Source organism: Coffea arabica, chromosome 5e (assembly GCF_036785885.1).
Source record: "Coffea arabica cultivar ET-39 chromosome 5e, Coffea Arabica ET-39 HiFi, whole genome shotgun sequence".
In the NCBI taxonomy this organism is placed as follows: Eukaryota; Viridiplantae; Streptophyta; class Magnoliopsida; order Gentianales; family Rubiaceae; genus Coffea; species Coffea arabica.
The window spans coordinates 42,239,607-42,305,468 of NC_092318.1; the positions used below are offsets into that span (position 1 = coordinate 42,239,607).

Below are 65,862 nucleotides of genomic sequence, written 5' to 3' on the forward strand. Positions count from 1 at the left end.
AATAAATATATGCGGTTTTGATACTTCTTTTCTCATGAAATTTGGAAATGATTTTTATGTGATTATAATTTTTACATCTATAGGAAAGTATATATAGTAAAGTGGAGAAAATTATGCCTACATTTTGTATATTTGATGAAAATTCTTCTTTTTATCTAATTTTATAAGATAAGAAATTAATATGGTTAATAAGTGTCATACTCTTCTCATGATTACTCTTAGAGGGAATTTTATTATATATTGTTAAAAAAAAAAAAAAAAAAATGGTTATTCTACTCCAATGATTCTCGTACCGAGTAACCGGGGGTTGGCATCTACAAATGTCGACATTCGCGTAAAAAGGTACTTGAATTAAGAGTATGCAAAGCAACTTGAGTATGTGAAATGTTGAGTAACCGGGGATCTGCATCTAAAAATGTTGATCTTCGCGTCAAAAGGCATTTTTCACAACTTAAGTAATATTTAATCCTTAAAATATATATATATATATATATATATAAAAAAAAAAAAAAAGTAAATTAAATCCCTCTTTAAGAAAAATAAGAAGTTGATCATGAGATTAGTTAGCATCTTTATTGACTATAGGAGTTGCTTGCTTGCGAAATTGGATAAAAATAAGAAGTTGAGTTGAATTGGTAAAATTATGGTATACTTGGCTCTTCTTTGCTTGATATTATGAGTACTTGAACTTAATGGAAAGATCACATAAGGGTTATTTACCTTGATTCAAGGAAATGGAGTTGAAATACTACATATGTTTATTTTAAATTTTTGGATCATTGATGGTTGGAATTTTATATTGCTTGAGGACAAGCAATGATTCAAGTGTGGGGGTATTTGATAAGAGTTTATTTTACGTATTTTTAAGTGCATTTTATTAGTTAATTTTGAGTTGATTATTTAGTTTTATAATTAAAATAAAGAGGTTTTTGGTAAAATTATATATTTTTGGTAAAAGTGGATAATATTGCATTTCTATTGATTTTAATAGTAAAAACTTCATTTTTATGCAGGAATAATGAATCAATCACCAAAGGAGGTCAATTGAGGTGAAAAATAGAGATTTGGTGATGAATTTAAGTGGCAACAAGAAGAATGAAGTGAAAAACGTTCAAGTGAGGAAATGCAATACAAGTCAGTTTTGACACTTTTCAGTATTTTGACCATATCTGGAGCTACACTTATCGGATTGAGGTGATTTTTTATACCATTTTAAAGCTAAGAAAGAGACCTACAATTCGTATGAAGACATCGAAATCCATTTCTGCCATCTTCATGGGCAAAACGTTGGAATACAGAAGCTGCACCCTGTGGTCGGAAGTTAAAACAGAGGTTTGAACAGGTGACAGTATTTCGATCATATCTCAGGTTACAAAGCTCCGATTTGGATGATTCTTGAAGCATTGGAAAGCTAACTCAAAGGGCTACAACTTTTGTGTTTTGCACAAAAGCTAGTTCGGCCTTTATGATAGAGAAAATCGCAGATGAAGTAAGGCCAAAGTGAATACGCGAGTACACAAAACGTGACTTGTAACCGCGTTTTGTGTAGGCGCGTTTTATAGCCGAAATTCTGCAATTTGACTCAGCCAATTCTCTTGTGTTCATACCACTTTCCAGCTATAAGATGCAAGGGAATTCGGTGCACATGCTTCAGAAGACAAAAGGGCAAGAAAAGTGGCTTATTTTCAAGTCAAAAATATTGGTTTTTGACTATGCTAACAAAGTGGAGATTTGGGAATCAAAGGATAGAATTTGACTTGGAAAAATGGAGCATTTGAGTGTATTTTTATGCAGAGATATGGGGAGAGATCTGTGAACCATTCGTAGCTTAGCTTCTTACAGAAAAACATAGTCTCTCTAGCTAGGTACTTGCAAGGGACAATTGGGATTTCATCTTGTAAACATCTAAATTCAAGACAAAGGAGATTTTTGGAAGGCTTCACCATATCTTGGCTAAGACTTTCTTTACTCTGTTTGTATTTGTAATTCATGATGATTTACATTAATGAAGTTATGAGTGTTTCATCATTCATGAGTAGTTAATTTCCTTTACCTAGGGAGTAGATGAAGCTTATGGCCAAATGATATGAAGTGATTGTGATTTATGCTTGTTATGTCTTGTATTAACTTATCTACTTGTGTATGTTGGATTACTTGTTGTTGCTTGATCACCAATAGCAGGTTTATAGTTGTTTTTACTCATTGAGAAATGGTAAAAATAATGGAATGACATAAGTAGAGCTTGAGTAGTATATTCATGAGAATAGAAATACATTCAAGTGGATGAAATCTGCATTTCATGTGTGAATAAGAACAGATTTAGTATTTACCAAGAGATTAGGAAAAACTAATCTGTTTTAACCCATTATCATCATGAGAATGTGATTTTGGTATTTCTGGAAATGAATTCTTGGTTAAACAAGAGCAGTAACAAGTGTTGAATTAATTCATTTTAGATCTTTTGAATCATAAGTGGAATCTACATCCCTAGATCTTAATATTTAGTGAATTCTATTCCTTTTGTGAAATTGCATTTATCTAGTTAAGAATTTTTGTAGTTGAATTACATTCTGAAATTTCTGCTCAAATTAATTGTGAGTCTAAATAATAGAGTAAATTAGTATCTAATAATTGTTTTAAATTGCTCCTCGTGGGATCGACCCGATACACATCTCGTACTACAATTGCGACCTGTATACTTGCAGTCCAACGGGTGTAAATTCGGAATTAAACTTGCATTGATATAAAAAAAATCCCGTCACACACGTTCCTTCTTACCTTGGCGAATGTCCTTGTTCGAGAGGCCCTTGAAGTTGACTAAGAGACATGTGCACCGAATTATTTTAATCATAACATATGCAAGTGTTATTCAATCTAAGAGGGCCAATATGTGGAGATTTGAGGTGTCATACTGGCAACTCTTGTTAGTCTCATTCATTCCCATCCAGATTTGAGGACAAATCCTTCTCAAGAGGAGGGGACCGATGTGTGTACGGGTCAAAACCCACGCAATGACTTACATGTTTCGAGTCCCAATGGGCCCAGTCACACATGCATGGGCCAAGCTATTCAAAGAATCATTTCAAGTTCTGGTTAGAGTTGTCCAAGACCAACATGGAGTTCACAAAGATATTGAGGGCTTGGAGAGAGACAATCGAGCCATTTACACCATGATCCAAGCCCACGAAGAGTCAAGCGGGCCACCAAGAGAATAAGGCCTTAGGCCCATCAATTAGTTAGCAATTAGTTAATGATTAAGTAAGAGCATGGGCCAGCCCATCTTGTTCCAAGAGCATGGGCCGACTTTTTCCTTTTCCTAGCCTCTTTAGGGTTTTAGTCACTTTAGCCTATAAATAGGCTTGCTTTGTACGGTTTAAGGGTGAGAACTTTTATCAATAAAATTGTCTTATTTTCGTTTCTTCTTCTAAGAAGAGTGTTCGAGCCTTTTACTTGCTTTGGTAAGGGTTTTGAGCAATCTTGAGTCTCGTCCTAGATTGTTCTACCGACCTATCCCGTGGAGTAGTCACCTTCATTGGAGTCGTCATACTATCGTCTTGAATCCAATCGTGTCGTTCGTTTGGTTCTAGATCCCGCAATTCCAAGCGTTGAACATCCTCGCTAGATCCTTGGGCAAACGTGCTACGTGTCTCGAAACAAGTTGATCGAGGAACGTATCAATAGTATTTTAAAATATATAAGTACAAAAAATTTTAAATTATACCTATAATCATGTATTATACGAGTATATTATGAGTACTTACTAACTAAGGTACTAAGCTTTAATCATTGATAAAACATCTTATCGTTATTTCAAATAAACTTCCTAATACTAGTTTGAGATAAGTTTTAAAGTAAAATAGTACATGCGTCCCATAAATCAATAAATCTTGATTATTAATCAAATTTGCCATGTTATCAGTAATAATTACTATTTATGTATAAAAACTTACTATTACTTGAATTAAACTTACTAAGGTATATTATGAGTGCTTACTAACTAAGGTACTAAGTTTGAATCATTAATAAAAACATCTTATCATTATTTCAAATAAACTTCCTAATACTACTTTGAGATAAGGTTTTAATGTAAAAATTGTACATGCATTCCAAAAAATGGTAAATTTTGATCCTTAATCATTTTGATTGCCATGTTATTAGTAAGAATTACTATTTATGTATAAAAACTTACTGTTATTTGAACTAAACTTACTCTTTTAAAAGTAAGTTTGGGATATCAAGTAGTAATCTATTTATTTAAAAATTAAGTTTAATATTTATTCCAATTTACCTTTTGAGGTATAAAAGTTACTAATCTATTACACTTAACTTACTATTTTAGATAGGAAACTTACTTCCATAATTTTAGGTGTTATTTTATTTAGGTGAATAGGTCCAACAATAAATCAAATGATCGCTAAAAGTGCAACAACATGTTATATCAGGTAAAAACTATTTCGCTATCATAACTATCGTTTAGTATCTATATCTATATGTATTGTTGAGGGGGTTTTGGATAAGGAGCTTCCAAAATTATCAAAAGTCTGAATGCTATTTTAATAGAATTTTACATTTTTATAATTAAAAAATATTTATCTCTTAACTAATCATGTAACTGGCCCTACAAATCCTATAATCATGCTTATATTTTTTCCACATTTTCCTCATGTTTTTTCCACTACCCCATAAAATTCAAACTCCTAAACTTTAATTAACGGATAATAACCACCCCTGTAAAATGATATCTGCAAATTCCAATTCACATCTCACATCTCACATTTATTACTGACACTTATCATATCACTTAGAGTAATAACTAACCGTTAATTTAAGAAATTCGCAACTACGAAAGTCAAATATCCAAAATTTAGGAGCCTATTTAAATTACAATTTTCACAATTCAACGTATCTTATTGTCATAATATATTTTACTCTCACAATCATTCACAAATTATAAAGGCATTAAAAATAAATAATTTTTTTAATAAAAATTAATTCAAAGGTAGTTAATTCACACACACACACACATATACATATATATATATATATTCTCGTAATGCATATATATATAAGATTATCAAATCGAATGCATAATATTTGTAAGTATTTCATTTTAAAATAAAAAAACATGCAATTACATTTATTTCTATCCATATATCATTCATTTTCTAATGTAAATTATTATTATTATTTTAAGATCCATCTTTTGCAAAAACACAATTCTTGAATGATTTACAGTTTTTTTCATACTTTGAACTATTGTTAGACAAATCTTAAATTTTAATTATGTTGGTATAAATTTTTTAACTTTTTTCAAATTAAAATGGTATAATTTTTTGATTTATTTTAATAATGTAAGCACCGTGTGTAGCACGGATATTCACACTAGCTGTCCTTGTACGACCGAGCCTGAGAGTTTGAGCATGTTTTGGTTGAATGTTATAATTCAAAATTTGGGGTTTGGAAGGAATAGCTTACATCCATTGTAATCAAAACTCAAACAAATGTGGTGATAAACCTGATTCGCACAACAAACTATACAAATGTGGGGATAAATCTTAGTTAGTAAGTACTCATAATATACCTGTATAATAAATGATTATAGGTATAATTTAATATTTTTTGTATTGATATGTTTTAAAATACTATGAAAAGTAACCTTGTAAAATATATAATAAAATTTTGTCTTATCATAAGTTTGTATTCATTTTCAATTTTTGAAAAGTTTGAAAGTTTGGATAACAATAACAACAAATCTTTCTAGTTACACATAGAATATCACTTGTTTCTATATCACAATTTTTATAATTTAACACCTATGAATATAATAAAATAAAATTATTATTTTATAATACGATAAAATTTTATTATTTTCTAAGGTCATGTGAAAGGTCAAAATATTTTTCACAGAATATTTTAAAATATAAGTACAAAAGAATATTAAATTATACATATAATCATGCATTATACAAGTATGTTACGAGTACTTACTAACTAATGTACTAAGTTTTAATCATTTATAAAATATTTTATTGTTATTTCAAATAAGCTTTCTAGTATTAATTTGGTATAAGCCATAAAGGATTGAGTGATTTGAGTCAGTTGCTTCTGTGTTAATTTTGACTGTGGTTAACGAACTCAATGATTTAGTCCGTCTACCTTAGGTTAGTGGGAAAATGGGTCACAGTTGGCTGGAATAAAATTGTAATAAACCCGTTTTCCAATAAAAAATCAACTCTTTATCGCTTTCCTCCATTATAAGAACAAAGTATCCCTTTTCCTAAAAAAAAATTATTTATTGGATAAAATAAAAATAAACCCATTTTTCAATAAAATTCTAACTCTTTATGCCTTTCCTCTATTATAAGAACTGTGCACCCATTTTGCCATAAACAAATGTATTTATCGAATAAAAAAATTTATTTATCGAAAAAATAAAAATAAGCCCGTTTCCCAATAAAACATCAACTCTTTATGGCTTTCTTCCCTTATAAGAAAAGAGTATTCATTTTGCCATAAACAAATTTGTTTATCAAATAAAATAAAAATAAACTATTTTTTCAATAAAAAACTAGTTCTTTATGACTTTCCTCCATTATAAGAATATAGTACCCATTTTTCTAAAAAAATATTATTTATCGAATAAAATAAAAATGAACCCGTTTTTTCAATAAAACACCAACTCTTTATAGTTTTCTACTATTAGAAGAACAAAGTACCCATTTTTTCATAAATAAATTTATTTATTGGATGAAAAAATAAATATATTTTTCAATTAAACACCAATTCTTTATAGTTTTCCTCCGTTCACTACAACAAAAAAGGGTATTAGCGACAACAACTTTAGCAAGAAGTAGAGAGGTTGACGCTATTAAGAGGCTTATAGCAAGGAAAAGGACAATACTTCACCAAAAATTGGAGCCATCATATACTCTGCAAGGGCAAGGACTTTTTTCGGTTAAAATTCTCGCCAAAAGAAGTGCGGGAAAGCTTCCCTCCAAATACTGATTCTAGTGGGCCAAAGTTTCTATATTATTGGTGAGAAATCATAGGTGTTTTTTTGTGAAAATTTCAAAATTTTGCTCATTTCCAATTTTTAGCAGAGCCGCGCATTGAAAATTTTTTAACCATTCCCGGCACAGCACTTGTCAAGCGTAGCACCACATGAATTCCAAGTCTTCCATACTTGCAAGGCTACTTTCCCAAATATTGTTCTCAGATCAAAGCCCTCGAAAGTTCAATCGCAACCTCCCCTACACCTTTCTCCTTTTATCTCTCTTTCCCTCTCTATCAATTTTCAGTTTCCCGTAGACATATGGTTCCTCTCTTCCTCTCTAGCATCCAGATCTGAATTTATACAATCATGGACACACTTTAAAGACCCTTCCGATGCAATGGCAGACTTCAAGGAAAAGCGATGGTGCAGGTTTTTTAAGCAGATATGTTATTTTCATCTCTGTTTTATCAATTGCTTGTTTCTTGCATTTTTGGTCAATTTAACAATCGCAAGATAAACTTTTTACAATTGTAGGCTTCTACCTCAGTGGATTAGAGTGAATGAGCATCTCAGTTGGAGTAGAGAAGGGGGTCTTACTGGAAGGCAAAATGAAAATGGCCCGTCAAAATTTCAGATCTAAGATTTCAGGTAGTCTCCAACATATTTTCATACTAGAATTCTTCCTTCCACGATTTGATTTTTTCCTTGCTTTGTTGTATTGTTCAATCTCCTCTCTTTACCACTCTCGTTTTCATTCCTCCGTACCTCTCGTTGCCCAGCCCTAATTGTCCCATTTTGTTGTCCGAAACCCCCTTTTGCTGTCCCAAACCCCCTAATTCTCTTACGCTGCAATGAAGAATGAATTAAATTCTAGCACCTGGAATTAATTTTTGCTATTTAGCTTTTAAGTTGCTATACTGAGTGATATTGGCTTGTGCTTCAGAGAATGACAAAGGCATTTTTGATGAAATCCTAGCGGGGCGCCTTGATTTCCAAAGCTCTCCTTGGCCTTCAATATCGTCTGGTGCAAAGGATCTTGTTAGGAAAATGTTAACAATGGATCCTCGGAAAAGGATCACCGCTGCCGAAGCCCTTGGTAAATAGTAAAAACTTTTGACCTTCAATATTATTATTTTCTGTCCTTCTCAAGTCATTTGGCTCTGTTTACTTGTTGCTGTAAAGAACCTATTATATATTGTACAGAGAGTAAATAGCGTATGGAGTATAACACTCCATGTAGTGGCAGTAGTTAACACTGTCTGTATTGCACTTCTTGGAAAGAAAATAGTATATAATGTTTACATCCTCCAAATAATTGCATACCTATAATTCAGATCATCATCTAAATTTGGCTAAACATATATGAACCAGAACATCAATGGCTCAAGGAAGGTGGTGAAGCATCAGATATGCCTATTGACAGTGTTGTGCAAATAAGGATGAAGCAATTTAGAGCAATGAACAAGCTGAAAAAGCTGGCTTTAAAGGTAATGAATCGATATGTAAATTTCTTTGGACAGCACGGTTTCCATAATGAACTAGTGAATACATTTGACAGTCATTCATAAGAGTACTTTCCCTTCTATAGTTGCTTTATGATTCCTCTTTCTAGAGTTATTGATAGTTGAAACATGAAATTACTGGAAGGTTATTGCAGAAAACCTTTCAAAAGAAGAAATCAAGGGGTTGAGACAAATGTTCAACAACATGGACATGGATAGAAGTGGTACCATTACTTATGAAGAGCTCAAAACTGGGTTATCTAGGTTGGGATCCAAGCTTTCAGAAGAAGAAATACAAGAATTGATGGAAGCTGTAAGCAACCCGCGACTATGGAGGAGGTTCCTTGTATTAACTCACACATGGGGAACCAAAGGCTAATTTTCCATTTACTAAAATAATAGATGAATGTTGACTTGAACTCTAAGTGAGTGAATCTTTTAAAGCAATTAAAACATAACGTCTTTGATATATGTAGGCTAATGCAAGTTTAATTTATCTTACTACCAATGTATATTTCTGTTTAATAATTTTTTTTCCATTGGACTCTGTAGGTTGATGGTGGATTGTAGTAAACCTAGCTATGAAGCTCTTACAAGCTACTTCGATTATGGACTTCGCCAATTAATGCAAACATGATACTCATTGTATATCGGCACAGGGTCTATCTTAGCATTTGTTATCCCTGACAATTTTGGTTGTACATATTAAAGCCTAATTAGGATTTGATTTGAGTATCTTTGTGCTTTGTACTGTTGATAGTATTGGTTGTAATATATTGTTGCTCGTTTTTGTATTTGTAATGACAAATTGGTTTGTCATTTCATATAAAATTTTTGCTATATCTCAATATTGACATTAATGATACCTCTTGCTAAAAAAATGGTTGAAAAAAAAAGTAGCAACTACAGTCACAAAGCTGCTTTTGGCAACTTTCTTGCAAAAAAATCATCTAGCTGCATTTGATCGTCTTTGGTAAGGGGTCGATGGTTTCTAATTAAAGAAGTTACTTGTTTATGACAAAATGGGCACTCTTTTCTTATAATGGAGAAAAGTCATAAATAGTTGATGTTTTATTGAAAAATGAGTTTATTTTTATTTTATCCGATAAACAAATTCCTTTTGCCTTCAAAATGGGTACTCTGTTCTTATAATGGAGGAAAGTCATAAAGAGTTGGTGTTTTATTGAAAAAGCGGGTTTATTTTTATTTTATCTGATAAATAAATTTGTTTATGGAAAAATGGGTACTCTGTTCCTAAAATGGAGGAAAGTCATAAAGAGCCGGTCTTTTATTAAAAAACGGGTTTATTTTTATTTTATCCGATAAATAAATTTGTTTATGAAAAAATAGGTACTCTGTTCTTATAATGGAGGAAAGCCATAAAGGGCTGGTCTTTTATTGAAAAATAGATTTATTTTTATTTTATCTGATAAATAAATTTATTTATGAGAAAATTGGTACTCTGTTCTTATAATGGAAGAAAGCTATAAAGAGCTGGACTTTTATTAGAAAATGGATTTATTTTTGTTTTATTCGATAAATAAATTTAGTTATGAAAAAATGGGTACTCTGTTCTTATAATATAGGAAAACCATAAAGAGCTGGTTTTTTATTAGAAAATGGCTTTATTTTTATTTTATTCGATAAATAAATTTAGTTATGAAAAAATGGGTACTCTGTTCTTATAATGGAGGAAAGCCATAAAGAGCTGGTCTTTTTTGGGAAAGTGATACTTTACACAAAGTGACCGCGATTTGGTTTATGAAATAATCCCAAATAAAAATTTAGAATGAATTAATTTGTTTTGAAAGTTGTATAACGGTTGTTAAAATTTCAAAGATTGGCAAAAAAAATTTGGGGTTACAGAAAGGCAGAGCAAAGAAGGAGAAGAATTGAGTTTTTTGTCCGTTGCAATTGTTCCGTTAAAAATGACTCTATTCGGTTTTACCCATTTTTTGTTGGGTAAAATCGTTGGTTCTAACGATTAATTCTTCATTTCCCGTCAATTGTCCTTAATTGGCCAAAATTATGAAACTTTGAGGATGAAATTGGCCAACCACCCAAACTTTGAGGATGAAAAGTGCATTTTTTCGTATAAAATATTTAATCAAACGTTATTTCTTTTCTTAATTTTAGTTATGACTATACTACATATTTATTAAATAGACATACCCTTATAATTAAAGTTAATATTTGATATTTTAGGATGCCATATATTTAAATAGATGAAAATTATTTTGAACATAACATATTAAAATAATTTTATTTATCAATCATTTTGGCCCTCCCTTCAAGGAAAAAATCTTGATTTCGTCACTGCCTAGGAGGAAATTGGGGTCTATTGCTAACAAAAGATTGTGAAAATTTACCTTTATATCCTAATTATTTGAAAAAAAATCTAATTAACAAATTTTGCAAAAGAAACCTTGTTTCTTACCAACAAATTAAGTAACTAATAAAAGCACAGCTCAAGCCCCCTAGAAATTTAGTCAAACACATAACATCAAATTATTTTGGCACATGATAAATCAATAGAAATATAGGAGAAAATTGGGCCTCAAAACAATTAAAATTAACAAATGTTATTTGAACTCTCATTTTTGTTAATCACATTTTCACTATTATTTTTATCATATAGTTTTTATTTATTGTAGGAATACAATTAATAAAATATGGAGTATAAATAAAATTTCCCTCAAAATTTGTTGTGAAGAGAAATTCCATCTATGAAGTTAATACCCCTATTTATTGTGATTTGAATAAAGATTTTTGAATTATTATTATGATAATACCCAAAAAAGAGAGAAAATCAATACACTACAAGTGCATTGCTGTATTAATTAGCAGCATAGTCTTAGTTGTAACTAAATCAAAAGCAGTCATAATGCTTCCAGTATTTTAATAATGAGAAAAAGTTTAGAAAGCCACTAAGACATGTTACAATCTTCAACATCAATATAACTTACTCTAAAGTTTCACATTTTTCTTTATTTATTTATTTAAATCCCGTTTAAAGGTGACAACATTATCTTGCAGCTCCAGAATATAAATAGCAAGGTTAGATAAAAAATATGAATTGCTACATTTCCAGATCTACATATACAAATTAGAATTGAACCATTTTTTTTATTGCAAAAACATCTTCCTAATCAAAATTGAACTTTCTAACAATTTTTAATTGTGACTTCTACCACCAACTACAATTTTTATATGCCAACCCAATTGATACTACAGAACCTGAATAATTAAAAAACAAACAAAAATTAACGTTAGTTTAAATATATACAAAATCTTATAGAACACAGAGGTAGAAGAATGCCTAACTAGATTTATCTTGGTGGAAGCATCACATGATATATTTTTTCTCTTTAAAAAATACACAAAATTGTAGATAATTACAAAATGTAACCAAAAAACAAAGAAAAAGAAAAAAAATGTGAAGTAAGAAATCAAATCGTGGGAGGAGAAAAGAAAAGAAAGAATTATTGTTCTATTCTTCATAGAAAATGATCATTGGTATAAAATGAATTCTAAGATCTTTTTACATATTTTAATATTTCACCTTTTATCCATGAAAAATACCAAATAATAGCATCATCCTATAAATTTAACAAACAAATGCCAGTTGACTATAACGTTATGATCGAAGAATAGAGCAAATATGAGAGATTAGACATGAAGAAAAAAAAGGAAGAAAAGAAAATGTAAAATGGGATAAAAAAATAATAAAAACTTCTCTTTGTTAAGTTGCTAATCATCTCGACAAAAAAAAAGAACATGGCAACAATTTTAGTTAGATTAGTTTTAAAAAATAAAAAATAACAGCACTTGCCGCAAGAAGAAGAAGAAGCGACACAGTTGATTTTCTGAAGGAGAAAAAATATTTTAATTATTTTGGCCCAATTGAATCAAAAAAGGGAAGGAAAAGTTTAGCTAAATTGACCAAGAATCCACTTGTCAAAAATATTTGCAATACATGTGTCAAAAAGATGGGGTGCTATAGCAACTTGGCTCAGAGAAAAAATATTTTAATTATTTTGGCCCAATTGAATCAAAAAAGGGAAGGAAAAGTTTAGCTAAAATGACCAAGAATCCACTTGTCAAAAATATGTGCAATACATGTGTCAAAAAGATGGGGTGCTATAGTAACTTGGCTTTTTTCTTATATATATTACTAGAGGAACCAGGCTGTGCAAGGCACAGCTTTGGCCCTCCTAAAATACTGATCATTGGAAAAGCATATATAACAATTCTAGTTACAAAATAGGTACATAATATCATAATTACCATTCATAGATAACTGTCAACAATTTCAATAGCAGTTACACACCTTCCAGTACAATAAGTCCCAAGTAGAGATACATAATGCATGCTAATAGTTACATAATATCATATATTAGGATTCATTAACTTCTAGTCATAGCAAGAATGTTAATGGATTCTAATATGATGGCAAAAGATAGCATGCTAAAAGTTCAGTAGCATCCATGATGAACAAAAGGATGAACAAAAGAGGATATGAAGCTGTGTGACTGCTTCATTTTGCAGATTCACGTGGCTTCTTGAGAGGGCTCATATGAGCAGATTTTGAAGATGCAGGCTTGTTGTCTTCAGGACCATTTTTTCCAGCAATTAAGAGAACAGCTTCAATGGTTGTCTTCTCAGCAGTAGGTGGAGTTTCAAAAGTTAAGCTTCTTTTTGCAGCAATGTTTGAAGAGGCTGGCTTATCTGCATTATCAGACTTGCGCTCAATTGAATCTAGGATTATTTTCTAAAGAGGCTACCTCAAAAAGATGGTTTGTTTGAGATGTTTTGGCCTGTGATCTCACACTCATTTGTGTAGGATAGTCTGTCAGGTTGGAAGTGTGCCTCCCTGTAAACTGGAATAGTGCAGGCGTACACACTTGTATATTACTCAAATTTACAGGTGGCGAGGGAGATGCAATAGCAGAAGACAAAGTTCCTACACTATGACTTTTTATTGCTCTATCTAACCGTTTCTTTTTCCATCTAAGAACTGCATTTTTTCTACAATCTTTTTTCCTCATCATTTGACCCACATCAAACTGAGAAATCACAGTAGGAACATCATCAAGATTTTCTTTGGCCATAGAGTCCATGACAAAAAAAGAAGACTACTATCCAAGGCTTTCTATATGGAACAGACATTCATTCTCATCATGTGAAGGCTTTTATTCTTCATAACAGAAAGAAAATCATTAACTATATCATGTATCTCACAATCATGTAATAATGAAACAGATAGCAATTAATATGCCTGAAGCTTAAAATTTTTTAACATGAGACATACAACCTGTAATATAATCAACAGCAGATAAATCCAAATCCTTTAGACAAAAAAAAAGCAGCACAAAATTTAGTTTCTTAGACAAACCTGAGAGCTGTATATGCCAACTTGTTGGAGCAAAAGATGCACAGCAAATAGAATAGACAGCTTCAGTTGAAGAAACAGGTCGACATTTTGTAAGCATAGGCAAAAACAAAAAAGGCAAAATCAGTATAAGAAAAGGAAGAATAAAGATTCACAATGAAAAAGAAAATTGAAGAATCACAGTAGCAGCGCTAGACACCATTTTCATAACTCGATAAAACTTATTGTTTAGTTATGATCTAGAAGTATAAAAATATGTTTTCAAGTAAAGTAAGTACATTGTTAGAAGAAAATCAACCAAATTAATAAATAATGGTCTTATAACTCTCATTATTGATCCGTTTACTATTATGTTAAATTTTATTGTTAGTGAAAACATAGTCAAATGATCTGAGCCTAAAACATTGTCTAGATAAACTGTTTACTAATATTGTTATATAATGGTGAAAACCAGAAAAAAAAAAACTTGATCCTATAAGGTTATGAAGACATGTCTATCTGTGGTAGAAGTGATAGTTTGTAGATTTAGAGACTCCGAGGTCAGGGCATTTATGAACCGTTAACATATTCTTAGTGACAATTTTAGTCTTTATTGTTGATAGGAAGTCAACGTGGCCATGGTCTCCTATATCCCTGTATATGGCTGAAGTTGCAGCTGTTTCCTAAGTTGCTATAATACATGGCTTCTACATGGATGTTTAGTTAATTAATAAGCAGACTGATAAATCTGTTTTTTAAGGAGAGGCCAAAGAAAAAGTGCAATGAAAAATAATTAAGTATACAGGTTCTTCATGGATCATAATCTTAAGTGACTGTAGTTTCTGCAGTAGTATTTTTGATTTATAATATATGTAGTTTTTGCACCATAACCTACCAAAATTTGATTTACAAAAAATTTCTTGAAAGAGAACGAAAATTTGTCAACAAATATTGAAAAAGCAACATCCTTTTTTTCAGGAAAAAACAAAAGTATCAATTCCAATGTCTTAAATAAAGTCAAGAGGTTGATATCAATGGCAAGAAGTGAACTTTATCTAAAAGAAACTGATAATCAAGATATCTAAGCTTCTAAATTGGCCGAAAATGAAAACGCAAAAAGCTAATTGAACAGCTAACCCAAACACAACTGCAAAAGGAACAAAAAAGAATGCAAGCAATGCAAATTAAATAGGAAAAAGAAAAGAAGAAAAAACCTGATTAAGTGAAGTATTAGATTGAATTACAGATCGAATTACAGGAGCAAAAAAAACCGTTTGAAGTATTACAAATGAAAAGGACCCTTACCAAAGCTAGAGGCAGAAGAAGCTCCCAAGCGCAAGGTCTTCAGAGAAAGAAATACACCCTTTATATGGGCACTTCCCTTTCTTTTCCTTTTTAAAACCTAAAAACCTAAATTACTACTCACTTAATGTCTGTCACATCAAATCCCTGAAAATATGATTTAGAATTATGGAGTTCATGGGAAAATTGGATGGCTGCAAAACCAATTTCAGTACAAATGAAAGAAATCAAACGGCTGGCCACTTTTGTGGGGAAAAATCCCTGAATTTTGGGGAAAAAGAAGACACCTAATCTCTGAGGGATTTCAGGCCTTCCATGCTTCCAAGTACAATAAGCATGTGAAGGAGCCATCTCTGTTACAGGAAGTGAAGAGTACTTGCTAGTACTCTCACCCGAAGAAGAAGAAAAGAAGAGATGCTGGTTTCTTGTCTGAAGTGTTGGAAATGAAATGGGCCAGTTGTCTGAACACTTGAAATGAAATGGGTCCCATTGGCTCTAATACAATGTAAAGGGTAATGGAATGTCTCGTTGCTGGTTCCGTTGCTTTCTTGTGTGCCTTTGTTCCATTGTTGTTCTCATTTAAAAAAATCTAGCCAAGTGTCAAATAAGTAACAAGCCACTTGTCAAAAAGAGAGCTGCTACAGTGACCACCACTCTCTTTTTATTATACTTGAGGGACTAGAAGGAATCAGGCTGTGCTTGCACAGCCTAGGCCCACCTATAAAACTCTAACTAAAATTCATCACATTATAATTTGTTTTCAAATAAAGAGCAATTATAATTACCAAAAAATGAGTCTAAAAAATAAAGTTTGCTTTTAGTGGAATGTTCCAAAAGTTTGTTTCAACTTGCTTATCGTGATGCAGTAGAGATTTATTTTGTCGTATTGTATAGATAATATCCTGTTGTATTATATAGACAAACAACAACAAAGAATTCAATAATCAAATACATGAGAATTGAGAAATGCAAAACATAAGTGATATATGCTTCATAAGACTCAAATATCAAGCTATTATAATTAGGGCAAATTCCACTTTACCCCATTGTGGTTTATCTTTTTTTACATAACCCCCATATGTTTTCAAAAGTTATATATAACCCTCTCATGGTTTAAATTAAAGTATTAAAGTGACGGGAATGACCATTCGTAACGAGTCACCTAAAATGTCAAAAATACCCTTATGTAAAGTTGAAAATTATTTATTAACTAAGAGGGGTTATGTGTATATTTTGAAAATCATAAGGGGGTTATATAATAAAATATAAAAATCATACGGGATTAGTGTGTCATGTATTTATAAGGGTAATTATGACATTTCTAGAAGTTCCGTTACGCATGACTATTTCCGTCACTTTGACACTTTAATCCAAACCATGAGGGGGTTATGTATAGCTTTTGAAACCATAGAGGAGTTATGTAAAAAAACGCTAAACCACGGGGGGTAAAATATAATTTGCCCTTATAATTACAAATACATAAAATTTCACCACTATTTTGTTCTCAAATAAAACATCATCATGTAAAAACTTTCATCTTACAAATTCACAACAAAACCTGTAAGAAATTTGAACAGAAGGCTTTTCAATGCATAAAAGGGTACAAAAATTTAGTACCAAAGAATTAATAAAAAAAGTGCAAGATTCAATTATACATTGAAAAGGAACTATAACATCACAATTGCAAAATAAAAATTTTGCATTTAGATTTAAAACAAACCTCACAAAAGGAGAATCGACTTGCAGAACTAAAATAATGGAAGGTTGATGAATATCAAGGAGATCAAACTAAAATTTTAAAAAATACACCATGATAACATGATAAAGAGGCAAAAAAAAAGAAAAATGATAAAGGCTAAATAAAATGGAATTAATGAAAAAACTTAAATCCATATTTGGCAGTGTGAAATGGGAAAAAAATAGGGAAAAAATGGAACATACCAAATAGTAGGAGTAGTGGTGGTAAAAGATCTTGCCTATGTTTCTCTTAAAAAAATAGAGATGATTATGAATTATGATTTTTGAACAAAGAAAGAAAAGAAACATCCATTCTCGTACAAGAAAAAAAATACATTCAGTTAATTTTAGAGGAAAAAGGAAAAGAGGCATCGACTGAATGGAAGGAGGAAATGCAGAGAAAAATTAGGATGGAGGGAAAAAAAAGGAAAAACAAAATACTGGATTAAAGAGTCAAAATTGATAGAAGAAAAAGTGACAGTATAAATTAGTTGATTGTTGCGATACCTCTCCGTAGTTAACAATAATCACCTAAAAAATAATAAGAAAATAATCCTAGTATAATTAATTATAAAGAAAAAAATTGAAGGGGAAAAAGGAGAGATGAACAAAAAAGAGAGAGATAAGGGTTGAAGGCAGAGGCGGAAAGAGGAAGAAGAGAAGAATTAGGGGGAGTGATGTATATGATTTTTGACTAACCAAAGAAAATAGAGGACCAAAAATTCAACTAAAAATGAAAACTGCCACTTATTAAAAATATACAGTACATGTGTCAAAAAGATGGGTTGCTACAGTAAAGTGGCTTTTTTCTTATATACAAGGTAGATTTATGGATTCGTCTATTGTAGGCATCCTCTTCCGTGCCTATCCTAGATAAAGGAGCATAGAGAAATCAAAAGGCGACGCATTATGAAAAGTGTTAACGCAACTGGCTTGGTGGTCTGAAGTATACAAAGACAGCTGGCCAAGATTCGCGCTCAGATGACCAGGGTAAAAAATTATAAACAAAGAAATGAGAAAGAGAATAAAAAATACTCATTGGCAGTGGAGGAAGCATCCGAGCATGTAAATGAATGCATAAAATATAAGGTGTGGGTGTGTAATACAAAAGAGTACCCAAGTGCAACTTGTTGGGAATCTCGTTGCAGTTATTGGCATAATTATTAAACCCATCCGATAAAGAATTCGGCAGTGGGATTGGATCAATGGGTCACTGGTTACTAGTTATTGGTTGAATTGGTGAGTATTGATTTAATATTATAAATATAAAATAGTAATTTTAATAAATAAATATATAATAAAGTGCTTTTAGATACTAATTATTGTACTTAGAAAGATATATAATGAATATATATAGATATTAATAGAAGATTTAATTTAATTTTATTGTACTTTTACATAAATAAATAATATAATCAAGTATAAAACAAAATTATATCACTTGTTTTTAAAAATATAGCATTATTTTTCATTTTTTTTTGTTTAAAAACAAATTAATTTTCTAAGTACTCAAATATTGTCAGTTTAAAGTTAAAAGGATTAATTGTATAATGAAAAAGTCAAAAAAGTTTATTAAAAATTTTAGTTATCAAATAAAAATTAAGCAAGCGATAAAGTTTTATGCACATTTAAATGAAGATCCAACGTATGAATTTCATCAAAAGCATATATGTACTTTATTTCGAAAAAAAAGATCTACAATTGTAAAATAAAAAAAGAAAATGTAAATCGGACCAATTGAAAAATTAGACAGAATTCTGATTGAATCTCTAGTTCAAATGAGTTTTAATGAATCAATTCCTTGTCTATTCAAACTAGAGACCCGCCCGAATCATCAGGCTAATCTATTCAATTGCCATGCCGGGCGAGTCAGGTTGAATTTAATAACTACAGTTACAGGAGAGGTTGACGGAGCAATAACCTCGAAGGTGATGAATGCAATATTAACAAATAAAAGAAAAATATAAGCTATTAAATATGCAACCTTCGCGATGGTCATGCATAGTGATATATATATCCAATATTTAATACTCCCTCCGTCCCACTTTGATAGTTCTGATTCTTTTTTCACACAGTTTAAGAAAAAGTAGTTAACTTTGTTGGAACAATCAATTTAGGTAGTTATTTTCCTAAAATACCCTCACATTAATTAGAGTACAACTTTATGGGAACTTGAATTAATGGTAAAAAAAGAATGAACTCTTATTAAATGAGGTAGGTTTATAGTAACAACAACTTACATTGAATAAGGATATTTTAGAAAAATTAAAATATAACTACATTATTCAATTGGAAAGTGGACTATAATTTGGGACAGACAAAAAAGGAAAACAGGATTATCAAAGTGGGACGGAGGGAGTAGTTTTTATTTTCATATTCGTTTGTATTTATTTACATGTTCCCTCCACTATAAGTGAGTATTTTTTGTATTCTTTGTATTCTTTGTTTCATTTCTTTATTTATAATTTTTTATCTAGATCATCCACTAGTTCCCCACAAGCTCGTGGATCTCGGCCATTGTTCTTTGTGTATTTCAGACCCCTAGCCAGTTGCATTAATACTTTTTGTAACGTATCATCCTTCTGGTTTCCTGAAGCTCCCTTATCTACGGTAGTTTCTGAACAGGGTACGCATAATTGACGGATCCCGATAATATAGATCCATCAAGAATTCATTATCTACTGTGGAAGCACACAGAAAATTACGGGAAAGAATCCAAGAATCATGAAGTTGGCCGATTGTATCAATTAAAACTGCTGGAGTCACTAAAGGATCTTGCGTCCGACGAATCAGGCCAGCTAATCGATCGCAAAACTTGTTCAATAAAGAGACAGCCGAGCACCACGTTAATATCTAGAGTAATGATTTTTCCCGCACTTTGCCTAATGTTCTTGAGAACCTCAATGCCAGGGATAATTTCATTTTGCATCCTTTGACTATATTAAAATTTTCACTTTGGTACCTAAATTTTAAAATGAGGCACTCTAATCCTTAGATTATAAAATTTGTCACACTAAAGTAACATTATTAAGGAAGTGACATTTTATGCATAAGTGGATAGACTTTGGGGATTAAATGAAGGCAAATTTCACACTTTAAGGACTAAAATGGACAAGTTTTATATTATAGGGACTAAAATATGATAAATTTTATAATTTAGAGATTAATGTGTCCCATTTTAAAATTTAGGACCAAAAATGGATGTTTGAGTCCAATTAAAGGGTACAAAGTAAAACTAACCCTCAATACCATGGTACACAAGTTGTTGGGAATTCTTGGTCATGGACAAAAAAAATGAGAATTAGCATTGAATAAATATGGAGGCTACCCAACTTTCCTAAATTAAATCTACATCTTTTGGAAGCTCGAAAATAATACAATGGCCATAATTCCCTCTGTATAATTAGACTGTAGACACTAGATGAAAAATCACAGTTAGAAATAAGTGTTCAACAGATTTTTATTTCGTTTGCACAGAAAGTACACCAACTATCAACAGCATTTTATCAAATTTCAGTGTAACTTGTTTTTTTTTAACCCTTTAACATCACTATAGCTTACTCTCGAATGATTGTCTTATTGCACTACATATTTGTGGTTATTTTAGAATAACATTTTGTATCATGCAAAAGACGTTTATGCATCATAACTTCAATGCTATAGGTCCACAGCCACACCATCATAATAACCATAAATACATATAAACTCAAATGTATCATATGCTACTGCTCATTTATTTTATCTAGGAAAATAATAAACCGAACAGGCTACGACTACATTTCTTGGATTTTTGTTAATCAACTAAACTTGGTATGCAAGTGATAAGAAGAACAGTCTGCTTTTTCTGAAATAAGAAATATGCTTCACTAATTGACCTTTTTTTTTTTTTTTGGCTTTTTAACGTGAGAGTGGTGGTAAAAAAAAAAAAAAGATTTTCTTATGGTCATTTTTTAAGGGGTTGATCGGGGTCAATAACTTCATGCGATAGTTGAACGAGAAGGACTGTAAAACTTGACTTGAGAGTTATTTTGGTATGCTTACAGGATTTTCTCAACTTCTATGTAGCGCTTTCAATCGGGGCTTGTAAGCTAACTATCAGCATGCCTAAGTTCGGCTCGCAAAAGAAGTAGAGCTTTCGAACTTTCGAACTATAGATTCGAGTTCATATTAGAAGGCTCATACTCTCACAAAATTTTTTATGTTAACTTGGGAGTTAGGTTTAACTACTTATTTCTAAATTTCTGAAAAAAAAAAATAAACAGGGCATAGTAGCTGGCAATTGCTTAATGATGGGGAAGAAGGGCCAGTACAATTGAGATTTTCGTACAATTGCACGGCTGTAATACATTTCACGTGACTTAGTGTATATTTATATTTTTTTTGTTGTACATATAATTTACGTTCTTGTACACAAATTTAATAATTTAATACAATTACGATTGTAAATGTACGACACCTTTTAAAAAAAAAGTACAATAACTCTATCGATTGTACAGTAGGCTCAATTATACTGCCCCTCTCCAATGATACGCAAGTCTTGGACAATACATGAGAAATTCTAAAACCGACTTCGTTCTTTTTCATTACATCAACACAACTATTAATCATTTGATCGGCTGGCGGTCATGCGTACCCGTTCTAACCACAAAAGGTGCGTATGGAATATGTATGTATCTACGTTTACTTTACTGGTGTCAACAACAATCCAATTATATTTATTCATCTAAATTCGTCTATCAATAATTCATCCAAATCTGTCCATTAATTTTAAATGGACCTAAATGGGTATCCAGCAAAACTTATTTAATTGATAGATAGTGAGTTGACTCGATTTACCAATTTAAAAAAAATTATATATTTAAATTCAACTTTTAGTAAGTGTTAAGAAAATAAATTTGAATTTCTTACCAATCTAATAATAATAAAATATTATTATTTCTTGTCAAACAACATGTGCAAAATAAAAAAATAAGTAGAATTTTGAGCGACTCATAAATGGGTAATTGGATATACCTATACCTATTAATTAAATAGGTATAAATAGGTTGACTTAATTATATCTATTACTCAATTATGACCCTCTTAAACTTGTCCAAATCACCTATTTTGACACCTTTATTTACATCCAACACAGTTAGATTATGTATATTGAGAAGGAAAATAGAAATGTTACAAACAATGAATCTACAGAAACTGTGATTTTGAAAGTTTTAGACCAGCTTTAGCAATTTAAATTCTCAAACTAAATCTATCGTTATTATATCTTGTTATTCTTGTATTTTAAGGTATTTCAACTCTTGAATTCTAGACAAGTGTTTTACATCCCAAGCAATACAAATAATTTTATATATATATATTTTTTTTCATCACAGTGGGTATCTGGGGCCGAGGACTGGTTACTGTACGCCCCAACTAATCCCACTGCGTGACCGCGAGAGGCTGCCCGACATCATCGGTCAATGGTAACGACTGGGATTCGATCCTTGGTTGGTGGCTCTCACCCAACTGGGCTACAACCACCAGACCGAACCCAGACTGGGCAAATAATTTTATATATGCTTGTTACTTTTATCTAAAATACTATTGACAAAGTTGATGTAAGACATACATGGTTACACGGATGAAGGCATGATCATATGAGTTTATTTCTTTCTTCCCTAATGAAAGCGCCCCCTCCCGACTTCAAATAAACTTCTCTCTGTTTGCCCTTCTTGTCGTTGGCATTGGCAGTTTGGCTGGTACTTTTCTTAGAGATTTTAAGGTCAAGAGTCACTGTCCTGAGATTGGATTAGACTATGAAACCTTGAGGGCCCCGACCCCCAATTCCTCTATATTCCATTTGAGATTCTCTTCACATTAATTTATCTCTAAATTATTATAATAATATAAAATCATCCTGTTTGCCCTTCTTGTCGTTGGCATTGGCAGTTTGGCTGGTACTTTTCTTAGAGATTTTAAGGTCAAGAGTCACTGTCCTGAGATTGGATTAGACTATGAAACCTTGAGGGCCCCGACCCCCAATCCCTCTATATTCCATTTGAGATTCTCTTCACATTAATTTATCTCTAAATTATTATAATAATATAAAATCATCCAATTATATCATTATTTTTCTCTTGCTCTAGATACATATACTAAAAAATGTTATTATATTAAAAAAGTATTTTTGATTTAATTTACACTAATTATTTGAACGGTAAAGTATTTTTGATTTAATTTACACTAAATAATTGAACGGTGAAGAATGGGCTAAAATTGTGATAAAACTTATAATGATTATTTAGATGACAAAATTTAATCTATTTCACATTAGATTTTAGGTCTAACTAACATAACCAATGAAATATATTGTTAACAGTATTGATTTCTAAAAATAATTTTTAATTAATTTTATTGAGATGCAATGAAGTGAAATTCTCTAGAGAGTAGACTAGTCCTCTATATTCTACCGGTACAGCCCTATTTTTGGCTTCAGCGACTTCCCCCTTCTGCGTTCTTTCATGTTGGTTGGTCCTTCTCGAAGCAATATATAGACCACAACGAATCTTCTGTGCCATTCTATGTCCCACTTTTTATTATATTGCTATTTCTCCTTTATAAACATCATGTTTTAATTCTTTTTTGTTTCTTTAAGATTTAATAACTATTAATTAAGTAAAAAATAAATACAACAGCTTCAAAAAAGCAATATATAATAGAAAATTAAAAAATACAGTAGAAAATTCATAAAAAATCTCATTTTTTTTATGTATTTTGATATTTTGAGTTTGTTAAATTTTGTGTATTACTCAATTAATAGTTATTGGATCTTAAAAAAACAAAATGGGCCATGGTGCACATTTTTAAGAGGGTCATAATTGGGCAAACAAAATGAGTAATAGATATAAGAGTATTAAAATGGAGGAGGATAACTATTTTGTTTTGTCGCGCCCCACTTTTAGATGTGGTGTGAAAGTAGTGTATGTGATCGTGTGTGAAAATGAAAATAAAAGGCCGTGGGACTTGATAATGCGACGATTTGGCCAATCAAAGTTCAAAAAGGGATTTTAATGGAAAATGGAGTCGCCACTTGGTATAGAGTTAGGGTGTACCAAGTCACCCAAAAAGTGATTTTTGAAAAGCAAAGTAAACAAACCCCTTTTAAGAACTTTTAGGTCTACGTAACCAAAGAAAGGGATCGGGGGTCACATTTGATAAGGGAGAAGGCAAAGGCAAAGCCTAAGGCACTCCCTTACCCTAGCTGATAAGAGTTTATTTTACGTATTTTTAAGTGCATTTTATTAGTTAATTTTGAGTTGATTATTTAGTTTTATAAATAAAATAAAGAGGTTTTTGGTAAAATTATATATTTTTGGTAAAAGTGGATAATATTGCATTTCTATTGATTTTAATGGTAAAAACTTCATTTTTGTGCAGGAATGATGATTCAATCACCAAAGGATGTCAAATGAGGTAAAAAATAGAGATTTGGTGGTGAATTCAAGTGGCAACAAGAAGAATGAAGTGAAAAACGTTCAAGTGAGGAAATGCAATACAAGTCAGTTTTGACACTCTTCAGTATTTTGAACATATCTGGAGCTACACTTATCGGATTGAGGTGATCCTTATACCATTTTAAAGCTAAGAAAGAGACCTACAATTCGTATGAAGACATCAAAATCCAGTTCTGCCATCTTCATGGGCAAAACGTTGGAATACAGAAGCTGCATTCTGTGGTCGGAAGTTAAAACAGAGGTTTGAACAGGTGACAGTATTTTGATCATATCTCAGGCTACAAAGCTCCGATTTGGATGATTCTTGAAGCATTGGAAAGCTAACTCAAAGGGCTACAACTTTTGGGTTTTGCACAAAAGCTAGTTTGTCCTTTATCATGGATAAAATCGCAGTTGAAATAAGGCCAGAGTGAAAATGCGAGTAGACAAAACGCGAGTTTATGCCGCGTTTTGTGTAGGCGCGTTTTATAGCCGAAATTCTGCAATTTGACTCAGTCAATTCTCTTGTGTTCATACCACTTTCCAGCTATAAGATGCAAGGGAATTCGGTGCACATGCTTCTGCAATAAAAGAGAAGACCAAATGAGTGTGGACAAAAAGGAAACATCATATCTTTGACTTCTTTTTACAAAATCTGAGTGGAGGAAATTATGAAGTGAGAGGAATGGAATTTCTACGACCTTTTATGCAGAAACACAGGGGAGAAGCCTGGCATCACCATACGTAGCTAGTTTTCCTTCTTGCAACAAGTTTTCTCTCTAGAGTTCTTAGAGAAGCATTTGGTTTTTCACTTGTAACCATCTTGTACAAGAACATAGCAGGAATTGGAGAGCTTTACCTTCAATTGGCTAAGCTTTCTTTTACCTTTCTTATACTTGTACTTCATGATGTTTTGCATTAATAAACTTGTGAGTTTGATTTTTAAATCATTCATGAGTAGCTAATTTCCTTTATCTAGGGAGTAGATGAAGCTTATGGCCAAATGATATGAAGTGATTGTGATTTATGCTTGTTATGTCTTGTATTAACTTATCTACTTGTGTATGTTGGATTACTTGTTGTTGCTTGATCACCAATAGCAGGTTTATAGTTGTTTTTACTCATTGAGAAATGGTAAAAATAATGGAATGACATAAGTAGAGCTTGAGTAGTATATTCATGAGAATAGAAATACATTCAAGTGGATAAAATCTATATTTCAGGTATGCACAAAACAGATTTAGTATTTTCCAAGAGATTAGGAAAAACTAATCTGTTTTAACCCATTATTATCATGAAAATGTGATTTTGGTATTGCTGGAAATGAATCCTTGGTTAAACAAGAATAGTAACAAGTGTTAAATTCATTCGTTCTAGATCTTTTGTGTTATATGTGGAATCTACATCCCTAGATCTTAATATTTAGTAAATTCTACTCCTATTGTGAAATTGCATGTATCTATTTAAGAATTTTTGTAGTTGAATTAATATCTGAAGTTTCTGCTCAAATTAATTGTAAGTCTAAATAATAGAGTAAATTAGTATCTAATAATTGTTTTAATTGCTCCTCGTGGGATCGACCCGATACACATCTTGTACTACAATTGCGACATGTATACTTGCAGTCCAACGGGTGTAAATTCGGAATTAAACTTGCACTTAAAGTAAAAACCCGTCAAGTTTTTGGCGCCGTTGCCGGGGAGCGGCAATATTAGAGCCTAATCATCTTTATTAATTTAGACAGCTTTATTTTTAGATTATATTTAATCTTATATTGTAATCAATTTTTTTTACCATTGAAGTTGCATAATATCCCTTATTTCTGTTTGTAGTGTATGCACCGGGAGTCTCGAGAAGTCGCACCTTTCGATCCAGAAATTGAGAGGACACTACGTAGACAAAGGAGGCACACACAACAGCAAGAGGAACAAGAGATTTGGCAACCGATAGAGGAAATTTTGATAGAACTACCATTTGAAGAAGAAATGGCTGAAAATGAAGCAAATAGGCGAGTTCTACGAGATTTTGCTCTACCGGGAACACAAGGATCTCAAACGAGCATAGCAAGGCCTACGGTAAATGCTAACAACTTTGAGATTAAACCATCACTTATCCAAATGGTTCAACAATCTCCATTTGGAGGTCATGCTGTTGAAGATCCTAATACACACTTAGCTACATTCTTGGAAATTTGTGATACAATTAAAATGAATGGAGTTAGTGATGATGCTATAAGGTTAAGATTGTTCCCATTTTCATTGAGAGATAAGGCCAAACTTTGGCTACACTCTCATGCTCCTAATACTTTCACCGGATGGGATGATTTATCAAGAGCATTCTTAAATAAGTATTTTCCACCAGGAAAGACTGCTAAGCTTAGAATGGATATCACTAGTTTTAGTCAATTGGAGGGAGAATCATTATATGAGGCATGGGAAAGGTTTAGAGATTTGCTTCGGAAATGTCCACATCATGGACTGCCGGAATGGTTAATCATACAAACCTTTTATAATGGTTTATCTTTCTCCACTAAAACTATTATTGATGCAGCCGCAGGTGGAGCTTTAATGGGTAAATCACCCCAAGAAGCTCAAAATTTGATAGAAGAAATGGCCGCAAATAACTACCAATGGGCCAATGAAAGAGGTAATACGAGACGTCACGCAGGTATGATCGAAATGGACACTCTCAATATGTTGAGTGCCCAAATGAATAACGTGATGAAGTTATTGAGTAGACAAGGTGGAGTTAGCCCAAGTTCATCTAATGCTCACGTAGCTTGTTGCTCTTTCTGTGGAGGTGAACATGATATTAATGAGTGTGTTGATTCTGAGCAGGTACAATTTGTCAATAATTACAACCGAAATGCTCCAAATAATCCCTACTCGAATACTTACAATCCGGGGTGGAGAAATCATCCAAACTTTGGATGGAAAGATCAAGGCAATCAACAAAGGCCAACCAATCCGCCGGGATTTCAACCAAGACAACCACAGGCTGAAACTAAACCAAGTTGGGAGATCGCGGTGGAAAAACTTGCTAAGGTGACTTCGGACAGATTTGAACGAGTAGAAGGGAGACTGGATCAACTCACTACAATGTACAGGAATGTAGAGGTCCAAATTGGTCAAATTGCTAGTTCTTTGAATAATCGAAATCAAGGAGAATTACCTAGCAAAACAGAGGTCAATCCTAAGGAGCAGGTGCAAGCCATTACTCTTCGTAGTGGTAGACAATTAGAAGATCCTCCAGTGGTGGAAGTTGAGAAAGATGAGAACGAAAAACAAGAAGAAAAGCAGAGGAACCAAGAGGCGATTGTGGAGGAAAATAGTCGGGAGAATCCAAGAGAAAAGCAACCATCATCTTCCACTACCATTCCAATACCTCCTGCGGTTCCATTTCCACAAAGATTAAAGCAAAATAAGTTTGATAAAGATTTTGAAAAATTTGTTAAACTTTTCAAACAATTGCACATTAACATTCCTTTTGCCGATGCTATTTTGCAGATTCCGTCTTATGCAAAATTTCTCAAGGAAATCATGACTAGAAAAAGAAAGTTGGAAGACTGCGAAACAATAGCATTAACGGAGGAATGTAGTGCAATTATTCAAAATAAGCTACCACCGAAGTGGAAGGATCCGGGGAGTTTTTCTATACCTTGCACCATAGGTAACGTTGATTTTTCTAAGGCATTGTGTGATCTTGGTGCTAGTGTATCATTAATACCTTTAACGGTGGCTAGACAATTGGGTTTGCATGAGCTTAAACGCACTAATATCACTTTGCAACTAGCGGATCGGTCTATTAGATATCCATTGGGAGTGTTGGAGAATGTATTGATAAAAGTTCAAAAATTTATCATTCCAGTGGATTTTGTGGTATTAGATATGGAAGAAGATATATCTATGCCAATTATTCTAGGTAGACCATTTCTAGCTACTGCAGGTACTATTATTGATGTAAAAAATGGCAAGCTTAAGTTTCAAGTAGGTGAAGAAGAGGTAGAATTTAATTTGAATGAAATGGAAAAATACCCTTCTTTTACCGATCATGCTTATTCTATTGGCACAATTGATAAACTAACCCAAGAGATGAGTCAAGTCAACTTTGACTTAGATCCTCTTGAGTATTGTTTAATGAGTTTAGGTAAGCAAGAAGATGTTTGTGAAGAAATTGAAGAATTGGCCAAGTACTTGGATTTTCAAGCACCTTATAAAAGGGGTAATTTGTATGAAAGTCTTGGCCAAGGAAAAGGGTTTTCACAACCTTCAGAAATTGAACCTCCAAAGTTAGAGCTCAAGCCACTTCCGACTCATCTAAGGTATGAATTTCTTGGAGAAAATAAAACTTTACCTGTAATTGTTAGTGCTGACCTTGATGATGAACAGTGTGCAAAGTTGTTAAGAGTTCTAAGAAGGCGTAAGAAGGCAATTGGATGGACAATTTCAGACATTAAAGGTATAAGTCCTTCTATATGCATGCATCGAATTTTATTGGAGAACGGTTGCAAACCAGTGGTGGAAACACAAAGAAGACTCAATCCAAACATGAAAGAGGTGGTAAGAAATGAAATTCTTAAGTGGCTTGATGCAGGTATAGTCTTTCCTATCTCCGATGGTGTTTGGATTAGCCCAATTCATGTGGTACCAAAGAAAGGTGGAATAACTACAATCATAGGTAAAAATGATGAATTGATTCCATCTAGACTTGTGGTAGGGTGGAGAGTGTGTATCGATTATCGTAAGTTAAATACGGTAACAAGAAAAGATCATTTTCCCCTACCATTTCTTGATCAATTATTGGAGCGAATAGCCGGATATGAATTTTACTGTTTTCTTGATGGTTTTTCAGGATATAATCAAATAGCTATAGCTCCAGAGGATCAAGAGAAGACCACATTTACATGTCCTTATGGCACTTTTGCCTTTAGAAGAATGCCATTTGGGTTATGCAATGCTCCCGCAACTTTTCAACGATGCATGATGGCTATTTTTTCTGATTATATTGAGAAAATTATGGATGATTTTTCTGTGTATGGTTCATCTTTTGATCAGTGTCTTCATAATTTGGAATTGATTTTGCAGAGATGCGAGGAAACAAATCTTGTACTGAATTGGGAGAAATGTCATTTTATGGTAAAAGAAGGAATTATTTTAGGACACAAGATTTCCTCCAAGGGAATTGAGGTGGATCAAGCCAAAATAGAAGTCATCGAAAAATTGCCACCCCCAAGCAATGTCAAGGGGATAAGGAGTTTTTTAGGACATGCTGGCTTTTATAGACGTTTTATTAAAGATTTTTCTAAAATAGTAAAGCCATTATGTGATTTATTATGTAAATATACTCCTTTTCAATTTGATGACAATTGTTTGGTTGCATTTGAAAGGTTGAAGAAGGAATTGATTTCGGCCCCAATTATAACTTCGCCTGATTGGTCACTACCATTTGAATTGATGTGTGATGCAAGTGATTATGCGGTTGGAGCAGTTTTGGGACAAAAGAAAGAAGGACGGTTGCACGTCATTTACTATGCTAGCAAGTTGCTAAATGAGGCACAACTCAATTATGCAACTACAGAAAAAGAGCTATTGGCAGTGATATTTGCTTTGGATAAATTTAGATCTTATCTAGTAGGATCTAAAGTTATTATATATACGGACCATGCGGCTCTTAAATATTTGTTACATAAAAAAGATGCAAAACCAAGACTAATTCGGTGGATTCTTTTATTGCTGGAATTTGATGTGAAGATAAAAGACAAAAAGGGAACAGAGAATCTAGTAGCGGATCATCTATCACGCCTAGAATATATTCCAGTCAAGGATCAAGTTCCTATTCAAGAGAATTTCCCGGATGAGTTTGTCCTACCAATTATCAATTCTCCATGGTATGCTGATATTGCTAATTTTTTGGTAAGTGGAGAGATTCCAAGGGGATTTAATTACCATCAAAAGAAGAAATTCTTACATGATGTCAAAAGTTACTTTTGGGAGGAACCATTGCTGTATAAACATTGTGCCGATGGTATGGTACGTAGATGTATTCCCGAAAATGAGGTACATAATATTTTATATCATTGTCGTAACCTTGAAACAGGTGGACATTTTAGCACCTCAAAAACTGTGGCAAAGGTATGGCAATCAGGGTTTTATTGGCCAACTATGTATCGAGATGTTCGGGAATATGTTAAAAGTTGTGATGCATGCCAAAGAACTGGAAATATATCTCGAAAGAATGAAATGCCCCTAACTACCTTCTTAGAAGTTGAATTATTTGATATATGGGGTATAGACTTTATGGGACCATTTCCAAGCTCTTTTAATAATAAGTACATCTTAGTAGCAGTGGATTATGTTTCTAAATGGGTAGAAGCAATCGCTTCACCTACTAATGACTCTAAGGTTGTACTCCGATTCCTTAAAAAGAATATTTTTTGTAGATTTGGTATACCTAAGGCCATAATAAGTGATGAAGGAAAACATTTTTGTAACAAACAACTGGATTCCTTATTGTTTAAATATGGTTGTAGGCACAAGACATCACTCCCGTACCATCCTCAAGCCAATGGACAAGCGGAGCTAGCTAATCGTGAGATAAAGCTCATTTTGGAGAAAATTGTGAATAAATCACGCAAGGATTGGGCTACAAAGTTAGATGACACACTATGGGCTTACCGAACGGCATTTAAGACTCCCTTAGGGATGTCGCCGTATCGTTTAGTCTATGGAAAAGCTTGTCACTTACCTGTAGAAATTGAACATAAAGCTTATTGGGCTATTAAAGCAATTAATATAGATTTTAATCTTGCAGGTGGAAGGAGATTACTTGAGCTGAGTGAATTGGAGGAACACCGGTTACATGCATATGAAAATGCCAAAATTTACAAAGAAAAGATCAAATATTGGCATGACAAGCACATTATTCCTAAACAATTTCAGGTAGGTCAAAAAGTGCTTTTATTCAATTCACGCCTGAGGTTATTTCCAGGAAAATTGAAGTCAAGGTGGTCTGGACCATTTGAAGTCACTCAAGTATTTCCCTATGGAGCGGTTGAAGTGGCAAATTCAAGAAATGAAAGGTTTAAGGTCAATGGACAACGATTGAAACCCTACTTGGCAGGTGAAATCGTACCCAAAGGACTCATATGTCTTTTGGGCGACTCTTCTTCAATTTAAGAAACTGAATGTGTGAGTCGAGCCAACGACTATAAACAAAAGCGCTAATTGGGAGGCAACCCAATATTTAGGTTATATTTGTTAACTTGGTGTGATTTTGTGGTTTGAATCAATGTTTTAGCTAAATTGTTGTTTTTGTAATGTAGGGTTGGCAATTGAAGGCAAGGATGACCAATTGAGTACAAAAAAGGCGAACTTTGATCAAACAACTCAACCCCTCGATTTGCGTTAAAGGTGTTTTTGATTCATTATAAAGGGGTAAAATGCATGTTTTTAATGTTTTACATTTGTTCCAGTCATTAAAATTGGCAAACAAATGATCTATGATGCATTTTGAGTCATTGGGGTACCTTTTGTAATTTTTCAAAAGTTGAAATTCTGCTAAAAATCGAAGCAGAAAACGCGTTTTCCAAGAAAACGCGACTATAGGTCGCGTTTCTCAGAATCGCGTTTTCAATTCTGAGCCTGCAGAACAGAAAACGCGCCTTTAAAACGCGACTTTAAGTCGCGTTTTGGAGGAAGTCGCGTTTTCTCGCCTGAGCAAAACTGTAAAACGCGACACAGATAAACGCGACTTAAAGTCGCGTTTTCATACGTAACCGCGTTTTCAATTCTGCGAGATTTGTGCAGAAAACGCGGCTTTAAAAACGCGCGTTGAAGGTGCGTTTTTAGTCGCGTTTTCGGTTCACTTTTCTGCTTCAAAAAAAAAAAAAAAACGCGATTTCCAGAACATTTCTTCACTTTTCCATTTTTCCAGCCGCGTTTTTCTTCTTCTCTTCTACCCAACTCACAAATCTTCATTTTTACTCCATAATCGTCTAAGCCGAATTGAAGATCAATTGGGCATTCATCCACCGCCCAATCGTGATGCAGAGGATGACGATGATGCCGAGGGGGATGACTGACTTGGCACACTGCAGAAGCTATCTTTAGTTGATGAACTTGCTTGCCTAATTATCTTAACTTGTGGAACTTAAGATGTTTAACTTCATTTTATTTTTCTGTTTTCTATGTGGTAGGTACTTGTATTTTGACAGTGGTCCGTGATTAGTGGCTGATACGGATCTCAGCCATTGACTTGGGGAGTACTTCTTTCTTTTCTTTTCTTCATTTGTTTCATTTCTTCCCTACACATTGAGGACAATGTGTAATTTAAGTGTGGGGGGGAGAAATATGTATGATACTTGTGGTTTTAGTTGTGTTTGATATAATTCTTGTGCTTAAATGGTGTTTCTTGTGGTTGCTGGCAGGGAGTTTTAGTCCACTTTTAAGGGGAGACTCTGTCAAAATTTTTAAAAACCTTATACATATATATGTTATTAACTATAAAAAATAAATAAAATTTTGTCACTTATCCTTTTGAAATAAATCTATGCGGTTTTGATACTTCTTTTCTCATGAAATTTGGAAATGATTTTTATGTGATTATAATTTTTACATCTATAGGAAAGTATATCTAGTAAAGTGGAGAAAATTATGCCTACATTTTGTATATTTGATGAAAATTCTTCTTTTTATCTAATTTTATAAGATAAGAAATTAATATGGTTAATAAGTGTCATACTCTTCTCATGATTACTCTTAGAGGGAATTTTATTATATATATATATATTAAAAAATAATAATAATAATAATAATAAATAAATAAAAAGTAAATTAAATCCCTCTTTAAGAAAAATAAGAAGTTGATCATGAGATTAGTTAGCATCTTTATTGACTATAGGAGTTGCTTGCTTGCGAAATTGGATAAAAATAAGAAGTTGAGTTGAATTGGAAAAATTATGGTATACTTGGCTCTTCGTTGCTTGATATTATGAGTACTTGAACTTAATAGAAAGATCACATAAGGGTTATTTACCTTGATTCAAGGAAATGGAGTTGAAATACTACATATGTTTATTTTCAATTTTTTTTGGATCATTGATGGTTAGAATTTTATATTGCTTGAGGACAAGCAATGATTCAAGTGTGGGGGTATTTGATAAGAGTTTATTTTACGTATTTTTAAGTGCATTTTATTAGTTAATTTTGAGTTGATTATTTAGTTTTATAAATAAAATAAAGAGGTTTTTGGTAAAATTATATATTTTTGGTAAAAGTGGATAATATTGCATTTCTATTGATTTTAATGGTAAAAACTTCATTTTTGTGCAGGAATGATGATTCAATCACCAAAGGATGTCAAATGAGGTAAAAAATAGAGATTTGGTGGTGAATTCAAGTGGCAACAAGAAGAATGAAGTGAAAAACGTTCAAGTGAGGAAATGCAATACAAGTCAGTTTTGACACTCTTCAGTATTTTGACCATATCTGGAGCTACACTTATCGGATTGAGGTGATCCTTATACCATTTTAAAGCTAAGAAAGAGACCTACAATTCGTATGAAGACATCTAAATCCATTTCTGCCATCTTCATGGGCAAAACGTTGGAATACAGAAGCTGCATTCTGTGGTCGGAAGTTAAAACAGAGGTTTGAACAGGTGACAGTATTTTGATCATATCTCAGGCTACAAAGCTCCGATTTGGATGATTCTTGAAGCATTGGAAAGCTAACGCAAAGGGCTACAACTTTTGGGTTTTACACAAAAGCTAGTTTTGCCTTTATCATGGATAAAATCGCAGTTGAAATAAGGCCAGAGTGAAAACGCGAGTAGACAAAACGCGAGTTTATGCCGCGTTTTGTGTAGGCGCGTTTTATAGCCGAAATTCTGCAATTTGACTCAGTCAATTCTCTTGTGTTCATACCACTTTCCAGCTATAAGATGCAAGGGAATTCGGTGCACATGCTTCTGCAATAAAAGAGAAGACCAAATGAGTGTGGACAAAAAGGAAACATCATATCTTTGACTTCTTTTTACAAAATCTGAGTGGAGGAAATTATGAAGTGAGAGGAATGGAATTTCTACCACCTTTTATGCAGAAACACAGGGGAGAAGCCTGGCATCACCATACGTAGCTAGTTTTCCTTCTTGCAACAAGTTTTCTCTCTAGAGTTCTTAGAGAAGCATTTGGTTTTTCACTTGTAACCATCTTGTACAAGAACATAGCAGGAATTGGAGAGCTTTACCTTCAATTGGCTAAGCTTTCTTTTACCTTTCTTATACTTGTACTTCATGATGTTTTGCATTAATAAACTTGTGAGTTTGATTGTTAAATCATTCATGAGTAGCTAATTTCCTTTATCTAGGGAGTAGATGAAGCTTATGGCCAAATGATATGAAGTGATTGTGATTTATGCTTGTTATGTCTTGTATTAACTTATCCACTTGTGTATGTTGGATTACTTGTTGTTGCTTGATCACCAATAGCAGGTTTATAGTTGTTTTTACTCATTGAGAAATGGTAAAAATAATGGAATGACATAAGTAGAGCTTGAGTAGTATATTCATGAGAATAGAAATACATTCAAGTGGATAAAATCTATATTTCAGGTATGCACAAAATAGATTTAGTATTTTCCAAGAGATTAGGAAAAACTAATCTGTTTTAACCCATTATTATCATGAAAATGTGATTTTGGTATTGCTGGAAATGAATCCTTGGTTAAACAAGAATAGTAACAAGTGTTAAATTCATTCGTTCTAGATCTTTTGTGTTATATGTGGAATCTACATCCCTAGATCTTAATATTTAGTAAATTCTACTCCTATTGTGAAATTGCATGTATCTATTTAAGAATTTTTGTAGTTGAATTAAAATCTGAAGTTTCTGCTCAAATTAATTGTAAGTCTAAATAATAGAGTAAATTAGTATCTAATAATTGTTTTAATTGCTCCTCGTGGGATCGACCCGATACACATCTTGTACTACAATTGCGACCTGTATACTTGCAGTCCAACGGGTGTAAATTCGGAATTAAACTTGCACTTAAAGTAAAAACCCGTCAAGTTTTTGGCGCCGTTGCCGAGGAGCGGCAATATTAGAGCATAATCATCTTTATTAATTTAGACAGCTTTATTTTTTAGATTATATTTAATCTTATATTGTAATCAATTTTTTTTACCATTGAAGTTGCATAATATCCCTTATTTCTGTTTGTAGTGTATGCACCGGGAGTCTCGAGAAGTCGCACCTTTCGATCCAGAAATTGAGAGGACACTACGTAGACAAAGGAGGCACACACAACAGCAAGAGGAACAAGAGATTTGGCAACCGATAGAGGAAATTTTGATAGAACTACCATTTGAAGAAGAAATGGCTGAAAATGAAGCAAATAGGCGAGTTCTACGAGATTTTGCTCTACCGGGAACACAAGGATCTCAAACGAGCATAGCAAGGCCTACGGTAAATGCTAACAACTTTGAGATTAAACCATCACTTATCCAAATGGTTCAACAATCTCCATTTGGAGGTAATGCTGTTGAAGATCCTAATACACACTTAGCTACATTCTTGGAAATTTGTGATACAATTAAAATGAATGGAGTTAGTGATGATGCTATATGGTTAAGATTGTTCCCATTTTCATTGAGAGATAAGGCCAAACTTTGGCTACACTCTCATGCTCCTAATACTTTCACCGGATGGGATGATTTATCAAGAGCATTCTTAAATAAGTATTTTCCACCAGGAAAGACTGCTAAGCTTAGAATGGATATCACTAGTTTTAGTCAATTGGAGGGAGAATCATTATATGAGGCATGGGAAAGGTTTAGAGATTTGCTTCGGAAATGTCCACATCATGGACTGCCGGAATGGTTAATCATACAAACCTTTTATAATGGTTTATCTTTCTCCACTAAAACTATTATTGATGCAGCCGCAGGTGGAGCTTTAATGGGTAAATCACCCCAAGAAGCTCAAAATTTGATAGAAGAAATGGCCGCAAATAACTACCAATGGGCCAATGAAAGAGGTAATACGAGACGTCACGCAGGTATGATCGAAATGGACACTCTCAATATGTTGAGTGCCCAAATGAATAACGTGATGAAGTTATTGAGTAGACAAGGTGGAGTTAGCCCAAGTTCATCTAATGCTCACGTAGCTTGTTGCTCTTTCTGTGGAGGTGAACATGATATTAATGAGTGTGTTGATTCTGAGCAGGTACAATTTGTCAATAATTACAACCGAAATGCTCTAAATAATCCCTACTCGAATACTTACAATCCGGGGTGGAGAAATCATCCAAACTTTGGATGGAAAGATCAAGGCAATCAACAAAGGCCAACCAATCCGCCGGGATTTCAACCAAGGCAACCACAGGCTGAAACTAAACCAAGTTGGGAGATCGCGGTGGAAAAACTTGCTAAGGTGACTTCGGACAGATTTGAACGAGTAGAAGGGAGACTGGATCAACTCACTACAATGTACAGGAATGTAGAGGTCCAAATTGGTCAAATTGCTAGTTCTTTGAATAATCGAAATCAAGGAGAATTACCTAGCAAAACAGAGGTCAATCCTAAGGAGCAGGTGCAAGCCATTACTCTTCGTAGTGGTAGACAATTAGAAGATCCTCCAGTGGTGGAAGTTGAGAAAGATGAGAACGAAAAACAAGAAGAAAAGCAGAGGAACCAAGAGGCGATTGTGGAGGAAAATAGTCGGGAGAATCCAAGAGAAAAGCAACCATCATCTTCCACTACCATTCCAATACCTCCTGCGGTTCCATTTCCACAAAGATTAAAGCAAAATAAGTTTGATAAAGATTTTGAAAAATTTGTTAAACTTTTCAAACAATTGCACATTAACATTCCTTTTGCCGATGCTATTTTGCAGATTCCGTCTTATGCAAAATTTCTCAAGGAAATCATGACTAGAAAAAGAAAGTTGGAAGACTGCGAAACAATAGCATTAACGGAGGAATGTAGTGCAATTATTCAAAATAAGCTACCACCGAAGTGGAAGGATCCGGGGAGTTTTTCTATACCTTACACCATAGGTAACGTTGATTTTTCTAAGGCATTGTGTGATCTTGGTGCTAGTGTATCATTAATACCTTTAACGGTGGCTAGACAATTGGGTTTGCATGAGCTTAAACGCACTAATATCACTTTGCAACTAGCGGATCGGTCTATTAGATATCCATTGGGAGTGTTGGAGAATGTATTGATAAAAGTTCAAAAATTTATCATTCCAGTGGATTTTGTGGTATTAGATATGGAAGAAGATATATCTATGCCAATTATTCTAGGTAGACCATTTCTAGCTACTGCAGGTACTATTATTGATGTAAAAAATGGCAAGCTTAAGTTTCAAGTAGGTGAAGAAGAGGTAGAATTTAATTTGAATGAAATGGAAAAATACCCTTCTTTTACCGATCATGCTTATTCTATTGGCACAATTGATAAACTAACCCAAGAGATGAGTCAAGTCAACTTTGACTTAGATCCTCTTGAGTATTGTTTAATGAGTTTAGGTAAGCAAGAAGATGTTTGTGAAGAAATTGAAGAATTGGCCAAGTACTTGGATTTTCAAGCACCTTATAAAAGGGGTAATTTGTATGAAAGTCTTGGCCAAGGAAAAGGGTTTTCACAACCTTCAGAAATTGAACCTCCAAAGTTAGAGCTCAAGCCACTTCCGACTCATCTAAGGTATGAATTTCTTGGAGAAAATAAAACTTTACCTGTAATTGTTAGTGCTGACCTTGATGATGAACAGTGTGCAAAGTTGTTAAGAGTTCTAAGAAGGCGTAAGAAGGCAATTGGATGGACAATTTCAGACATTAAAGGTATAAGTCCTTCTATATGCATGCATCGAATTTTATTGGAGAACGGTTGCAAACCAGTGGTGGAAACACAAAGAAGACTCAATCCAAACATGAAAGAGGTGGTAAGAAATGAAATTCTTAAGTGGCTTGATGCAGGTATAGTCTTTCCTATCTCCGATGGTGTTTGGATTAGCCCAATTCATGTGGTACCAAAGAAAGGTGGAATAACTACAATCATAGGTAAAAATGATGAATTGATTCCATCTAGACTTGTGGTAGGGTGGAGAGTGTGTATCGATTATCGTAAGTTAAATACGGTAACAAGAAAGGATCATTTTCCCCTACCATTTCTTGATCAATTATTGGAGCGAATAGCCGGATATGAATTTTACTGTTTTCTTGATGGTTTTTCAGGATATAATCAAATAGCTATAGCTCCAGAGGATCAAGAGAAGACCACATTTACATGTCCTTATGGCACTTTTGCCTTTAGAAGAATGCCATTTGGGTTATGCAATGCTCCCGCAACTTTTCAACGATGCATGATGGCTATTTTTTCTGATTATATTGAGAAAATTATGGATGATTTTTCTGTGTATGGTTCATCTTTTGATCAGTGTCTTCATAATTTGGAATTGATTTTGCAGAGATGCGAGGAAACAAATCTTGTACTGAATTGGGAGAAATGTCATTTTATGGTAAAAGAAGGAATTGTTTTAGGACACAAGATTTCCTCCAAGGGAATTGAGGTGGATCAAGCCAAAATAGAAGTCATCGAAAAATTGCCACCCCCAAGCAATGTCAAGGGGATAAGGAGTTTTTTAGGACATGCTGGCTTTTATAGACGTTTTATTAAAGATTTTTCTAAAATAGTAAAGCCATTATGTGATTTATTATGTAAAGATACTTCTTTTCAATTTGATGACAATTGTTTGGTTGCATTTGAAAGGTTGAAGAAGGAATTGATTTCGGCCCCAATTATAACTTCGCCTGATTGGTCACTACCATTTGAATTGATGTGTGATGCAAGTGATTATGCGGTTGGAGCAGTTTTGGGACAAAAGAAAGAAGGACGGTTGCACGTCATTTACTATGCTAGCAAGTTGCTAAATGAGGCACAACTCAATTATGCAACTACAGAAAAAGAGCTATTGGCAGTGATATTTGCTTTGGATAAATTTAGATCTTATCTAGTAGGATCTAAAGTTATTATATATACGGACCATGCGGCTCTTAAATATTTGTTACATAAAAAAGATGCAAAACCAAGACTAATTCGGTGGATTCTTTTATTGCAGGAATTTGATGTGGAGATAAAAGACAAAAAGGGAACAGAGAATCTAGTAGCGGATCATCTATCACGCCTAGAATATATTCCAGTCAAGGATCAAGTTCCTATTCAAGAGAATTTCCCGGATGAGTTTGTCCTACCAATTATCAATTCTCCATGGTATGCTGATATTGCTAATTTTTTGGTAAGTGGAGAGATTCCAAGGGGATTTAATTACCATCAAAAGAAGAAATTCTTACATGATGTCAAAAGTTACTTTTGGGAGGAACCATTGCTGTATAAACATTGTGCCGATGGTATGGTACGTAGATGTATTCCCGAAAACGAGGTACATAATATTTTATATCATTGTCGTAACCTTGAAACAGGTGGACATTTTAGCACCTCAAAAACTGTGGCAAAGGTATGGCAATCAGGGTTTTATTGGCCAACTATGTATCGAGATGTTCGGGAATATGTTAAAAGTTGTGATGCATGCCAAAGAACTGGAAATATATCTCGAAAGAATGAAATGCCCCTAACTACCTTCTTAGAAGTTGAATTATTTGATATATGGGGTATAGACTTTATGGGACCATTTCCAAGCTCTTTTAATAATAAGTACATCTTAGTAGCAGTGGATTATGTTTCTAAATGGGTAGAAGCAATCGCTTCACCTACTAATGACTCTAAGGTTGTACTCCGATTCCTTAAAAAGAATATTTTTTGTAGATTTGGTATACCTAAGGCCATAATAAGTGATGAAGGAAAACATTTTTGTAACAAACAACTGGATTCCTTATTGTTTAAATATGGTTGTAGGCACAAGACATCACTCCCGTACCATCCTCAAGCCAATGGACAAGCGGAGCTAGCTAATCGTGAGATAAAGCTCATTTTGGAGAAAATTGTGAATAAATCACGCAAGGATTGGGCTACAAAGTTAGATGACACACTATGGGCTTACCGAACGGCATTTAAGACTCCCTTAGGGATGTCGCCGTATCGTTTAGTCTATGGAAAAGCTTGTCACTTACCTGTAGAGATTGAACATAAAGCTTATTGGGCTATTAAAGCAATTAATATAGATTTTAATCTTGCAGGTGGAAGGAGATTACTTGAGCTGAGTGAATTGGAGGAACACCGGTTACATGCATATGAAAATGCCAAAATTTACAAAGAAAAGATCAAATATTGGCATGACAAGCACATTATTCCTAAACAATTTCAGGTAGGGCAAAAAGTGCTTTTATTCAATTCACGCCTGAGGTTATTTCCAGGAAAATTGAAGTCAAGGTGGTCTGGACCATTTGAAGTCACTCAAGTATTTCCCTATGGAGCGGTTGAAGTGGCAAATTCAAGAAATGAAAGGTTTAAGGTCAATGGACAACGATTGAAACCCTACTTGGCAGGTGAAATCGTACCCAAAGGACTCATATGTCTTTTGGGCGACTCTTCTTCAATTTAAGAAACTGAATGTGTGAGTCGAGCCAACGACTATAAACAAAAGCGCTAATTGGGAGGCAACCCAATATTTAGGTTATATTTGTTAACTTGGTGTGATTTTGTGGTTTGAATCAATGTTTTAGCTAAATTGTTGTTTTTGTAATGTAGGGTTGGCAATTGAAGGCAAGGATGACCAATTGAGTACAAAAAAGGCGAACTTTGATCAAACAACTCAACCCCTCGATTTGCGTTAAAGGTGTTTTTGATTCATTATAAAGGTGTAAAATGCATGTTTTTAATGTTTTACATTTGTTCCAGTCATTAAAATTGGCAAACAAATGATCTATGATGCATTTTGAGTCATTGGGGTACCTTTTGTAATTTTTCAAAAGTTGAAATTCTGCTAAAAATCGAAGCAGAAAACGCGTTTTCCAAGAAAACGCGACTATAGGTCACGTTTCTCAGAATCGCGTTTTCAATTCTGAGCCTGCAGAACAGAAAACGCGCCTTTAAAACGCGACTTTAAGTCGCGTTTTGGAGGAAGTCGCGTTTTCTCGCCTGAGCAAAACTGTAAAACGCGACACAGATAAACGCGACTTAAAGTCGCGTTTTCATACGTAACCGCGTTTTCAATTCTGCGAGATTTGTGCAGAAAACGCGGCTTTAAAAACGCGCGTTGAAGGCGCGTTTTTAGTCGCGTTTTCGGTTCACTTTTCTGCTTCAAAAAAAAAAAAAAAACGCGATTTCCAGAACATTTCTTCACTTTTCCATTTTTCCAGCCGCGTTTTTCTTCTTCTCTTCTACCCAACTCACAAATCTTCATTTTTACTCCATAATCGTCTAAGCCGAATTGAAGATCAATTGGGCATTCATCCACCGCCCAATCGTGATGCAGAGGATGACGATGATGCCGAGGGGGATGACTGACTTGGCACACTGCAGAAGCTATCTTTAGTTGATGAACTTGCTTGCCTAATTATCTTAACTTGTGGAACTTAAGATGTTTAACTTCATTTTATTTTTCTGTTTTCTATGTGGTAGGTACTTGTATTTTGACAGTGGTCCGTGATTAGTGGCTGATACGGATCTCAGCCATTGACTTGGGGAGTACTTCTTTCTTTTCTTTTCTTCATTTGTTTCATTTCTTCCCTACACATTGAGGACAATGTGTAATTTAAGTGTGGGGGGGAGAAATATGTATGATACTTGTGGTTTTAGTTGTGTTTGATATAATTCTTGTGCTTAAATGGTGTTTCTTGTGGTTGCTGGCAGGGAGTTTTAGTCCACTTTTAAGGGGAGACTCTGTCAAAATTTTTAAAAACCTTATACATATATATGTTATTAACTATAAAAAATAAGTAAAATTTTGTCACTTATCCTTTTGAAATAAATCTATGCGGTTTTGATACTTCTTTTCTCATGAAATTTGGAATTGATTTTTATGTGATTATAATTTTTACATCTATAGGAAAGTATATCTAGTAAAGTGGAGAAAATTATGCCTACATTTTGTATATTTGATGAAAATTCTTCTTTTTATCTAATTTTATAAGATAAGAAATTAATATGGTTAATAAGTGTCATACTCTTCTCATGATTACTCTTAGAGGGAATTTTATTATATATATATATTAAAAAAATAATAATAATAATAAATAAATAAAAAGTAAATTAAATCCCTCTTTAAGAAAAATAAGAAGTTGATCATGAGATTAGTTAGCATCTTTATTGACTATAGGAGTTGCTTGCTTGCGAAATTGGATAAAAATAAGAAGTTGAGTTGAATTGAAAAAATTATGGTATACTTGGCTCTTCGTTGCTTGATATTATGAGTACTTGAACTTAATAGAAAGATCACATAAGGGTTATTTACCTTGATTCAAGGAAATGGAGTTGAAATACTACATATGTTTATTTTCAATTTTTTTTGGATCATTGATGGTTAGAATTTTATATTGCTTGAGGACAAGCAATGATTCAAGTGTGGGGATATTTGATAAGAGTTTATTTTACGTATTTTTAAGTGCATTTTATTAGTTAATTTTGAGTTGATTATTTAGTTTTATAAATAAAATAAAGAGGTTTTTGGTAAAATTATATATTTTTGGTAAAAGTGGATAATATTGCATTTCTATTGATTTTAATGGTAAAAACTTCATTTTTGTGCAGGAATGATGATTCAATCACCAAAGGATGTCAAATGAGGTAAAAAATAGAGATTTGGTGGTGAATTCAAGTGGCAACAAGAAGAATGAAGTGAAAAACGTTCAAGTGAGGAAATGCAATACAAGTCAGTTTTGACACTCTTCAGTATTTTGACCATATCTGGAGCTACACTTATCGGATTGAGGTGATCCTTATACCATTTTAAAGCTAAGAAAGAGACCTACAATTCGTATGAAGACATCGAAATCCATTTCTGCCATCTTCATGGGAAAAACGTTGGAATACAGAAGCTGCATTCTGTGGTCGGAAGTTAAAACAGAGGTTTGAACAGGTGACAGTATTTTGATCATATCTCAGGCTACAAAGCTCCGATTTGGATGATTCTTGAAGCATTGGAAATCTAACTCAAAGGGCTACAACCTTTGGGTTTTGCACAAAAGCTAGTTTGGCCTTTATCATGGATAAAATCGCAGTTGAAATAAGGCCAGAGTGAAAACGCGAGTAGACAAAACGCGAGTTTATGCCGCGTTTTGTGTAGGCGCGTTTTATAGCCGAAATTCTGCAATTTGACTCAGTCAATTCTCTTGTGTTCATACCACTTTCCAGCTATAAGATGCAAGGGTATTCGGTGCACATGCTTCTGCAATAAAAGAGAAGACCAAATGAGTGTGGACAAAAAGGAAACATCATATCTTTGACTTCTTTTTACAAAATCTGAGTGGAGGAAATTATGAAGTGAGAGGAATGGAATTTCTACCACCTTTTATGCAGAAACACAGGGGAGAAGCCTGGCATCACCATACGTAGCTAGTTTTCCTTCTTGCAACAAGTTTTCTCTCTAGAGTTCTTAGAGAAGCATTTGGTTTTTCACTTGTAACCATCTTGTACAAGAACATAGCAGGAATTGGAGAGCTTTACCTTCAATTGGCTAAGCTTTCTTTTACCTTTCTTATACTTGTACTTCATGATGTTTTGCATTAATAAACTTGTGAGTTTGATTGTTAAATCATTCATGAGTAGCTAATTTCCTTTATCTAGGGAGTAGATGAAGCTTATGGCCAAATGATATGAAGTGATTGTGATTTGTGCTTGTTATGTCTTGTATTAACTTATCTACTTGTGTATGTTGGATTACTTGTTGTTGCTTGATCACCAATAGCAGGTTTATAGTTGTTTTTACTCATTGAGAAATGGTAAAAATAATGGAATGACATAAGTAGAGCTTGAGTAGTATATTCATGAGAATAGAAATACATTCAAGTGGATAAAATCTATATTTCAGGTATGCACAAAACAGATTTAGTATTTTCCAAGAGATTAGGAAAAACTAATCTGTTTTAACCCATTATTATCATGAAAATGTGATTTTGGTATTGCTGGAAATGAATCCTTGGTTAAACAAGAATAGTAACAAGTGTTAAATTCATTCGTTCTAGATCTTTTGTGTTATATGTGGAATCTACATCCCTAGATCTTAATATTTAGTAAATTCTACTCCTATTGTGAAATTGCATGTATCTATTTAAGAATTTTTGTAGTTGAATTAAAATCTGAAGTTTCTGCTCAAATTAATTGTAAGTCTAAATAATAGAGTAAATTAGTATCTAATAATTGTTTTAATTGCTCCTCGTGGGATCGACCCGATACACATCTTGTACTACAATTGCGACCTGTATACTTGCAGTCCAACGGGTGTAAATTCGGAATTAAACTTGCACTTAAAGTAAAAACCCGTCACTAGCAAAAGCTAGTTGCGTGACTTAGCCCTTATTTTCCTAATTTCTTCTACCCAAAGTATGTTTCGCATGTTGGATATGACTAATGGATATGAAAAAGAAATGCAATCCTAAATCTAAAATGTCTCTTACGAGGATTTTTGGTCCCAACCACATGAGTTGTGGTGGCCAATAGAAAAAGTCCTCATAGAGGTCGCGAATGATGCAAATGAAGACTCAAATACGAGTGCAAGTGTGAAAATGCATGAAAACGTGCATGTGTGCGAATGTAAGACAAGTGCATGTGTGCAAATTGGGAAAATAAAGGTGTTTGTGTGCAAATGAATGAAAATATGATAGTAGATACATATAAGTGCAATTGGGTGCAATTTGTGAGGTAGAAAATAAATAAGTGATAGGAAAAAGTGTGTGAACATGGCATGTGGAGTGAGAAAAACATAAGTAGTGAAAAATATAGATAAAAATGAAAAAAAGGTGATATGATAAGATGAAGATGCATGAACTTAGAGGAGTGCATCAAGTCGGGTACGGGAATGACTCCTAATTTCACGACTTTAATTTTCCCTTCGATTAGAAGGAAGAACTAGCGTGCTAAGGCTATTTTGTAGCCACACTCGCTCGTTTCCCTTATCAAAAGGGGACCCTCAAGCAAATGTACCCTATAACTAGCATTAAGATGCAAAAGCCTAAAATGAAGGGGAAAGGATTGGAGGAGCATGCCAAATGCTTAGAAAACTAAGAAAAATGCATGAAATGTAGTGAAACATGCAAGTGCGAACTAGCGAGGGAAATCCCTAAGGGTCTAGCGTTGGACTAGCCCATATCTATGAATTCCTACTAGCGTTGGACTAGTGGAAAGCGGGACAATGAGCCACAACTAGCGTTGGACTAGTGTGGTGACGTGCATTCATCCATCATATTCATCTACGACTATAGAAAGCAAGTAGCCATGCAAATCATCTATAAGCACGTAGCACATAACACTTAGCATGCTCGACTAAATGCAAGAGCCTAATAAAGCAAATTAACACGTAGCAACAAAAGCAAGCAATCAGTCTAATGAACCTATTACATTGGCTAACTAAAACAAAAGGGGAAGGGGAAAAATGGACAAAAATGCTCGCCAGGCCCTATCTATTACAAGCCAAGAGGTGTACACATACCCCATAAAAGATTAACTTAATAAAAAGCAAGAGTAAATGAAATAAATGAAAGGAACACTACAAGAATTTTGGTCATCAGTGATAACTACTTTTCGTCACAAATAATCAAAAAGTCGTCACTGATGACCATTATTGACAACATTTCAGTTGTCGCAAGGTCGTCACTGAATCTCCGTCGGTAAAAGTATACAGTAACGACTTTAAAGTCGTCAGTAAATAGAACCTTTTTTATGACAATCTATGTCGTCAGTAAAAGATGAAATTATACAGTGACGACCTTAGAGTCGTCACTGAATGAAACTTTTAATGACAACATATGTCATCAGTAAAAGCTATAAATCTAGTGACAACACCTTCTCTTGTCAGTGATGCAAGTGATGCATGAAGGGACGATAGTGAGGGCATAGGGGAATTAGTGACGACTTTGTTGTCAATAAACCCCTGATCAACTGTGACAACATTCCCTTATCAATAGACAGTTTTGATTGAGTGACAATAACAATTGTTAATAAAGACATCCTGCCTAGAAAAATACTACTCATTTACAACACCTTACACATGACTTTCCTACTACAATAATATCTAAAAAATGAAAATATCAGCAATGTTTAATAAATAACAAATGTAGGCACCGTTACAATAGAATATGCCAAAATAATATATTAAATATTCAAATGTCATAAATAAGTGCAACATCATAGTACAAATAGTTTCATAAGTTTGAGTAGAACAAATACTACTCATATAAGTCAAGGCTGCACTAAAAAACATATTCCAAGTCCCAAAACATTTCCTACGCTTCTGAAACATTTTCTAAACTTAAGACAGCACTATAACCACAGTTTTTGAGCCGACATGTAAGCCGTACTGCTAATCTTCTTCGAAACCTCCAAAATGAGCACTATATCTGCAATAAAGTAGTAAAGTTATTAGTAAAGTTATCAGGTGACAAAAGAAAACAGTCTCTAATTGCTAAATAAACAACAAAAGTAACAAGCATTCACTAATCTGATACCACCGTAATGAATGCAGCAATTGCAGCAGAAATAGAGTGATAAGGGGGAGAGAAACTAGACTCGAGGAAGAAGAAAGAGAGATATTATTCAAAATGATATTTCCATGTTGCCCAATCCAGATTTCTGCATTCTTATACAGCTCAAGAATAACAAAATAACTACTTGATTGTTGACTCAGCACAACAGTCTAACTAACAAGGAAGATTCCCTTTAACTACATGAAGGAAATACATTTCGCCGGTACTAAACTGGTATTCTTCAAGTGAAATACTATACTAGAAATACATTAATTCTTCAAGTTGAAACTGACAATCCACTGCAGAGAGACCAAACAGTACTATACTGGTATTAAAGGCTAGACGGACACAAATTAATGGAAGGGGAGAAGATGGAGAAGGGGAGAGTATGTGTAACAGGTGAGCAAGGAGGACTAGGTAGGTAGGTGGCAGTTCTTCTCATGGCTGGTAAGGCATAACAAAACTGTTTACCCCAATGAAGAAAAAGCAATCTTTAGAACTGAAGTCTGTAGAGCTGAATCGGATTCCACCCTGCATGCCATCCGGAGGATTGTAAATGGATTGATGGTCTGTGGAAAAAAAAAATTAGTGCACAGGAGTGTGTGTAGGAGGAAAGAGTTGGTGGATTGGATTGATGATCCGAATTTGATTGCTGAAGACATCGGTAGGGTAGAAAAATCTTGTTTCTATAAATTTTGCCTGGATGTCAAGAAATGATATGTTTTTGCTGCAATGGATGGAAACAGGGAAAAACTGGGAACTGTGATAATTGCAGGCCTTATCTACTACACAAGATGCCTTGGTTGACTACCAAAGAACGAGGAGTGTTAACGGTTGTAAAGAGGAGGTTTGTCACAAATGAAGACCAATTTTGGCATCAGCAATGTTTCTTTAATCTGTCAAAATACTGTCAAAGATGAATAAATCTTCTGTTTTGTTCGTCCATCACTACTATACTACCACTCTGCTATACAAGAGGAATATTCCTTTTAGAATAGTCACGTAATCAAATCAGTAATCTTACAATACAAGTCAGCGATTGATAAAATGTTCACGTAATCAAATGCAGTATTCTCCCAACCCAACACAACTCGGAGATTGATTAAATTGTTCACTTAACACTTGGGACTGTATATCTTGTTCCGTCAAAAGTTTTTAGCTAACTCATTGGCCATGAAAAGTTTTTAGCTAACTCATTGGCCAAATGACAATAATAATCTTTTCTATTCTTTAGCCCTTCTGTGCTCCTCAAATTAATATCATGAAACAGAAACACTATTGAAGCTTTTTTTTTGTGTAATGTTATTGTTTCATGATAACAAAGCTATGATAAAGCCACAAATGTACTCCCAGGATCAAAACACCATCTGATTAGAACCTTGTGTTGACAGAAGTAATTCTTAAATGTCCCTCCTCAGTCTTGATATTACAAGTTAATATTGTCACCTACCAATAACTAATTTGCAATAACTTATGTTAACTTTAAACCATAGCAGCCATTATATCTATTTAGACAAGTATATATAGTTGAAAAATTGCTTACCAATCAGTTCGTTCAGATGTGCCTTCATCGAAATGGATAGGAACAAAAGGTTCCGAAATGGGACTCAAATCAATATTCAACATTAATTGGTTCACATTTTCCACAAGTCAACATCCCATTTTTTTTAATCTGGATTTTCTTTGAAAGCAAATTGATACACAAATCCAAGATAAAAATAAGAAGAAAACGAGTGAAATATTTCCTCAATAAGGACAGTCTTCATCCAGCATTTGCTGTGATTGAGTTATTATGGGCCATAGTAGCACCATCAAAACTATAAGTTCTTTAGAAAACCATTAAACTTTCCTATTTCATCCTAAAGTTCATGAAAAATCTATCCACAAATCAAATGAAAACATACCAAGGAAAAATAATATGTCAAAAGGATAAAAATGATTAATCTTTTCAATCTTATGGGCCATAGTAGCACTAAACCCAAATTAAGGGGTTAAAGTACAATTTTTTGAACATTCCCATGCAAAATGCTACGACCCAGCTTCTGCAGCAACAAACCAAAAAAAAACAACTTCCAGCATGCTAAAAAGTGAATTCCCTATGATTTCATCCGCAAGCTTCATTCATAAACCTTCAGCAAGCGAAACTTTGAACTAACTTTAATTAAAACAAGACTAAACAACACCTGACAAGGCAATTATGCAAATTAACTGAGAAACAAACCTCTGCAACTACTTTCTATACTTCAGAAATTTTTTTCTTTTCTTCCCCAACCATTCTCATGCAATTTCTTTATTCAACTTAGATGCATTCATGCGAACAAACCAAGAAAAACTTGATTGATTTGTTAACTAAACAGAAAACACCGGAGCTTGGAATCAAAAAGAAAGAAGAAAGGAAAAAAAAGGACTGTCGAACACAGCCTACATCCAAGCAATCACAGCTTTGAATCACAGGCCCTTAAAACAAACTTAAATCATGGACAAGAGCGAAAACCACCCAAAGTTAGCAGCTCACATTACTTCAGTTTCACGGGAGAAACTGATACACCATATACATAAGCTCCCCATCAAAAGATACAAAGCACAGCTTTAAGAAAGAACAAAGGAGCATCCAAAACTTCAGGTTCCTAAAATTTCCTAAAGGTTTCTGGGCTCCGGCAGACCGAAGCTTTCTTTGCTCCCACAAAGCAAGCTCTTTCTGCTGCAACAATTGCAGCTCAAACCCAAACAGATTCAGCAGCCAAACCGACATTAACTTTCGTAAACTCATAATCAAAATGCCATGTTGTACATACAAGAGGATAAGAGCTAACAAAGTGAAAGTTTGCAAATTCTAATTCATTCAAAAGGTCTCCACCAGTTCTGAATTTACCTATGGGAGTTCACTTAACAAGTTAACACTCACACTTGGTCGGCATTATGAAAAGGAAAACAGCAGTGAAAGTCTTGTTTCATGGTAAAGCAAGTCAAAATCTCTCAAACGGGCTCTTAAGCAAAACTCCACAGAAACGTAAGAAAACAGTTACTTAAACAAGTGAACGAACAGGAGCACAACAGAAGGTAGCAGGCTTACTGATTGCTGTTTTAAATCGTAGCATACTCATATATGAGATTATTATCAAACAACAAACCAACCAAAAAGGAAATTCAAACCATTCCAGAAACTTCAACAATTCAAAAGATCAAAATTTTTATTGCTGCAATAGAGAATAGGGCTCTAATCTGTCTACATTGCTGCAGCAGGACAAGGAGCACCGTCCTTGTTGCAGCAACTCTCAGCTACTGGAATTGCTCGCATAACAGCGAGGGAATGGGAAAAGAGGACAGTGTGCCTTTAGTTCAAGGCTAATGACTTTCTAAACACAGCCCTGATAGCTGATATGTTCATAGTATCCCACTCCAGTTGCAAACGAAAACAAGATTATCAAATGAAACCACAACTTTAGCAATCCCAGAAAGAAAAGACTGCTGCAACAAGCCGATAACTTCGAGCTTGTCGCAGCGCATCCTTCGATTGGACTCCAAAGGCCCTAACAGACCCAGGTTATGCAAATAAGGACCAAAGATGTAGTCTTTGGCTTACCAGATTGGAGAAAGTTAAAACCTTTGGATCAAACAACAAACACAGCATCACATCAAACGCTATCTCAGCGACCGAAAGGCCAAAAAAGATTAAAAAAAAAAAGTACCGGAAACAGTTGCAACAAGCAAAAGGTTTCATCTTGTTGCAGGGGTTCTAACAAAACCATTAATCACTACCACAAGTAAAGGAATGGAACGTTGAAACAGGAAATTTATGTGATTTTTCTGATTTTGGCCTGTCAAAACATAAGAGGGCAACCATAAACATCCAACGAAAGACCTCATGGGTTCATCATAGACTGTACCAAGAACCTTAAAATCATAAGTATGGCAAGGCTACCTCGTCATCGTCAAACAGATAGATAAGAAGTAACATACCTGGACAGCAAAAAGGAAGCGGATTGGAAAGATCTTTAGCGGACAGAGTTGCCCTTCAACGATGATGGAAACCGATGATGGAAAGCGATGGTTTTCTCCTTCACTCGCTGCTTTCCCTTTCCTTTTGCTTAGAATTTCTCAGCCTTACTCTCGGCTCTCTCGGTTTCTCTTCTCAGTTTTTCCTTCTTGTTTCAGTCTTTTTCCTCTCAGCTCCAACACCTTGCTCCCCTGTGCTTCCTCGACATAAATAGAGGGGGCAAAAGATTGGAAAAAAAAAGGAGAAAAGCAAATGTAGTAGGGATTTGGAAAAATTGGGGAAAATGTAGTAGAATATTAGGGATTTGGAAAAATTGGGGAAAATGTATAGGAAGCTCTGTTTCAGCTCAGTGCAGAAGCTTGTTTGTGTTTCAGACCAAGTGTTCCGTTGCTTTTGTTTTCAGAATGTGTTCCGCTGCTTTGGTCTTTGCTTTGCTTTGGATATTGTTTTTGTTGCGCGGCACTTTCCTATGATTTGATCAAAATTTTGACTTCACTCATTTTCCCCCCATTTGATACCAAAAATCATGTTTTTTTTCTGGATTTGTAATATGGTTTGAACCATAGATTTTAATGCTATAGTATTATTCTTTATTTTTTAGCAAAAAATAAAAATTTTCATCAACATAGGTGGCAAAATTTGTTAATTTCATATAATTGAAAATGTACTTTTATAATTTGCTAATATTTTATACTAATTTCTTATAATTGCAGCACTAAAGAACATCATGTAATTCAAAATAATTAAACTCAAATTATATCGTTATAACATAGTTTCAATAAAAATAATCATTTTCCCAACATTTGAGACCAATCATCATGCTTTTTTTTTATTTTTAATTTGGTTTGAAGCATAGATTTTATTGCTATAGTATTATTCTTTATTTTTTAGTACAAAAACACAAATTTTCATCAATATAGGTGGCAAAATTTGTTAATTACATATAAGTGAAAATATACTTTTGTTCTTTTTCAAACATTTATTTTAATGTTTAATTTTGTTTAAAACTATTGTACTAGTATAGATTTGCAAGACAAAACTTAAGTTCTCAATAGTTAAAAAATTCATTACAGAGAAAACACAAAGTAGTAGTTGCAAAATGTGTATAAATTACAGATATTTTAATGTGTATAAATTACAGTTTATTTTAATGTTTAATTTTGTTTGAAACTATTTTACTAGTATAGATTTGCAAGACATAGATTTATGGGTAATTTCTTTTTTTTTTTTGCTTTCACATATTTAATTTATGTTAAATACAAAACCTACCAATTTCCCTCTCATAAAAATATTAGTGCAACACTTTTTGAATTTTACTTACAAACATTTATGTATTTAACATAAATTAAATGATTCAGAGTGAAATGCCCATAAAGAGCAGAATATTTGTTCATGTAATGGAGGAAACCCACAAAGAGTTGGTACTTTATGGGCCATTTCTTTTTTTAAAAAAATTTAATTTATATTGAAAAGATAACCTACCAGTTTTCGTTTTGTAAGAAATCAGTGTAACACTTTTTGAATTTTACTTACAAACATTTATAAATTTATCATAAATTATATGTTTGAGAGTAAAATGCCCATAAAAAATTGGTACTTTGAATAGATAATGCTCATTTGCCCATAAACTACACTCCCTGAAGGCTATTTTGTTAATTACTTTGTAGTACTTTGTTATTCCTTTGCTAATACTACTTGGCATGTAGTACAAAGGATAATTTTGGCATAAATTTCTTATTCCATTGATAAAAAGACCTGCCTGATTTATAACTATTGTAATGAAAGATATATCTTTAGAGTTTATAACAAATTATTACTTAAGTTTGAGAAAATTATAAAATATTTATGCATAGTTTATCAAGATACCATTCGCAATTTCCTAATAAAAAAATAGGGGCTAAATTGTAAAAGCTAGGGTGCCATAATAGAAATAATAAAATTGGTGTATTACATATGGGTGTTAAATTGCAAAAGTTAGAGTGCCATAGTAGAATTAATGAAATTAGTGAATTACATATGGGGCTAAATTACAAAAGTTAGGGAGTAATAATAGAATTAAAAAAATCGGTGTACTACATATGGGGCTAAATTGTAAAAGTTAAGGTATCATAATGGAATTTTTTACAACATTTGGGGCTAAATCGTAAAAGTTAGGGTGGCACAGTAGAATTAATGAAAGTGACTTAGAAATAAGTACTTTAAACAGTGACGATTAATTCTTGTCACTAAATCTGAATCGGTAGAGTGACAGTGACGATATTAGAAGTTGTCACTATATAGATCATTTTAGTGACAACTTTTTCAAGGTCATCACTGAAGACTTAGTTGCTTTGAGCAATTATGACAACTTTCCTTGTCGTCACTAAACAACTACTTTTTGTGACGACTTTTGTCGTCACTAAAAATGTTGTCACTAATGAACATATTTCTTGCGGTGTAGTTTGTGACGAAAATAACGGGTCGTCACTAAACATTTAGTTGCTTGATGCAATTGTGACAACTTTAGGTGTCGCGACTAAAGAAGTACCTTTTGTGACGACTTATTGTCATCACTAAAAATTGTTGTCACTAATAATTTTTTTTTATAGTGATCAGTGACGACAACTAAAAGTCGTCTGTAAATAGTCCAAGCAATAGTGATGATGTTCTTAATGTCGTCACTATTGTGTGTTCTAAACACTCCCGCACTCTTGCTAAATCTTGTCGGGAATTTACTAGTGACGACTTTTCTAAGTCGTCACAAATGAATTGGCTCCCATTAGAGGTTTGTGACGAGTTAGAAAGTCGTCAATAAAGGATCCACTTTTGTGACAACTTTTTTTCGTCACAGAGAAAAGTTGTCACTGATGACCAATTTTCTTGTAGTGGAATTAAGGAAAGGCAAGGAAAGCAAAGTAGCCATGCAATTCTCACTTAGCACGTTGGAACACATAGGAGAGACAAAAAGGGATAAAAGAAATTGTACCTCTCCCGTTTGTAATGCTAATAAGGTGAACAAGACTTAACTCGGGCTATAGTCACCAAAGAAAGAGCTAATTTGGGCTAAAACCATCAAAGCGAAAGATTAATGCACCAATTTAATGGTAAAATGTAAATAAGCCATTAATTACATGGAATGAATATAACACGAAATTGAAGCACTTAAAACACCCAAATAGACTAAACAACCTATACTCAAAGGTTTAAAGCGGACGAGGACCCAATTAAAACCATTAACCAATCAATCAAAGCCCATTGAAACGTTTTGGGAATTTCAAAAGCCCATAAGTAATGAAAAGTTCAAATAATCACAAATAATCACATAAATATTAAAGCATTTAAAAAACTTAAACATCCAGTTTCACAAAGCTGGAGCCTAATTGAAAGGAAAAAGGAAGTTTGAGGGGTCGATTTGATGGATTTTTCAATTAATTGGGCCATAGTAAAACAAAGGGAGACTTGGGGGGCCAAAGTGCAATTTTTAGAGAATTATTTCATGCAGCTCATGCAATCCACGAAGGGAAAACAGACTTATGCAACATTTCCCTTAAGCTTTCAGCAGCCAAAATACACATCCGAACGCAAGCTTGCTTTGAAAACCAATTCTTTGGTCGAAATCATGGCGTGAAACTAAGCAACAAGGCCCGTAACTTCAATGATCAAACAAGCAAGAAAACATAACAGGAACTGATGCAACAAAAAACGGACAAAAAAATCTGGACAAGACGTTCATATAAAATGACTTGGCAACCTGAAATTCATTTTCCAGCAAAGTTCAAACATGATTCGAATGTTTAGAGCCAAACATGCAAACTCAATACCAATCAAACACTGCCCCTTTCCACACCAGATTAACCATCAAATTGAGATGGCTAACTTGGTGAAAGACCACGGAGAAAAGAACAACAAAACAGATACAACAGCCTTTTCTCTGCTGCAAATTTCTGCAACTAATTCATGCAAAGCTACGGTGGAAGCTTCTGCAATACAACCTGCTGTCTCCTCCAGTTTACTATCCACCCGAACACACCCCCCATAAACAATCAGCTTTTGAAATAAACGAACATAAACACACCTCCATTCAACAACCAAGCCAAAAGTTACACTTTTTGTTTGCAAGATTAAGTCAGAAAAATCTGGGTTGGTGATTGCTAGCAACACAAAATGCAGCATTGAATTTCCATAATAGCAGAACGAAAATTGCAGCACAAATCTTTAACTCTTGCTTTGAAATGCCAAACCAAATATTCAGGAAACATGCAAACCCACGAATACAAGCCGTCTGCTACAAAAGAGAACATTCGGATGAAGACTTTCTGCAATTCGGCACCTTGCCAAGCCAGCTTTCAAACATAATCAAGTCCAAACACAAGGCTTTAAACTAGGCAGCAAACCATCATCCAAACAAATAGAAAAACTTAGCAAGATCCAATGCAAAGGAAAATGAAATACGTTCAGCAAGTTGAAAAATCTGGAAACATATAAAACTGATTTGGCAAGTTGAAACGCGTTTTCCAGCAAGTGCTTGGGCATGATTCAAATGTTTTTTAAACCCAAAGACACAAACTCAGCACTAAACTTTCCACTCCTTCCCTTCAAAACAAAATTAAGCATGCAACTAAAGTGCAAACTCAGAAAGCAGCCACGGAAAGAAACAGTAAGAAAAAATGCAGCAACTTTTACTTCTTTCACTTCAGCTTAGATATATTTGCATGCAAACACTCAAACAAGCTCCACCAATATGTCATCTAAAGACCAAATGCAAGGAATTCACCCCCCATTATCATCAAATACCACCCAAGCATGAACTGTCTTGAAGATTCGAACAAAGCCAATGGACAAAATGCAGCAAAGAAAAGAGCGAACTTGCGGTAAAAGATTTATACAACTCCTTTGAATCAACCGTGACTCAAAACCTTCTAACAAAAGAGTTAGACACTTCAAACAATCAGAATATCAACAACCCAAGGGAAAAAGACTTTGAGCTTTGAACAAACCAGAGAGACTTCCACACTGCTGCAAAGTGAAGCCTATCTAAACGCTATGCATTAACTTATTTCCATCAGATTCATAGGTTCACACAGATAAAAAAATGCAGCAGAGATGCTAGGGAAGGGACTTGTGATGAACGTTCATGATATACCACACCTGGGTTTCTGTCTCTCAAAACCCAGTCAAAGCTAAAAGATTCTAAGCACCAAAAACAAGCAAAGCTGCAAACTTTCTGCAATTTTTGTTCGGCCAAGACGCAAAACATGCGAGATACCGACCGACTCATTACCCAAACTATAGATTTATCAATACCCAAACAAGAACCTTCAGCTATATTGATGCAAAAACAGAACCAGTAAACAGCAAAGAAATGCAAGCATACGACTAAAGAATCCACGGAAAGAGCGATGATGACGATGCAGGTACCTCCTCTCAAGCTCACGGCTTTCCTGGCTTTTCTTCCTTGCGCGCAGGTTTCTTTTCCTCTTGGTCGACAGCTTCACCCTTTCTACGCTACTCCCTCTTCCCTCAATCTTTCACCAGATTCTTAGCCGTCACTCTCTCTGGTTTCTTACCCCTTTTTCCAGACCCTTGCTGTTTTTCTATCTCCCCCCGATTCCCTCTCTTCTGTTTTAATCTTCCTCAAAGCTGCGTTCTTTTCTAAAACCCAGTCGCTCCCCCCTTGTTCAGAAACCCCCCGCAGCCTCTCTTTTTTTTCAGCCGTCCACTCAAAACCTCTCTATCTCTCCCCCTTTGCGGCTGCTGTTTTCTTCCCTTTTATATGAACTCCCCAATCTCCTAAACCCTCACCCCAATGGTGAGGATGAAAGGCCTGCTCTACCTTAAAATCCAGCCCTCCAATGGGGCATACGTGACTGTCCTTTGCAAGCTGCGAAAATACGCAGCTTGCATGCTGCGGGAAATTTTTTTTTTTTTTAAGTAATTTAACAAAATAGTAATAAAATTAAATGAAAACCAACAATTTAATTAACATCGGATAAAAATGAATAAACTAGAAATAATAAATAGCAAAAATTGCAATTTTTCATTTTTCCTTTTTTCTTTTCATCATTTTTCATTTTTCATCATTTTTCTCTTTTTCCTTCTTTTTTTCAAGAAAACATTGAATTTGAATAAAAACAACTAATTAAAATACAATAAGAGACACGAGTCAGGAATCAACCAAAATAAATCTAAAATTGAACAAATAAATCCAAAATTAAACTAATTTAAAAAAATAAAATTCGAAACCAAAAATTTGGTGTCTACATGTTTGCCAAAAATGGAGGAGGATAGTCCCAAAAATGTCTGAAAAGCCTGTGGCACCATGGCCCATTTTGGGTACTAGATATAATTGGGTAATAATGGGTAATAAATATGGTGGGCAAATAAAATGTAGTTAAGGGATGCTCCTGCTCAACATAAACTTAATTAATTTCTTAACTACATTTTGCTTGCCCACTAATTAACTAATTAATTTTATGGGATCAGAGAGATGCAGAATAGGATCCACCCCACAAAACGACTGGTACTTCTTCTCAGTTAGAAAGGCAAAAGGTACCCCACAGGGACTCGACTAAATTGCGCAATTGCGGCTGGATTTTGGAAGGCAACGGGTCGGGACAAGGTCATTTACAGCAACTCTAAAAGATTAGGAATACGGAAGACTATTGTTTTCTAGTAAGGTCGAGCACCCCATGGGCAGCTATCAGATTCGATCATGCACGAATATCGACTAGATGACAACCCCAACAAAAACAACGTCTCCACCGCCTCCCATGATATTGTTGTTCCTACTCACGTATATGCCATATCCTGCCTTTCCATGTAGTTAGGGTTGTCAACGGGCCGGGTCCGGGCCGGAATTCATTATTCCGGACCCGGACCCGAATTACTATGCTGGATCCGGATCCGACCCGTTTACCCGACGGGTCTTTTATTCTATGTTCCGGATCCGGATCCGGCGGGTCCCGGATCCGGATCCGGGTCTACCCGAACAAATTTACCAAAATTTATAATTTCTAATAAAAATGAGAAAAAAATATATTTGTAAACTAATTTCTAACTAATGCAAAGAAAAAATCAAATAAGAAAAGAAATCAAATTAACTTTATTAAAATACATCACCCTAATCAAATTATATTGATAAATATATATATTTTAAATTATTAATTCATTTATATCCGGATCCGGGTCTAATACGGGTCGGAATACTATATTCCGTATCCGACCCGTTTTTTTGTTTGACAAAACGGATCCGGATCCGGATCCGGGAAACGGAATTAAATTCCTACCCATACCCGCAATAATTTCACGGATCCGGTCCGGATCCGGGTCTAGACCCGACCCGTTGACAGGCCTACATGCAGTCATCTTGTTTTTACTAAAAGGTGTAACGAAAATGCTTGACATGAAAGCTGTCATCATGCTTTTATATTTTCGCTTCCTCAATTGATTTCATGCTGCCAATGATATTTTTACTTAGTTTCATGTTGCATTGACTTCCGGATTTACCACCGATCAGGACAATAGAGTACTTATTTCATCTTCTTTTTGGAAAAAAATAATAAAATACAATATGTAAATGCCTCTAGTTTAGTAGGAGACCCAATAAGTCCAGAAGAAGAGTGGGTCATCTACCGTGTTTACAAGAAGAAGAAGAAAATTTACCACTAGGCTGTGAAAAGTTGCCAACATGCAGTTGCCTCCCGGGATTCTAGAAATCTTGGGTATAGTAGTCCTGCTTCAGATAACAATGAGTTTGTTTGGATAAGAGTTTATTTGGATGATTTATTTGAGATATTTACTGTAGCACTTTTTGTGATGTGATGTATGTGAGATAAAAAGGTGATTGGGAAAATAAAAAGGTGATTGGAATTTGTGAGAATAAATTAAGCAAACCAAATTCTCTCTATCCAAATAATGGCATTCTCAACCGTATCCTTGTATACATGGGTAGAACCTCTAAGCAGGAAAGTGGGGCAATAAGTAGTAATATCTTTGACAGCAATGATGATAGCGATAGCATGCAACTTGTGATTACAAGTAACCCAATGGACACTAGTGCCCTTATCAGCGAGGGGGTTCTTCAAGACAAGTTCATGCATCCTCTGCCGTTGTCGCTAGCAGACTGTTAACAGAAAAAGGATAGCGAATCATGAGAAGAATTGTGTATCTTATATTTTCTGTACAAGGATACAACATCTATTTATACTTGAAAATCTCTTTTTGTGTATCTTATATTTTCTGTACAAGGATACAACATCTATTTATACTTGAAAATCTCTTTAACAAATCTCCCATAATTATGCTAAATAAAATCTCCTATAATTATGCTACAATTATACTAAATAAATCTCCTATAATTATGCCAACACGTCCCCTCAAACTCATGATGGTATAGTAGATGCTAACTTGAGTTTTAGGGGTGGCAATTTTCGACACGACCTGAAAACACAACACGAACCTAACACGAAATTAATGGGTTTGGGTTGAGGTTTCGGGGATTCGGGTCAGAATCGGGTTGGACCCGATGAACCCGAAAAGAAAACAGGTCGATTTCGGGTCAACCCGTGGTGACCTGATATGACCCGATATGACCCGTTTACGAATTAAAAATAATTTAATAAACATAAAAATAATTTTATCTAACTAAACTAAGTTATTCTTTTTTTCAAAGGCATTAATTAGTTAATCCTAAATGAATTTATTTAATTTGTGTGAAGTTGAAATTATTATATTTGGACAAATAATATATTATATTATTTTTTACTTTTATACTGTTTTAATTTATTTTATATTTTGTTTGGGATAAAACACTTTTACGGTGTTTAATTTATTTTAGATTTGGTTTGAAATTATTTATTTAAAATTTTATTACTTGATTATGTAATTAGTTTTGTGAGAAATTGATTTTATTAGAAATTACAGTGATAAATTAATAAATTAAAATTAAATGTCGGGTCATTTCGGGTCGACCCGCCAACCCGCCAACCTGAAATTTTCGGGTTCGGGTCAGCATACCTGACCCGTCACGGGTTGGCGGGTCGGGTTCGGGTCAACAGATTTTCTGACGGGTTGACCCGAACCCGACCCGCCAACCTGATTTGAACCCGAATTGCCACCCCTATTGAGTTTGTTTAAGAGATCTTGAAAGCAAGGCAGAAGATGTGTTTTGGTAAATATATCAGCTATTTAATTAGTAGAGGAAATAATTACCAAACATTCACTGCCATGAGTAACATGATAACATACAAAATGGCAATCAATTTCAATGTGTTTTGTAAGCTCATGAAATACATCATTGTGAGATATTTGTATGGCATTTCTATTATCACAATGAAACATAGTGGCAAAAGAATGCGTGACACCTATATCGGTTAACAACCACCATAATCAAGGTAATTCAGATGCAGCATCATCAAGACCACGACATTCAGATTCTATGCTAGCGGCGAACGGTAGTTTGCTTTTTGCTATGCCAAGATATAAGACATTCACCCAAGAAGAAATAGTAACCAGTTGTACAACAACGATCTGTTCCATCACTGGCCCAATCAGCATCCAAATAGCCAGACAACACTAAAGATGAGTTAGCAGAGAAGTGTAAACCATGAAAGAGTTCCTTTAATATAGCGAAGGATCCGAAGTACTGTAGAGTAGAGGTGGCAATTTGTCCCAAGTCCCAATGGGTTACCCATGCCCATGGGGACTTTGGGCGGGATGGGTATTTGATTTTGATATTGGGTTAAAAATGGGACAAATCCCAATTGTACCCATTAATTGATGGGAATACTTGGGAAATACTTGGGTACCCATTGGGCTCAAATAACAAGGGCTCTGTTTGGTTTAACTATTTTTGGGGGGTATTTTTGAAATATTTTATTATAGCAGTGTATATGAAAAATTTTTACTATAAAATTTTTTTGAAATATTTGATATACTAATATGGATGGGATGTTTTTTGAGTTATTGTATATTACTGTAACATTGTATTTGAAAAACTTATTTTTTGAAAAAATAGCCAATCCAAACGGAGTCTTAGATTCAAAAATTATCTTTAACAATTTTTATAGTCATACTAGAGAATATAATCTAGTAGTTTTCCTAGTCATTATCCACAAGAATTTTCAACATTTCAGTCAATTTAGACCTGTCATCTTTGGACAATGATGAGAATAAATATTCAATACCTTAAGTACCTTGGCCATCTTGATATATGTTGGAATTTGACTGTATATCTATTTTTTCCTTTATTTGTTAATCCAATTTTTGATGGGAATCCTGAGTATAAAGCACTTGCATGTTTATTTAATAAAATTAAAAAAAATTTAATAAATCAAAAATATTAAAATTATATAAAAAATAAAAATGAATTAAAGGAAAAAAATATGTAGAAAATAGATTTGGGTATTGGGCGGGATCAATCTAAACTCATCCCAAAGTGATCCCGCCCAACTTAGTCCCAAAATACATATGGGTAAGATTGGGCCCAAATTCATATGACCCGGTTCCATCACAAACCCAAGCAAATCCCGCCCATCCCGCCCATTTTGCCACCTCTACTGTAGAGAAATGAGATGAGTGAGGAGTAGACATGAACTAACTAACGAGGTGAATAGCATATAGGATATCAAGACGAGTAACAGTGAGACAAACAAGACTCCCAACAAGTTATTGGTATAACGGAAGATCAGCAAGAGGAATGCCATCGAGAGGTGTAAGTTTGCAATTGAGTTCCAAGGGAGTTGATACGGTTTCGTTATCAGTGATGCTAGCTCGAGAAAGTAAGTCAGATGCATACTTGGCTTGAGAGAGATAATAACCTTCAGATTTTTGACAAACTTCAAGACCCAAAAAATAGCTAAGAAAACCAAGATCTTTCATTTCAAAATGATGACTAAGATAATGTTGTACTTCTGAAATACCAGATGCATCATCTCCTGTTATTATCACATCATCAACGTAGAGTAATAGAAGGACAATTCCACCATCAGTTCGTCGAATGAATAATGTAGAATTATATGGACTAGTGATCGACGAATTCCTGCAAGTGCACAGGGCCAATCGCAGTAATAAATTATTTGGAGTATTCCAAGATTGAACCCATAGGACTGAATTAATTTTCTACTTTAATTATTTTAACAAAAGAATAAAATTCAAATTCAAGAGTTATATTTTCTAACTAAGCAATAAAATAATCAATGCAAATAAAGTAGTGGCGAGAAAAAAATAGACGCCAGTCTAGGGTTTCATATGTTAATCTAGAATTTGAATCAATTATCTAGTTATTTCTTAATAAACTATGAACGCATCACACGACTATATTTTAGACCACCTCTCGATGCATCTAAAGTGTGTTTAATTAAATCCTATACCTCTCTCAATGGTCATAAGAGTTCAGTTAAACTCATTAAGATTCTCAGTAATATAGGTGCGTCACGCACATTCTAACCTACTCTTGTGATTAATTTATATATGTTTATCTACCTAGTGCACGGTTGTATCTTCTTTCTCAATTTGATACGAACCCAACTTCATGTTCATGGTGATCAGGCATAATTACGCATTAAGAATAAGATAAATAAATCATAGTAAAAGGCAAGGAATTAAACTAAAAGAATGAATCAAATTCTTTTATAAAAACCCTAATCCTAGAAACAATTTAGTTCAATATGATTTGAAAATTATAACCACTAATTCAAAGAGTTGCTACAAAGATAAGACAAAGAATAAGAAAACTTCTCAATTGCTCGCTTCAATCTTCTCTCCTTGCACGCTCCATGTTTCGTCTCTGTTTGATCTTAATCTCTCAAGAAGAAACTAGGAAAAGATGTTAAAACTTGCCTAGACTAATGTTTTCCACCCTAAAAATGACCTTAAAAACCCCTATTTATAGTTTCTTGAAGATATATCCTAACTAGGGTAGGAATAGGCTTTATTAGACTAAAAAAATCACATTTCTGCACTTTTTCTCAATGATGGTTGGCCCAATGACCAGCCCAATGTCTGGCGTCGGTCTTCGGGCCAAGCAAGAAGCATAAAAGAATCTAGCAATGTTCAGCGTGAGGTCCGGTGCCAAGTCTGATGCTGGATTTTGAGCCTCAGAAACTCTATTTTTTTTTTTTTTTTTTTTGTCGAAACGATAAGTGATTTTATATCATGAAATAAACTATACAATTCAAGCAAAGGCTTGATAACTAAATACAACTAGTGCACAATGGCACTAAGGAATCACAAATTCCTCATCTTGAATGATATTCAACGCATAAGCGCTAATCCTGTTAGTTAAATGATTATTATCTCCATCAACTAGACAAAAAGAGCACATTCGAAACAAGGCCTTCAAAGTGAGAATATCCTCTAGCAGTGTTGTGACGCGCATGTCCAGCGTTTTGGCACTCTGAATTAGATGAAAGAGTCGCTTGTTGTCCAACTGCACCTGAATATTCTCGAACTGGTATACAGCAGCTTTACTAAGCAGTAATTTGACAGCTTGTAATTGATCAATGAGATGATTCCCGGAACTTCTCTCATGTAGCGCCCACCCTTGAGCCTGGTGTTGAAAATTCCCAGTGCATATGATCCCAATTCCGAGTTGAGAAGTGACCTTTCGCTCCTGTATTGCTAATCTCAGTGTCACTGAATTATGGCCTTGCTCTTGTAGCTGCACTTGTGACTGCTGAGTTCTTGTTTCTTCTGTACTCCGTGTTGATGGTATTTCATTAGCTTCCTTAAATTCAAACCACTCTTCCTGAGCTTTCTGAACCGTTTTCCATGGCTGCCTTTGCTTACCATCGAACTCTCTTGCATTTCTGCTTTTCCATATGTGCCAGAGGATGTTGGCTGTTAAAGAGAGGTGATCATTTCCTTCTGTTCTAGCTTTGGCTTCTGTCACAGTGGTCCACCACTTCTTGAAGCAACTTTGATGGTCCAGAGTTACATCCCATTGGATGGGAGCTAACTTCCAGACCTGTGTGGCATAGCTGCAATGGAATAAAACATGTTCAACTGTTTCACTATCTTCACCGCACCCTCTGCAGATTGGATCCCCCTGCTTTGTCCTGCTCGCTATTAATTGTCTCACTGGCAGGGCTTGGCTAAGGCATTTCCATAGGAAGATCTTGACTTTATGTTTAACTTTGAGCTTCCACAGATACTTCCAGATTCCTTGGCTCTGGTTGCTCCAGCTTGTACTAGCTTCCTCCCTTCCCCCTTGGTTATTGTGGTGCATTTTTTCCTGAGTTAGCTTCCTATATGCAGACCCCACAGTATAGATGCCATTAGTTCCGTGGATCCAGAAGTGACAATCCTCTCTGTCCCCTAAACTGATGGGGATATTCAAAATGTTTTCTGCATCCTGCTTGCTGAAAGTCGCAAATATTAGGGGCCGGATCCATTTTCGCTGATGTATCAAGTCTTGAACCTTGTGAAGCACGGTTTCCTCTGGTTTAGGTGAAGACACCTTGCCCAAATGCACATCTGGAATCCAGGAATCATCCCATATATTAGTACTTTTCCCATTCCCAATCCTCCTCCGAATTCCTCCCTCCATAAACTTCCTTGCCCCCATCAATCCTTTCCAGATCCACGAAGCATTTGCAGGAACCTTGCAGTTGAAAATGGACTCCTTAGGAAAATATCGAGCCTTAAGAACTTTACTAACAAGCAAGTTTGGTTGAGTGAGTAATCTCCACACTTGCTTCCCTAGTAAAGCTATGTTAAAGGCCTATAAATCTTTGAATCCTAGTCCTCCAGATTTCCTATCTCGCGAGATGTTACTCCAAGAGCTCCAATGCATTTTGTTTCTTCCATTAGCCTCTCCCCACCAATAATTTGCCACGATGGAGTTGATATCCTTACACATCCTTTTTGGAATCTTGAAGCATGACATAGTGTAAGTTGGTAGTGCATAAGCAACTGCCTTAAGCATTACCTCTTTCCCAGCCACACTCAACAACTTATTTTTCCACCTTTGTAGCCTGTGTTGGATATTATCCTTAATGTACCCAAACAACTGATGTTTAGATCGAGTAACTACCATTGGAAGCCCCAGATATCTCCCTTTATTAACAATCTGAATATCCCCTAGAGCTTGAGAAGTAGCCAGTTGTAGTTGCTTATCCACATTTTTACTAAATAAAACTGAAGACTTCTCCAAGTTAACCATCTGTCCAGTGCCCTTCTCATACACCTGGAGAATCCTTCTCAATTCAGTTGCATTCTTTGGGTCGGCTTTGCAAAATATCAGCGAGTCATCAGCAAAAAATAAATGGGACACAGTAGGACCAAGTCTACTGATTTTTAAACCCATTATCCTTTTTTCCTCCGTAGCTGTGTGGAGTAAGCTAGAGAGTCCTTCTGAACATAAGAGAAACAGGTATGGTGACAACGGATCTCCCTGCCTAATTCCTCTCTGGGGAGTCACATATTCTCTGATTTGACCATTGATCGTAAAAGAGTAATTGACTGTTGACATGCACTCCATGATCCACCTCCTCCAACGGTCATTGAATCCCATTTTGTTCATCACAGCATCCAAAAACCTCCATTCAACTTTGTCATAAGCCTTAGACATATCTAATTTCACAGCCATAAACCCATCTTTGCCTAGCCTTTTGTTATTAAGATAATGAATGAACTCATGAGAGAGCATGATATTATCAAGAATTTGTCTTCGAGGAATGAATGCTGACTGATTTTTACTAATGCAGTGGTGGAGAACCTGCTTGAGTCTATTAGCAAGGATTTTGGCTATGATTTTATACACTGTAGAGCAGAGGCTGATTGGTCTGTACTGCTTAAGAGATGTAGGATTTTTTACTTTGGGAATGAGGGATATGATTGTGTGATTGACTGACTTAATGAGATGCCCTGTAT

General features: G+C 34.3%; 2 protein-coding genes, 1 long non-coding RNA gene and 2 other non-coding genes across 6 annotated transcripts; 2 read left to right on the forward strand and 3 right to left on the reverse strand.

Annotated features, from left to right (window-relative positions):
- The first annotated feature begins 7,217 nt into the window (after nucleotides 1-7,217).
- Nucleotides 7,218-9,228, forward strand: LOC113687388 (calcium-dependent protein kinase-like). 2 transcript variants are annotated; one of them, XR_011813930.1, is made up of 5 exons: nucleotides 7,218-7,642; nucleotides 7,938-8,090; nucleotides 8,366-8,481; nucleotides 8,652-8,921; nucleotides 9,049-9,228. XR_011813930.1 is itself a non-coding variant. In XM_072048123.1 (5 exons), the coding sequence occupies exons 1-4, from the start codon at nucleotides 7,555-7,557 to the stop codon at nucleotides 8,873-8,875; spliced, it is 591 nt and encodes a 196-aa protein (XP_071904224.1). In that variant the 5' UTR covers nucleotides 7,218-7,554; the 3' UTR covers nucleotides 8,876-8,921; nucleotides 9,049-9,228. The 2 variants fall into 2 exon arrangements, 1 of the variants encoding a protein (XP_071904224.1); XM_072048123.1 differs by having other exon boundaries at nucleotides 8,642-8,921.
- A 3,536-nt stretch (nucleotides 9,229-12,764) lies between these two features.
- On the reverse strand, nucleotides 12,765-15,601 carry LOC113743639 (uncharacterized). The gene is made up of 3 exons (XR_003461146.2): nucleotides 15,173-15,601; nucleotides 13,892-13,951; nucleotides 12,765-13,224 (listed from the first exon to the last, which is right to left on the reverse strand). It is a non-coding gene; the product is annotated as an uncharacterized lncRNA (long non-coding RNA).
- Nucleotides 15,602-26,750: 11,149 nt separating this feature from the next.
- LOC113688676 (small nucleolar RNA R71) lies at nucleotides 26,751-26,857 on the reverse strand. The gene has a single exon (XR_003448041.1). It is a non-coding gene; the product is annotated as a small nucleolar RNA R71 (small nucleolar RNA).
- A 199-nt stretch (nucleotides 26,858-27,056) lies between these two features.
- LOC140007035 (uncharacterized) lies at nucleotides 27,057-31,732 on the forward strand. Its single transcript, XM_072049722.1, has 6 exons — nucleotides 27,057-27,770; nucleotides 28,068-29,021; nucleotides 30,129-30,290; nucleotides 30,475-30,509; nucleotides 30,908-31,316; nucleotides 31,700-31,732. Exons 1-6 carry the CDS (start codon nucleotides 27,057-27,059, stop codon nucleotides 31,730-31,732), a joined length of 2,307 nt encoding a protein of 768 aa, XP_071905823.1.
- A 4,404-nt stretch (nucleotides 31,733-36,136) lies between these two features.
- On the reverse strand, nucleotides 36,137-36,243 carry LOC140007126 (small nucleolar RNA R71). Its single transcript, XR_011814683.1, has one exon. It is a non-coding gene; the product is annotated as a small nucleolar RNA R71 (small nucleolar RNA).
- Nucleotides 36,244-65,862: the final 29,619 nt, after the last annotated feature.

What these genes read in the sequence shown, in the direction of transcription:
- LOC113687388 (XM_072048123.1), top strand. Translation starts at nt 7,555, where the DNA reads ATGAGCATCTCAGTTGGAGTAGAGAAGGGGGTCTTACTGGAAGGCAAA. An exon ending in CACCGCTGCCGAAGCCCTTG is followed by an intron (nt 8,091 to 8,365) that starts GTAAATAGTAAA and finishes TATATGAACCAG; the next exon opens with AACATCAATGGCTCAAGGAA. An exon ending in TGAAAAAGCTGGCTTTAAAG is followed by an intron (nt 8,482 to 8,641) that starts GTAATGAATCGA and finishes AATTACTGGAAG; the next exon opens with GTTATTGCAGAAAACCTTTC.
- LOC140007035 (XM_072049722.1), top strand. Translation starts at nt 27,057, where the DNA reads ATGGACACTCTCAATATGTTGAGTGCCCAAATGAATAACGTGATGAAG. An exon ending in GGATTAGCCCAATTCATGTG is followed by an intron (nt 29,022 to 30,128) that starts GTACCAAAGAAA and finishes TTTGATGTGAAG; the next exon opens with ATAAAAGACAAAAAGGGAAC. An exon ending in CCTCAAAAACTGTGGCAAAG is followed by an intron (nt 30,510 to 30,907) that starts GTATGGCAATCA and finishes ATATGGTTGTAG; the next exon opens with GCACAAGACATCACTCCCGT.